The 72,089-nt window shown below is 44.3% G+C and overlaps 1 protein-coding gene across 1 annotated transcript; it reads right to left on the reverse strand.

Annotated features, from left to right (window-relative positions):
* Window positions 1-374: 374 nt before the first annotated feature.
* LOC139265423 (extracellular calcium-sensing receptor-like) lies at window positions 375-16,411 on the reverse strand. Its single transcript, XM_070882426.1, has 5 exons — window positions 16,139-16,411; window positions 11,742-12,578; window positions 4,485-4,712; window positions 3,595-3,718; window positions 375-1,336 (listed from the first exon to the last, which is right to left on the reverse strand). Exons 1-5 carry the CDS (start codon window positions 16,394-16,396, stop codon window positions 411-413), a joined length of 2,373 nt encoding a protein of 790 aa, XP_070738527.1. The 5' UTR covers window positions 16,397-16,411; the 3' UTR covers window positions 375-410.
* Window positions 16,412-72,089: the final 55,678 nt, after the last annotated feature.

Raw genomic sequence — 72,089 nt, forward strand, 5'->3', positions numbered from 1 at the left:
GTAAATGGTTCTGCATAGATTTTTAAAGTCATTTTCAGTTATTTAAAATTAGGTTACTCACAGATGATGGACTAGACACTCTGATTAAAAATTCTTCTTATTTGTGATATACCAATTTTCAGCTGTATTAATAAATCTGCACCAGGTTGCCACTCTCAAATAAAATCAAGGCTTATTTTAAAATAAACAATTACATTCTAAAACACTGTCCGATTGCATTGGTTAATGGCGACTTCATGTTCGCCCAGACGCAAATGAGTAATGGAAATTTGAAAAAATATATATTCAAAGCAGAAAGCTAGCAAGATTTGGAGCGCAATTTGCGCCCGAAGTACCTATTGCGCCCAGAGCGGAAATTCTACCCCACTGTATAAACACAACTAAATGTCTATTTTTAGGATGAAAACATTTTAAGACTGTTGGTAAGATTTGTGCTGGCTTGTTTTATTCATAAGATGTTTCTTGTTGTTCTTTTCTGGCTGTAACAGGATGATGTAACATTTTGGTGCAAATATGCAGATGAGCAGACCAAAACTCGATGCCAAAATGGCAAAGATCTCGACCGCGACGGTGTATTTTCCGGGTGAGCTGACGTAGGCTGGGATAAAAGTCAACCAAACTGCACAGAAGATCAACATGCTAAAGGTGATGAATTTAGCCTCGTTGAAATTATCCGGCAGCTTTCGAGCTAAAAATGCGAGCACAAAGCTCATACAGGATAGGAAGCCGATATAACACAGCACGCAGCAAAATGCCGTCACCGAGCCTAAATCACACTCAAAAATAATCTTCTCGTTGTAATATTTGGTCTGCTTTACTGGAGATGGCGATGATACCAGAAGCCACACAATGCAGATTACAACTTGGACAACTGTGCAGATCAGGACGCTGAGGATTTGCTGCAGAGTTCCGAACCATTTCATCATGTTATTGCTCGGGAGGGTGGCTTTGAAGGCCACCAGCACGACCAGGGTTTTGGCCAGCACACACGAGATGCAGAGAACGAAGCTGACACCAAACAGTGTGTGACTCAGCATGCAGGACCACACTGACGGCTGGCCAATAAAAGTCAGCGAGCACAGGAAACACAACGTCAAGGAAAAGAGAAGAAGGAAACTGAGTTCGGAATTGTTGGCTCGCACGATGGGAGTCTTCCTGTAATACCAGAGCACCCCTGCAACAGCGACTGTGCTGGCCGTTCCGAGCAAGGACACAGTGGTCAGCGTGATTCCCATGGCGTCTTCAAATGAGAGGAACTCAATTTCTTTTGGGATGCATTCGTTTCTTTGTAGGTTGGGCCAGTCTTCCAGTGCACATGGAATACAGTTTAGTGAATCTAAGGATAAAACAACAATAGGTTGCAATGATATACCGCCTTTAATATTAAAAAATCACCCCAAAAGTGCATTGCTGAGATATAATCAGAAAATGGATGCTGGAAGGTCAGAAGAATTGTGACCAAAACACTTGGTCGTTGAGGTGAATTGTAACAGGTGGAGACAGGAAAGGGGCCGAGGGATTTTAGGGAGGAAATTCCCAAGCGTGTGGCTTATACTCCTCAAGGCAAGGCCAGCAAGAGTGGGTGAAGGGATATGGGTGGAACACAAGAGGTCAGAGTTAGTGCAAAGGAGAGTTCAGGTTGTGGGGGGGGGAGGGGATGGTTATAGGGGCGGAAGAGATTATAGAGATAAGCAAGGATAAAGCCATGAGAGGATTTAAACTCAAGGATAAGAATGCTAAATTGAATGTATTGTGGAGCTTGAGCCAATGTACGTTAGTGAGGAAAGGGTTGATGAATGAACCGAACTTGGTGTGGGATAGGATGAGGGCAGCAAAGTTCTGGGAAGAGCTGAAGATTACAGAGAGTGAAGCATGCGAGGCTGGCCAGGAGACCATTGGAATAGTTGAGTCTGGAGGTGTAAAAGACATGGATGCAGCAGCAGATGGATTGAGGCAGGGGCAGAGACGGGCAATGTTAGGGAGGTGGGAGTAAGCGGTCTTTGTGATGGAGAGATTATGGGGGTCAGTAGCTCAATTTGGAGCTTGAATAGAACAATAAGGTGGTGAGCATTCTGCGTTAGTCTGGGACAGTGGTTGGGAAGGAGAGTGGAATCAATAGCAGGGGTATGGAGATGTGACAATGGACAAAGACAATAATGGCTTTGGTCTTCCCGACGTTTACATAGAGGAAGTTTCAGCTCAACCAAGACTGGATGTCAGACCAGTAGTTTGGCAACACAGAGGCACTGAAGAAGGTGGGAGAGCTGGTGGAGAGGTAGAGTTGGGTATGATCAGTGTGCGAATGGAAGCAGACACTATATCTGGGGACGATGTGACTAGGGAGCACCATTTGGATAGTGTTTTATATGTAAACCTGTAAATACCTTGTTTAACCACCAGAGGGCTCATCCCCTGGAGTCCCAAGGAATCCCACAATCCCTTGGGAGCACCTGTACTTAAGGAGGCCTCACAGGCTGGAGAGGCATCTGGAGACCTGTAATAAAGGACTGCGGTCACACTTTACTTTGAGCTGACAGTATCTGGTCAGACTCTTTATTCAATACATAATAGATAGCATCATAGACATTTGAGGCAGGGAAGGAGGCCATTCGGCCCATCATGTCTGTGCCAGCCGACAAAGATCTATTCAGTCTAATCCTACTTTTCTAGCTCTTGGCCCATAGCCTTGTAGGTTACAGCACTTCAACTGCATATCCAAGTACTTTTTAAATGTGATGAGGCTTTCTGCCTTTCCTACCTTTTTTTAGGCAGTGATTTCCAAACCCCCACCACTCTCTGGATGAAAAAGTTCTCCTTAACTCCCCTCGAATCCTTCTACCAATTATTAAAAATCTATGCCCCTTGATTATAGACTTCTCTGGCAAAGGATTGACCTCTCTGCTAAGGGATGAGGAAGAGGAGGGTTTCAAGGATAGATCCTTGGGGACTCCAGAGGGAATGGTGTGGGGCGGGGAGAGAAGCGTTTCTTGGAAATGCTCTGGCTGATTGAAAAGGTAAGAGTGGAATCTCGTGAGGGCAGTCATACTGAGCTGGACAACGGAGGAGAGGAGTTGGAGGAAGATGGCGTGGTGATCCACGTCAAAGACTGCAGAGAGGTCAGGGAGGATGAGTAGAGATAAAGCACCTCGATCACGGTCACAGGTTATGTTATTTTCAACCTCGAATACACTGCCTGAAAGGGTGGTGGCAGCAGAATAATTAGTAATTTTCAAAAGGAGGAAAGGATATATATTTGTAAATGAAAAATTGCAGGGCTGTGTGGAACGAGCAAGGCAGCGGAACTAATTGGATCGCTGTTTCAATAAGTTAGTATAGGAGGCAGTGCTGTGTCTTTTGATTTAAACACAGTGAAGATGTAGGGAGGGGGAAGAGCTTGCAGGAAGTCATTTTGATCCTTGGAAGGAACAAGAGAAGAAAGATACTGGAGGATGGAGGCCAGAGGTTACAGCAGGATTTCCAGTCTCAGATGCACATGTATTGTATTCTGCTCCTGAGTACAAGATCGATAATCGACTAGGGAGTAGAATTCAAGTAATTGTTGGACTAGGGTTTTTGAGAGAATTGATAGTTTACCTGTGTCATTACTAATTTCACCATCAGGGCACGGCAAACAATCAGAACAGCAAACTGGTTGTCCTTTTGTAACTGCTTTCCTCGTGCCAGAAGGACAGCTCTCTGTGCAGACTGAACGGGGGACCTAAGTTACAAATATGAGAAACACACACATAAATGGTCAATTTTTACATATTCCATTCAAGGTCAATCTTTTTCTTTTATTGATTCTTGGGATGTAGGCATCAGTGGCAAGGCTCGTTCAGCCATCACCCCACTGCTCACTGATCTACATTGGCTCAGGGTCCGGCAATACCTCGATTTTAAAATTCTGATCCCTGTGTTCAAATTGCACCATGGCCTCGCCCCTCCCGATCTCTGTAACTGCCTCCAGCCCTACAACCATCCGAGATCTCTGTGCTCCTCCAATTCTGGCTTATCCCCGATTTTCATCACTCCACTATTGGCGACTCTGTCTTCAGCTGCCTGGGCCCTAAACTCTGGAATTCCTTCCCTAATATTCTCTGCCTCTCCACCTCTCTCTCCTTTAAATCGCTTCTGATAACTTACGTCTTCAACCAAGCTTTTGGCCCAATATCTCCTTATGTGGCTCAGTGTCAATAACGCTGCTGTGTAAATACAAGTTTTTGTTGTATTTATTTTCCATCCTTAGTTGCCCTGAGAAGTTGGTGAGTGGCTTGCTGGGCCACTTCAAGAGGGCTGTTAGGAGTCAACCACATTGGTGTGGGATTGGAGTCACATATAGGCCCAGATTGGGTGAGGACATTAACAAACCATTTGGGTTTATGACATTCGGATAGCTACCTGGTCACTGTTACTGATACCAGTATCAATATCTATCAGCAAAACATGCTGGCTGTAGAAATAATTGCACAATTGACCCAGCTTACCGTTATTTGATTGTTGTGCCAAATAATGTTTTCTTCATTTATCAAAAGATCGTATCCCAAACCTAAAGCTGCATCAAACCGGCCGACTTGAACATACTTAACGGAACCGTCTGCTTTTCTGTGCCAGTTGATAATATCATATGATGCAAGTGGATCACCATTCTCATCAAAATAAATCTCTTCCCCAAACTTAGTGGTGTATCTCACGTCTTTCAGGTAATGGAGGAGCTTTGGAAAGATTAAAACATGAGTCAATACTAGCCCTTACACATCAAAGCTCATAATGCCTAATTTACAAATGTAGCAGGCTAACTAGAAGACGCCCCATGTCCATGATACTGTGAGCCCGAAATTCATCATCCCTGAATAAATCGATCGGCCGCCACGGTCGGGTACTTTTCCCTCCCCGAGCCATATTCATCGCGGGGAGGATTTGAACGGTGTTCACGTCCACCAGAAACGGCGTGGTGAATCCACTGTAAAGGTAAGTTTCCTGCGGAGAGGGAAGCAGCGTGCGGGCTGCTGAGAAGCCAGCAGGACAGCGAAATTCACCGAGGAAGAGGTAGAACTTTTCCCGGCAGGAACCTCGCCAGGTTTTCAGTGCGGTGCTCGAATGTGACACCTCTGGGGCCTTTTGGTAGCTAAACAGTTTTATTACATATTAGTATTTTTATTTCATTTTCCAGCATCCGCAGTATTTAGCTTTTCATATATTTTTATTAATTGTTTTGGCTCTATTAAACCTGCTGAGTGTTGCTCAGAGGTTTGCACATACCCCTGTACTTTTGTACAACTTTCAGGTCTGACTCTTTAGTGGAGTCCTGTGGGCTGCAGAGACCTGCTTGGCAGGGTTCACCCTGAGGATGGGAGGAGTTTTGGGAGAGCGACAACTGGTCAGAAGCAGGGCAGCACGTAGGAGAAGCCATCGCCGTCAGCACCGTGCAGACAGGCAGCGGGTAAGGGAGGCAACAGCCATGATTCATTCATTCTGTGCCAGATCAGTGTGCCCGCCGTCTTCACCGGCCCGAATTAGGATTGAGATATCCCCTGTCCACTTGGCTGCTCACTCCTCTGCGGAACCCAGGACAGTTCCAGAGCATGCATACAATGATGTTCATTGTGCCACCAGGTGCATCATCGAGCAGTGCACAGGTATCCTTAAGCAGAGGGCCATCATGAGGTAACAGCTGCTGGAGGTCGAGCCAGCAGTACCACCTGAGAAGGAGAAGGAAGAGTTGCAGGAGGAGGAGGAGGATCCTCGTCACCCCAGAGCTAAGAGGTGTTGACCTTTCACCACCCTGGAAGGGTCGGGTGCAGACTGGCCAGCAGCCTCCTGGCAGGGTGCGTCCTCACATATATGGAGGTGCTTTTCACCTCCCCTGCAATCTTCCTTCATGCATTATGTATTGCCTGTCTGCCAGGTCTCCCCACGTCCGGAAACAGTATTCTTCTTCTGTCCTCCACTCTGTCTATCAGTGTCTCCAGCTCCATATCAGTGAACCTGTTGGCTATCGTTGCCCCTCTTACACCAGCCATCTTTCCAACTTCCTTCGAACCACCTTCCCCCCCTCAGGACCTTTAAAAATGCCATCGAGCAGCTGGCTCATTAGAAACCATTACCTGCAAGCTGAATTTCTCAGTGGTGATAACGCTCAAATTAAGACAGCCACACCGCTGAAAAATCCACTTTGGAAGGGTTCATTAGCGCTGGAACCCATATGTTCACTTTTGGAGCTGAATATGGGGTGGCCCAGCCACTCAAATATGTCGGCGCTAATGGCCACAAAAAGGTGGAGGGAGCACCAGCTTTCCAGCGGTACTGAATTTCGGGCCCTGTGTCTGCACAAACTGTATAAATCAGATATTACACTGCTATATACATTGATAATGCTAAAGAAATATTGGGGGTGAAATTTCGGTCGGAGGCTTCCTTCAGACGAACGCGCCCGACTCAAAATTATTTTACAAAAATACCTGCTGGTCCCAGGGGCACCTTCGATTGCAGTCGGAGGCATTCATTCCATGCGTAGCATACGGGAAGAGGATTTCCCCGTCCGTACGAAAATGCTGGAGTCACATGGGCCTGGACCACCAACCACTGCAGTATTGTCATTGATAATAATGGGACCTCCGTTTTTACGAGTTCCCATTATTATCAATGCAAATAAACCCCTAAAGCAAGAAACACTACATAATAAATTAAAAAACACCTCTCATATTTAAAATTAATTGAAATTAAAGTCAATTAAATGTTTTAGAAAAAATATATATTTTTTGGAATTTTTTTATGTGTTTAATAGGATTTAAAATAAACTTACATAAATCGACAGGGTTTTTAACATAAAATGTGTGTTTAAATTAAATTTTTATATATTTTAAAACTCTTACACTGGTAAAAGTAGGCTATGCACCTGCTTTTACCAGGCATAAAAGTTTGAGGGACATTGGCTAAGCATGAGTTGGTCAAATAGCCCAATCTCTCCTGCGCGGATGTCCTTCTCCCTGGGATCCGAAGGAGAAATCTTAACAGATTGGAAAAACCGGTTTTCGGTACGTGCGCATTGCACCCCGAAAACCGACTTTTGTGAGGCCTCCCGGGTTTGTGTGCACTCCGTATGGACCCGGCGAGGCCAGAATTTTAGGCCCATTAAGATTTTCATCATATAATCTGATTCTTCTTGGATATAAAACTTCAACCAACACTTCAACAGGGTTGGCTCCCTATATAGAGGTGAATATAGTCCGGCGATATAATCAGTGAACACCATTGCTATTCTTGTTTAATATTCACTGGATATTTGCAATGCTGGCAAGATTGCCTATCTTGTCCATCTCCAGTTGCCCTAACAAGTAAATAGCTTGCAAAACCACATCAGAGGGCATTTAACAGTCCACCACTTCTTATGGGACTGGAGTCACAAACAGGCTAGACCTGATAGTTTCCCTTCCCTAAAGGATATAATAAGCCAATTGTGTCTTTACAATAATCAGGCAGATTTCATGGTAATTTTCTACGTGGTGTTAGCTAGATTTTTAGTAACTTAAGTTCATATCTGGCCATATTAGGATTTGAACTCACAGCGATTCATTATGATTTGAATGATAATATAAAACCATTATACATCTGCACCGAATTTTCCTTTCCATTGGCTTCAATCAGGAGAGATGTATAATGGGCGGCTGATCCAATATTAGCTATTTTACACTATTGCCCAGTCAAAATTAACCCCACAATCTCTAAATTATCAGTTCAGGACCTGAACTACCAGACTACTGTACTGTAATTAAGCATTACTAGGGCTCCTTGAGGACATTATGAGGTGTGGTAGTAGGGCATTGCAGGTTGTGGGCCAATTTCAAAGTAGAAAAAGTCCAACACGTCCAGCTTCCTTTCTGCACTGTGAGGAAGATTCCTTGATCCAGGTTTTTAAACACCATTCATTCAGATCAAAGACAGAATGGTGTTTCCTTCGATATATGGTGGACCTCCTCGCCCAAATATTATACGAAATAGGGCACTGCTGCTAGCTAGGATTCATGACTCGACCCTGCAAGCATATATCTGCAACATATGCTCTTCCACTAAATGCCTTTAAGGGGAAACTAGATAAACATGTGAGGGAGAAAGGAATAGAGGATGTGCTGATAGGGTGAGATGAGATAAGGTAAGAGAAGCCTTATGTGGAGCATAAGCAGCAGCATGGACCAGTTGGGCGATTTTGTGCGATATGTTCTGTATAATTCTATGTATATGACCAGATAATTTCAGTCATACATGACATATATGAATTATCCTTTTAGTAAGTACAATGGAAACTTATTGGGGCAGATTTTCATCTTCACCGCCTGTATGGTAAACTGGCAAGGCTGACCATTCACTCTTTATAGAGTATGGGCGATCCACTCTGCCATTTCATTGCCTAAGCGGTGAAGATGAAAATCTATCCCATTATGTGCAATAGGTTCAACAAGGTATTGTCAGAAAACAAGACGTACATGCAACAGGGCAATTGTTTCCTAACCCAGAAGGAACTGGGGCCAGCGGCCTGTTGTGGCATCCCTACTGCTGTCATAAGTGAGATTGCGTTAGTCATAGAAACATAGAAACATAGAAAATAGGTGCAGGAGCAGGCCATTCAGCCCTTCTAGCCTGCACCGCCATTCAATGAGTTCATGGCTGAACATGAAACTTCAGTACCCCCTTCCTGCTTTCTCACCATAACCCTTGATCCCCCGAGTAGTAAGGACTTCATCTAACTCCCTTTTGAATATATTTAGTGAATTGGCCTCAACTACTTTCTGTGGTAGAGAATTCCACAGGTTCACCACTCTCTGGGTGAAGAAGTTTCTCCTCATCTCGGTCCTAAATGGCTTACCCCTTATCCTCAGACTGTGACCCCTGGTTCTGGACTTCCCCAACATTGGGAACATTCTTTCTGCATCTAACCTGTCTAAACCCATCAGAATTTTAAACGTTTCTATGAGGTCCCCTCTCATTCTTCTGAACTCCAGTGAATACAAGCCCAGTTGATCCAATCTTTCTTGATAGGTCAGTCCCGCCATCCCGGGAATCAGTCTGGTGAACCTTCGCTGCACTCCCTCAATAGCAAGAATGTCCTTCCTCAAGTTAGGAGACCAAAACTGTACACAATACTCCAGGTGTGGCCCACCAAGGCCCTGTACAACTGTAGCAACACCTCCCTGCCCCTGTATTCAAATCCCCTCGCTATGAAGGCCAACATGCCATTTGCTTTCTTAACCGCCTGCTGTACCTGCATGCTAACCTTCAATGACTGATGTACCATGACACCCAGGTCTCGTTGCACCTTCCCTTTTCCTAATCTGTCACCATTCAGATAATAGTCTGTCTCTCTGTTTTTACCACCATAGTGGATAACCTCACATTTATCCACATTATACTTCATCTGCCATGCATTTGCCCACTCACCTAACCTATCCAAGTCACTCTGCAGCCTAATAGCATCCTCCTCGCAGCTCACACTGCCACCCAACTTAGTATCATCCGCAAATTTGGAGATACTGCATTTAATCCCCTCGTCTAAATCATTAATGTACAATGTAAACAGCTGGGGCCCCAGCACAGAACCTTGCGGCACTCCACTAGTCACTGCCTGCCATTCTGAAAAGTACCCGTTTACTCCTACTCTTTGCTTCCTGTCTGGCAACCAGTTCTCAATCCACGTCAGCACACTACCCCCAATCCCATGTGCTTTAACTTTGCACATTAATCTCTTGTGTGGGACCTTGTCGAAAGCCTTCTGAAAGTCCAAATATACCACATCAACTGGTTCTCCTTTGTCCACTTTACTGGAAACATCCTCAAAAAATTCCAGAAGATTTGTCAAGCATGATTTCCCTTTCACAAATCCATGCTGACTTGGACCTATCATGTCACCATTTTCCAGATGCACTGCTATGACATCCTTAATAATTGATTCCATCATTTTACCCACTACTGAGGTCAGGCTGACCGGTCTATAATTCCCTGTTTTCTCTCTCCCTCCTTTTTTAAAAAGTGGGGTTACATTGGCTACCCTCCACTCCATAGGAACTGATCCAGAGTCAATGGAATGTTGGAAAATGACTGTCAATGCATCCGCTATTTCCAAGGCCACCTCCTTAAGTACTCTAGGATGCAGTCCATCAGGCCCTGGGGATTTATCGGCCTTCAATCCCATCAATTTCCCCAACACAATTTCCCGACTAATAAGGATTTCCCTCAGTTCCCCCTCCTTACTAGACCCTCTGACCCCTTTTATATCCGGAAGGTTGTTTGTATCCTCCTTAGTGAATACCGAACCAAAGTACTTGTTCAATTGGTCTGCCATTTCTTTGTTCCCCGTTATGACTTCCCCTGATTCTGACTGCAGGGGACCTACGTTTGTCTTCACCAACCTTTTTCTCTTTACATACCTATAGAAACTTTTGCAATCCGCCTTAATGTTCCCTGCAAGCTTCTTCTCGTACTCCATTTTCCCTGCCCTAATCAAACCCTTTGTCCTCCTCTGCTGAGTTCTAAATTTCTCCCAGTCCCCAGGTTCGCTGCTATTTCTGGCCAATTTGTATGCCACTTCTTTGGCTTTAATACTATCCCTGATTTCCCTTGATAGCCACGGTTGAGCCACCTTCCCTTTTTTATTTTTACGCCAGACAGGAATGTACAATTGTTGTAATTCATCCATGCGGTCTCTAAATGTCTGCCATTGCCCATCCACAGTCAACCCCCTAAGTATCATTCGCCAATCTATCCGAGCCAATTCACGCCTCATACCTTCAAAGTTACCCTTCTTTAAGTTCTGGACCATGGTCTCTGAAATTACTGTTTCATTCTCCATCCTAATGCAGAATTCCACCATATTATGGTCACTCTTTCCCAAGGGGCCTCGCACAATGAGATTGCTAATTAATCCTCTCTCATTACACAACACCCAGTCTAAGATGGCCTCCCCCCTAGTTGGTTCCTCAACATATTGGTCTAGAAAACCATCCCTTATGCACTCCAGGAAATCCTCCCCCACCGTATTGCTTCCAGTTTGGCTAGCCCAATCTATGTGCATATTAAAGTCACCCATTATAACTGCTACACCTTTATTGCATGCACCCCTAATTTCCTGTTTGATGCCCTCCCCAACATCCCTATTACTGTTTGGAGGTCTGTACACAACTCCTACTAACGTTTTTTGCCCTTTGGTGTTTTGCAGCTCTACCCATATAGATTCCACATCATCCAAGCTACTGTCTTTCCTAACTATTGCATTAATCTCCTCTTTAACCAGCAATGCTACCCCACCTCCTTTTCCTTTTATTCTATCCTTCCTGAATGTTGAATACCCCTGAATGTTGAGTTCCCAGCCCTGATCATCCTGGAGCCACGTCTCCGTAATCCCAATCACATCATATTTGTTAACATCTATTTGCACAACTAATTCATCCATCTTATTGCAGATACTCCTTGCATTAAGACACAAAGCCTTCAGGCTTATTTTATTAACACCCTTTGTCCTTTTAGAATTTTGCTGTACAGTGGCATTGAACTTGGGATCGATCTGCTCTGTAAGGCTCAGTTCCTCACTGGGCAGTGCACACACCAAGAGAGCCATGGAGGAGTGGGATAACTAGATAGCTATGACATAGTTGATTATGAAAAGGACACAAAATGGATGTGTGGCAATCATTTGTGTACATTAGCAGCGCCAAACATCTTATCAATTTTTCAAAGTGTCCCAAATCTCTTACCTGCCATGGTTTGAAGTTGAAAATATTTGCACAGGTATTATTTAGTGGTGACCCAGTACCATTTTTGCAAGAGTTCAAATTGTGAAGGGCATGTGCTATTGTATATATGGCTTTATACACATTATAAGAAACTCTCAGTTCGGACACATCCGAATATATGCTGTAGGCATGGTTTAAATCCTCTGAGCCTGTACATTGCGTGCTAGTGACTTCTGATGCGTTATTTCCTTTGATGGTACCCGATGTCCCAAGAGAACATTGAAATATTGCTTCCCACAACTCTTTCACAAAGGTATTGTTTGGAGTTTTGAAAGGATGGGCTTGAAGAAGGAAATTTCTCAGGCCTGGAATTTCTGCTCTGTGAATCGCAAACCCTATTGTCCCGCTCAGAGACAGGAGATTTTCTCTTGTTGCAATTAAAGCAGATGTAACCCAGGCTTCGCTCGCTATCCATTGTCTACCACTGATATTTTGCTTTACAACTTCGCTGATCAAAGGATACGCATCTCCTTCAATGGCAAACATGACAATGACCCTTGCGGTAGATGCTTTGATTGTCTCCGTTATTTGAAGTATCTTTCGCCTGGAGTACACTTTTGGAATTACTTCAGTGAAAGCAACGCACACGCCAAGTTTTCTGACTTCATCGCTGAATGCTTGAATCCCATTGCGGCCGTAGTCGTCATCACCTGCGACAGATCCTACCCAGGTCCAGCCGAACCGCTGCACCAGTCGGGCAACACCTTGGGCCTGGTAGGCATCGCTTGGCATTGTTCTGAAAAAGGCCGGGAACTTATTCCTGTGACTTAGACATGCACAGGATGCAAAGTAGCTGACCTGGAGAAAATCAACAATGTGGTTTTTAATATAGCACTGAGGCTCTGATGGATATCATAGAATGATAGAATGATACACCACAGAAGGAGGCTATTCGGTCCATCGTTCCTGTGCCGACTCTTTGAAAGAGCTATCCAGTTAGTCCCAGTCTCCCTGCTCTTTCCCCATAGTCCTGTAAATTTTCCCTTTCAAGTACTTATACAATTTCTTTTTAAAAGTTACTATTAAAGCTGCTCCCACCACCCTTTCAGGCAGTGCATTCCAGATCATAACAACTCACTGCCTACATTTTTGTTCCTCATGTCACCACTGGTTCTTTTGCCAATCACCTTAAATCTGTGTCTTCTGGTTGGCAACCTTCTTGCCACTGGAAACAGTTTCTCCATATTGGCTCTATCAAAACACTTCTTAATTTTGTACATCTCTAGCAAATCTCCCCTTGACCTTCTCTGCTCTAAGGAGAACATCCCCAGTTTCTCTAGTCCCTCCATGTAACTGAAGTCATTCATCCCTGGTACCATTCTCGTAAATCTCCTGTGCACTCTCTCTAAGGCCTTGACACCCTTCCTAAAGCGTGATGCACAGAATTGAGCACAATACTCCAGCTGCAACCGAACCAGTGATTTATAAAAGTTTAGCAAAATGTTGCATTTATCTTTCCTTTCCTGAGGGCATTCGATGATACTGGGCTGTCGCATTATGGGAGCTGGACACACTGCAGGCAGGTTCCAACTGTCTATTCTTCATCTGTAGTTGGAGACTATTCATCATGGAGAAATCACAGCCAAATCAAATCCCCCATCCTCACTCAATCGCCACACTCTTGCTTTCCAACATGGGTCACCCTATATTGACCTGAAGTGGGAACCCCATATGATTTTGCTCTCTCTAAAATCCAGGGCAGCACAGGCAATTATAGCATTATAGAGCTGTTGACTGAGCACAGACTGGGGATTGAACTTGGGATTAAACCATGCCTGTCTGATTCAGCGACACGCAAGGCGATTTATCTAAGATATCAGGGGTGCAAAGTTTTATTATTTATCATATACTAAATTGAGTCGGGGAGGAAGTTAATGCTTCAATTGTATAAAGTCTTAATCACAAACTATCTGGAGTATTGTGTTCAGTTCTGAGCATGCACCTCAGGAAGGAGATTATGGCCGTGGAGTTGGTGCAGTGTAGGTTCACCAGAATTATACTTATACCGGAATAAAGGGTTAGGCAATAAGGATTGGTTGCAAAAATTGTGGCTTGTATTCCGAGTTTAGAAGATTGAGGGATGATCTAATCAAGGTGCTTAAAATGATAATGGGATTTGATAGGGTAGATAGCGAGAGTGGGAGAGTCCAGAACAAGGGGGCACCATCTCACAATTAGAGCTCGGTCATTCAGAAGTGAAATCAGGAAGGACTTTTCATACAAACGCTAGTGAAAATCTGGAACTCTCCATACCCTGGTTGCTGGGGTACAATTAGAGCATTCAAGACTATGATCGATAGATCTTTGCGAGGTCAGGTATCGAGTTATATGGAGCGTAGAGTGTTAAGTGGAGTTGACATTAAAAAGTTCAACATTAAAAAAGAACATGGGCAGGAATGAGACATAAAGTTAATTTTTATCTTCATCACTTGAGTGGTAAGCTGGATTTTCAGATCACGCACCCCTTATAGAAACCGTCTGATTTCCATTTCCATTTTTTTCGGGCAAATTCTATAACAAGCAGGTGATCTGTCCTCGAAGTTTACTGGTCAATCGAAGAAGGTGAAAATGTCCCCCGTTATTTACATTAGTAAATAGGTGAATAAAATACTGTACATACTTGCAGAATAGTGTTGTACCTCATAGATTTAAATAGAAATGGATATATTGTGGATAATTAGCACTTGTGCAAATTGGAGATCTCTGTGGTTAATCAAACAATTCCAGGATATTAAATGTGCAAATTGATTAGAAATTAGAATTGAGTATCATTTTTTAATTCACCTTTATCCCCCAAATCAATGCAAAGATGATTAAAGTTGGTGTGATTCCCTTGCTCATACATCAGAAATAATTTAGTACATTCTCACCACCAAGGTGCCAAGTTCGTATCGCCCCTCTCAATGCTCAATCAGAAATCTGTCCTTTTTTGAGTATTTGAATTTGAATTCACTGTACCATTGGATTGAATTTGCTCTCTTAGCATCCAAATGTATTTATTTTCAATGGGTTAACATCTCTGCAAAATTTAACTCAACTTTCGTGGGACACAAGCTTTTAGTGTGACAGGCGCTGCTGCCAATGTTGTTATTAAGCTAGCAATATAGGAAGAGCATGACAATGGCCAGTGCCTTAATCTTGAATTTGTGTTCCTCCCCCTGTGGCGCTGCACATCTAACAATCTCAATCACATGGCCAAGATAGTCAACTCACCAGGCAGAGAATTGGGGAAAATTGGCATCCTGCCACCCTTTCACACAGTATGATGTAGTAACAATGTCAAACCGTGTGTCAAACTGGCGATTGCAACAACAACTTGCATTTATACAGCGCCTTTAATGTAGTAAAACATCCCAAGGCACTTCACAGGAGTACTATTGAATAAAATTTGACACTGAGCCACATAAGGAGATATTAGGACAGGTAAGCAAATGCTTGGTTAAAGAGGTAGATTTTAAAAAGCGTCTTAAAGGAAGAAAGAGAGGTAGAGAGTTAGAGAGGTTTAGGGAGTGAATTCCAGAGGTTAGAGTCCAGGTATTAAAGGGCCGGCCACCACAGATGGAGCAATTAAAATCGGAGATGCACAAGAGGCCAGAATTGGTGGAGCGCAAAGTTGATGGACGGTTGTAGGGCTAGAGGGGGTTGCAGAGATAGAGAGCGGTGAGGCCGTGAGAGATTTGAAAAAAAAAGGATGAGAATTATAAAATTGAGACACTGCCGGACTGGGAACCAATGTAGGTCAGCAAGCACTGGAGAGATAGATGAACTGGGCCTGGTGCGAATTCAGATACGGGCAGTAGAGTTTTGGGTAAGTTCAGGTTTATGGAGGATGGAAGATGTGAAGCCGGCCAGGAGAGTGTTGCAATAGTCAAGTTGAGATGTAACAAAGGCATGGATGAGCTGAGGCAGGGTAGAATTGAGTGATGTTGCGAAGGTGGAAGAAGGTGGTCTCAGAAATTGGTTAACCTGTAGAATTCTCTACCGCAGAAAGTTGTTGAGGCCAGTTCATTAGATATATTCAAAAAGGAGTTAGATATGGCCCTTACGGCCGAAGGGATCAAGGGGTATGGAGAGAAAGCAGTAAAGGGGTCCCGAGGTTGAATAATTAGCCATGATCTTGTTGAATGGCGGTGCAGGCTCGAAGGGCTGAATGGCCTGTTCCTGCACCTAATTTCTATGTTTCTATGTTTCTATGTTTCTATGTTGCGCATATGTGGTTGGAAGTTCATCTCAAGGTCCGATACAACACCAAGGTTCAGAACAGCCTGGTTCAGCCTCTAGAGAATTTGAAGAATTTTCTACTCATCCAATACTGGATGTCAGACTGCAGCCCTTAAACTCGCGTTAGTCCAACTTACCATTGGAATTCTGAAAGGACCCAGTGTTCTTTGTATAATCATGGACTGCGTTGATCCTGAGTCACCGACAATTACAGGAACAGAGGAGGTTCCTTCGCAGTCGTGATTGAATATTTCTTTAGTTTCTCCACTCGTTGACGCTAAGGCTGATCTGAGAGACTGGGTGTGCGTTGCGCAGGTGTCATAAATCTGATAACCCAGTTTTATGTCTGGAAGCAGTATCTTGTCTTTATTTATTTCCTGAATTGCAAAAATCATCGTCTGCACCCAACGGAAGGATCTGAAATCAAAGCTGAGAATAGAGGTTCAGTGACATTCCAAATTTAGCAAAAAAGCAGAGATTAGGGGTGGATTTAAAACATGCCATCTGAACATAAATGTGGCATTCAGAATCGATCGCCCATTATAGAAAGTGTTCAATTTTCAATTCCATTCCAAGCTAAAAATCCACTGTACTGTTTATTTGTTTACTTATTGATTGATTGTGAAATTTTTTTAAAGTCTTGCGTTATTATATCGCCTTTCACAATCTGAGTATACCTGAAAGCACTTTAAAGCCAATTAAGTAATTTTGAAGTGCAGTCACTGTTGTAATGTCGGAAATGCAGCAGCTAATTTGCGCACAAGCAAGCTCCCACCCACAGCAATGAGATAAGGACCAGATTTTTTTTTTGTACCTTTTGAGATGAGCGACGATATTGTAGGGATATAAAATACATGCTCAGTTTGGGCACCCAGAGAGAACAGTAAGCATCCCAGATCAAGGAGAACAGGAAGGAAAGAAAGGAAAATGCTGGAAATCTGAAACAAAAAGAGAAAAGACCAGAATGAGCCTGCAAAGGGATACAGACAAGTTAAGTGAGTGGGCAAGAGGGTGGCAGATGGAGTATAATGTGGGGAAATGGGAGGTTATTCGCTTTGGTAGGAAGGATAGAAAAATAGCATACTTTTCAAATGGTGAGAAAATATTATATATTGGTTTTCAGAGAGATTTAGTGTCCTCATACAAGAGACATAGAGGGTTAGCATGCATGTACGGTAAGCCATTAGGAAGGTAAATGGCATGTTGGCCTTTATTGCAAGTGTTTGGAGTACAAGATAAAGGAAGTCTTTCTGCAATTGTTCAGGGCCTTGGTGAGCCCAAACCTGCAGTACTGTATACTGTTTTGGTCTCTGTACCTAAGGAAGAACATACTTGCCTTAGAGGGGGTTCAGGGAAGGTTCACTAGATTGATCCCTGGGATGAGAGGGTTATTCTATGAGGAGAGATTGAGTAGAATGGGCCTATACTCTTTGGAGTTTAGAAGAATGAAAGGTGATCTAATTGAAATATAGAAGATTCTGCAGTGGATTGACAGGGTAGACACCGGGAGGCTGTTTCTCTTGGTTGGAGAGTCTAGAACTAGTGGGCATAGTCTCAGGTTAAGGGGTCGGCCATTTGGAGTTGAGATGAGTCAAAATTTCTTCACTTAGAGGGTTGTGAATCCTTGGAATTCTCTACCCCAGAGGGCTGTGGATGTTCAGCTGTTGGATGTGTTCAAGGCTGAGATCGGTAGATTTTTGAACTCTATTGGAATGAAGGGTATTGGTATCGGGCGGGAAGGTGAATTTGAGGTCTAAGAGCAGCGATGATCTGATTGAATGGTGGAGCAGGCTCGAGGGGCCATTTGGCCTACTCCTGCTCCTATTTCTTATGTTCTTATGCAACACACAACAAGTCAGGCAGCATCTGTAGAAACAACAGATGAGACATTTTGGTTATGGGCACCACATCAGACTTAGAAGGTGTTGCAGATGAGCAGTATTTAAAAAGGAGCACAACAAAGGGAAGGGAGAAATGGGGGAAACAAAACAACTAGACACACAATAAAATAAACAGAATGAGCTGAAAAGTGCTTCAGTGGAGAAGAGGATATGGTCAAATGGCAGAAGTCATCTAGCATGAGCCACAATGAGAGAAATCAAATTTATAAAAGACTTCTACAAGACACAGGGAGTGTGTGAACAGTTGAAGGAGGTGTGGGACTAGGCAGCTAGAAAGGGAATCAGGAAAACCTGCCAAAGCAGAGTAGGCTTCAGTGGCCAGGAGCCTGGGAGAAGAAAAAAGCCGTTCAACACCAAGGGTGTCCTGCCCAATATTTGTTCCTCAACCAACAATACTAAAAAAAAGATAATACAGTCATCATCATATTGCTGTTTGTAAGAGCTTAACGGTTCACAAATTGGCTGCCATGTTTTCTACGTTACAACAGTGATTATACTTCAAAAGTACTTCATTGGTTGTAAAATGCTTTAGGACATCCTGAGGTTGCAAGAGATGCTATATAAATGCAAGTCTTTCTATCTTTCTTAGCAGCACTCTTGACATCTGGAATGGTTCGATACACAGTAAAACTCTCTCTACTCTACCCCAATGTACCTTATGCTACCCCCAGAAGATTACCCTCTACTGGACCAGATTATAATTTTGCATTCACAGTAAAAGCATTTCCTGTGGCCTTTCTGAAATTATGAAATTGTTACCAATTAGTTTCATTGGATATATGTTTTTCATTCCCATTATACATACAAAGTAATGTAAACATGTTAAATGCATATAGCTCAGTAGTGGCATGTAACAATTCATAGGATTATGAAACTCACTTTGGTTCAGTCAGTTCTCACCAAATACCTCTATGTGTTTGTCATGACGGAGACGAGGATGTTTATATTGCATGGTGGTTTAATAATTAAGTTGCAAATCCAGTTTCTTTTATGTATAATTAATGAAATAACACTGCTGGAAGAATTTGTCTCTGGAAAAGACTTTCATATTTCTATGATGTGCAAACATAAAGACCTGGAAGCCATATTGAAGCATTCAATAGAGTTAAAAGCATTGATTGATCACGTTAATCAGAAAGAAATCCCCTCTGTTCCTGAAAGCACTGACTCTACAGTACATAGGCTGAGGATGCCCTCTGTTACCTCACTTAATTCACAACCTCGGGGTGGCCCAAAGTGCTTTACAACCAAGGAAGTATTTTGAAGTGCAGTCACAGTTGTAATGTAGGAAATGTGGCAGCCAACCTACACACAGCAAAGTCCCACAAACAGCAATGACCAATTCAACTGCTTTTAGTGACGTTGATTGAGAGGCACATAGTCACTAGGACACCGGGAGAACTCTCTTGCTCTTCTTCGAATAGTGGCATGCGATTTTTTACATCCGAAAGCCAGCGCCTCCGGCAGTGCAGCGCTCCCTCAGTACAGGCACTGAAGTATCAGCCTAGATTACCTGCTCATGTCTCTGGAGTGAGACTTGAATCCACAACTTTCTGACTCAGAGATGAGTGTGCTACCCACTGAGCCATGGCTGATTCCTGACATGACAGATTTTTTTCCTGTGTGAGCCTGAACAGTTGAAAGGCAGCACCTTTTGTTGCTTGGAGAGCATAATAGCCAAACTGGACTCTGTTCTCAACTAATCTCAACACACCTAGTTTCCAGCAGGGCTCACTAGATAGCGGACTGCAGAAAGTTATCAATGTACTGGTCATGTGGGCAGAACAGTGGCAAATGGAATTCAATCCAATAAGTATGAGGTAATGCATTTGGGGAGGTCTAAGAAGGCAAGGGAATATACATTAAATGCTACGACACTGAAAAGAGTAGAATAACAAAGGGACCTTGGAGTACAGGTCCATAGATCCCTGAAGGTAGCAGGCCAGGTAGATAAGGTGGTTAAGAAATCATATGGAATACTTGTCTTTATTAGTCGAGGCATGGAATACAAAGCCAGGAGGTTATGATTGAACTGTATAAAAGCACTGGTTAGGCTGCAGCTGGCATATTGTGTGCAGTTCTGGTCACCACATTACAGGAAAGATGTGATTGCACAGGAAAGGGTGTAGAGGAGATTTACAAGAATGTTGCCTGGATTGGAGAATTTTGGCTATGAGGATAGATTGAAGATGCTGGGTCTGTTTTCTTTGGAACAGTGGAGGCTGGGGGAGACCTGATTGAGGTGTATAAAATTATGAAGGGCCTAGATAGAAAGGATAGGAAGGACCTGTTTCCCTTGGCAGAGGGGGGCAACAAGCTGGGGGCTTAGAGTTAAAGTAATTGAGGGGAGGTATAGAGGAGCTATGAGGGAACATTTCTTTACCCAGGGGGTAGTGGGGGTCTGGAACTCACTGCCTGAAAGGGTGATAGAAGCAGAAACCCTCACCACATTTAAAAAATACTTGGATGTGCACTTAAAGTACCAGAGCTACGGACCAAGCGCTGGAAAGTGGGATTAAGCTGGATAGCTCTTGGTCGGCTGGCGCGGACACGATGGGCTGAAATGGCCTCCTCCCGTATTGTAAATCTCTATGATTCTATAGTGGTCAGCATTGAGAAATCTTTGCTGATTTTCCTTTTCTTGGTCCAAGGGTAATGAGGACAACTGTAACAAACTGAATGATGACCTGGCTGAAACCAGCAGGAACCAAAACTGGGACATTCTTGATTTGTGTGGCTCAATAACAAAACAGACATTGCATTATCCAACAAACAGTACATTATCTAATAGACTGTGCATTGCACACACAAGTAGCTTGAAGGATAAACAATGAATAATAAAATTTGTCACAAGAGGAGAAATTCCAATTGGCCTTGCTTTTCTAGGAATACTCAACATGCACCTTGACTTTTTCACTGCATTTGTTTAATGTAGGTGTAACCTATGTATTTTTTGCACAGTTAGTGCCTCTATTAAACTACTTTAGTGAGTAATTTTATAATTGTGTATCAAGTGATCTTAGAACAATGTAAATGGGAATTCATCCTTTGGTTCATTTAATTCAGATCATAATAAACAGAAGAGGTAAAACTAAACTACCTGATAATTAGTTCAAAGTGAGTCTCCAATCAATTTTATTCTTTTTGTAAAAAATTAAATACAAAAGTGAATCAAAACATTTAACTGACGAACATTGTGAACACTAGTTAGGAAACTGGGAAGATGCTGGCTGTACAGTTCTAGCAAATGCTTGTGTTGACCGGCGATGCATTCGAGTGTAGACTTACCCTTCACACTGTGGCGTTACTGCCTTCACTTGGAAGGACGAATCTGGTTGAATTATTCGGTAATGAACTGGAAATAAACCGGCCAGAATCACATCTCCGTCCTCAAAGACTGTGGAGAGATTAAACTTTGCTCGAAGTTTGCAGCTGGGCTCCGCCGCCACAAGAGTTTGGATCAATAAAGAAAACAAGGCCGGAAACAAAAGCACTGTCATCTTGTCTTCATCCGACTGTGACAGGATGGAATATTTTCCATTTATATAGAGAAACAGTTACCATGACATGCAAAGAAACCAGTGACATTTCACTGTAGCCAGGTGAATGAAATATGACCCTCATCACCCTCGAGTATTATTAGCAAGTAAAGAAAGCACAATTAAAGTTTACCCAATCGCAAGCCATGACACTGTATCTATATTAAGGCATAAGGATAATACATATATTTGGAAAAATAATAATTCCTATTTAATTTTTTCTTCTGGGGGCAAAGTTCCCTGGTGAGATCTGTTTTACATTAGTGTAGCACTGCAGTGCTGCTGGAAAACTTTAGACGCATGTTCTATCTTGAAACAACAACTAAGGGAAGTAAATACGAGTGAATAAGATTAAACACAATATCGCACAATTAATAAATGTGCTTAAACTTACTTGCAGTTGCTTCTGACATTCATTAAATGTATTGTTATGTCACTTTCCTATCTGTCAGTGAAACCATTTGTACAGATACTTGTAAAATGGTAAAGCCTCATCTTTTACTACTCAAAATAAATAAATATCAAATTACGTTGTTAATCATTCGATTGTTGGGATGCAAAGGTCATGAGAAATAACTGTACAGATCAGCTGATATTATAACGAGAAAAAGACTATTTATTCTCTTGGCAATATTTCTAAGACAGAATTGTTACCCATTCAATTAAGTAGTTTCTGATTTTAATCTAGTTTATATCAATGCAATTAGATGAGGCGACGCTGGCAAGGTCAGTATTTATTGCCCATCCCTAATTGAGAAGGTAGTGAACCACGCAAGTCAATATAGTGAAGCCGCTCCCACAGTGTGTGAGGTAGAGAGTTCTAAGATTTTGACTCAGTAACGATGAAGGGACAATGATATATTTCCAAGTCAGGATGGTGTGTGACTTGGAGGGAAATTTGGAGGTGGTGGTGTTCCCATTTTCCTGCTGTCCTTGTCCATCTAGGTGATAGAGGTCGTGGGTTTGGGAGGTGCTGTTGCAGAAGTCTTGGTGAGTTGCTGAGTGCATCTTGTAGGTGGTACACACTGCAGCCATGGTGTGCCGATGGTGGAGGGAGTGAATGTTTAAGGTGGTGAAGTTATATTTTCAACTTTATAGTGAGGCATTGACAGCACAGGGACCGTTTTCTAAGTCCCACCATGGAGCCTCACCCATCAGGGTCATATGGTGGGAAATCCTGGATGCGCTTGCCATGATTTTCAGCCTATTCATTTTATTGATGAGAAAATCATGGGCAGCCTGTCCACAAATTACCAATATCCACTACAACAACAACTTGCATTTATATTGTGGTGCATTCAGCACTCAAATCATTGACTCCACGCAGTCTGGTGTTGTAGTAACTGCTGTGACCTTGGTCCTTTATTGTGTAACTCCAGAGTGCCTTTCAGGTGTGGTGGGCAGCCTTTTATACTCTGTCTTGCAGGTACTTTCAGGTCTCCCACCACACGCAGCATGGATTCATGAAGGGGAAATCATGTTTAATTAATTTATTGGAATTCTTTGAGGATATACTAGCATGGTGGATAGAGGTGTACCGATGGATGTGGTGTATTTAGATTTTCAAAAGGTATTCGATAAGGTGCCACACAAAAGGTTACTGCAGAAGATAAAGGTACGCGGAGTCAGAGGAAATGTATTAGCATGGATCGAGAATTGGCTGGCTAACAGAAAGCAGAGAGTCGGGATAAATGGGTCCTTTTCAGGTTGGAAATTGGTGGTTAGTGGTGTGCCACAGGGATCGATGCTGGGACCACAACTGTTTACAATATACATAGATGACCTGGAAGAGGGGACAGAGTGTAGTGTAACAAAATTTGCAGATGACACAAAGATTAGTGGGAAAGCGGGTTGTGTAGAGGACACAGAGAGGCTGCAAAGAGATTTAGATAGGTTAAACGAATGGGCTAAGGTTTGGCAGATGGAATACAATGTCGGAAAGTGTGAGGTCATCCACCTTGGGAAGAAAATCAGTAAAAGGGAATATAATTTGAATGGGGAGAAATTACAACATGCTCCGGTGCAGAGGGACCTGGGGGTCCTTGTGCATGAATTCCAAAAAGTTAGTTTGCAGGTGCAGCAGGTAATCAGGAAGGCGAATGGAATGTTGGCCTTCATTGCGAGAGGGATGGAGTACAAAAGCAGGGAGGTCCTTCTGCAACTGTATAGGGTATTGGTGAGGCCGCACCTGGAGTACTGCATGCAGTTTTGGTCACCTTACTTAAGGAAGGATACACTGGCTTTGGAGGGGGTACAGAGACGATTCACTAGGCTGATTCCAGAGATGAGGGGGTTACCTTATGATGATAGATTGAGTAGACTGGGTCTTTACTCGTTGGAGTTCAGAAGGATGAGGGGTGATCTTATAGAAACATTTAAAATAATGAAAGGGATAGACAAGATAGAGGCAGAGAGGTTGTTTCCACTCGTCGGGGAGTCTAGAACTAGGGGGCACAGCCTCAAAATACGGGGGAGCCAATTTAAAACCGAGTTGAGAAGGAATTTCTTCTCCCAGAGGGTTGTGAATCTGTGGAATTCTCTGCCCAAGGAAGCAGTTGAGGCTAGCTCATTGAATGTATTCAAGTCACAGATAGATAGATTTTTAACCAATAAGGGAATTAAGGGTTATGGGGAGCGGGCGGGTAAGTGGAGCTGAGTCCACGGCCAGATCAGCCATGATCTTGTTGAATGGCGGAGCAGGCTCAAGGGGCTAGATGGCCTACTCCTGTTCCTAATTCTTATGTTCTTATGTTCTTATGTGGCGCACCATTGTACTTATACATTTAATGTACCTGGACAATACATAACATCTCACTCCCCCCCCTCCCCCCATGTCCAGAAGCCATTAGCGGAAACCTCGGCCTTGTTCGTCCTGGTTGCTTTGTGAGTGTGAATCCTTACTGTGGCGTTTGCATTCCTTACATGGGTGATGAAGTACACAGGCATAACCTCCAACCGAAAACAGGTATACATAGACAGTACATTTGTATGGTACATATAATATGTGGTTCAGATGTTATGTCAAAAGGTTGCAGGTACACTGAACAATTGTTTAATCCCAGCTCCTCTGGGTGAAGTACGGTGGCAGTATACTGCCCCTTTTTTGCCTGAGATAACCGGCTGTGCTGAGGCAGGGTATCATACTTGGTGCGTGCCTCTGTTCTCAGAAAGTGATTGACTTAGCGGCTCATCTACAGCCGCTGAACCATTGCATGAATCACATAAATCAAGAATCGCATTGGTCCATTAATCATGTTAGTCACGTCCATTTACCCTTTTTCTTGTACCTTGTAGTATTAACTCTTTTTGTAATACACATCCCTTATTTCAAACACAGTACCCAACCAGCATAAAAATATTACTTCTATTCATAACTCACGTCATCATACAAATCACATTGCTCATTTAGACTCGCTCTTGCCTTACAACAGTCTCTTTGTGGGGCCCGCCACGGTGTAAAGCCTTTTTAAGACTCCCGGGTGTATTTCCCTTTTAAGACGCCATCATGTGGTTCCCACCAGGCATCCCTTGGGCGCTGCCATTTTAGTTGCTCTGCTTGGCTTTGTCTGCAGAGCTCTGCTGCCACGAGGCACACCACCATCTTGAGCTCACTGGCATGACGTTTTCCTCTCTGGAATAGAAGGAATAAAGAAGAAAGAAGGAAGGAAAACGGACAAGACAATCCGATCTTGAATCTGGCAGAAGTGGCTCTTTTGGATTCGATCAGTCATGGTCCCAGTGAGAACGGCCTCCGTGATCGCTGCCGCATCCTCCGCTCTGGCTCCTGCACCCACCCGAGTAGCTGTCACATTCTCCCGAGTCGCACCCACCGCCGCTGTAGCCTCCACCGCCACTGCAGCCTCCACTCCTGCCGTTGTCCCAATAACTGCCGCCTCTCCTGCAGCCGTCGTAGCCGCCGCCACTGGCCCGGCATCCATGGTAGCCGCGACCGCCGCCCGACTCTTTCTCTGCGTGGGCCCCCCCCTGGACTTGTCGGCCATCGATGGACCTCCCGTTCATCGCCCGCAGCATGTCGCCGGCCCGCACTTGAAAAACTGCTCTTCCAGGGTCTGCTCGTCTGTGTGGGGACTTAGACTGCCGATGAACGGCTTCTTTCTCCTCCAGCTCGGTCGGCGCTGCTCTTTGGGAACCCGGGGGGGGGCAGCGGTCTGTGGAGGAATGAAGTCATCCCAGCTCCCACGGACCTTGCCCATCCACCTCCTGCCGAGAAGCATCGGCCCATCACCTGCAATGACCCACAAAGGTAAACCGTGCATCTCGCCCCCGTGAGATACCTGCACATCCGCTCTGCCAAGAACAGGTATCAATTCCTTGGTGTCGGTACGCAGCTTTGCCGTGACTGGAACCAGCTTCGGTCTTGCAGCTGAGTTGACCCACAGTATATCAAAAGTTTCCTGACTCATCAACAACGGACCCGATCCAATGTCCACTTCCACATACTCACTGGGACTCCGTTAATCTTGACCTCCATAATCACCGGGACCGAACTGTCGGTACACGTATACAGCCCAAACGCCTCATCTTCTTCTGCCTGCTGCTCACTGGAAAATGGACCCTCTACCATCTCCTCAGCCACACGGTGAGTCAGGTTTCTTTTGCACATACGCTGAAGGTGGCCTTTCGTGTGGCAGGCATTGCACGTATACTCCGCAAACCTGCACCGGTGAGCCCCATGGCTTCCTCCGCAGCGCCAGCATGGTGCTGCTCGATTAGCCCCCCTCGGCGGACTCTGAGTTCCAGGACCCCGAGATCCGTGCTCTCTGCCCTGGGCAGAGCCACGTTCTGCATTTTTGGCCGTGGTGGGCGCTATCCTGTGGACATTGCCTGCCGAGTTCGAGACTGTGTGTATCATCTGCTTGGTGCTGCAAGTCAAGGTCATAAATACCCTGCTGATGGTGATGGCTTGCTTCAGGGCGACTGTAGGTTCAGTGGATAGCAGCTTGTGGAGGAGACCCTCATGTCCAATCCCCACAACAAAAATGTCTCGCAACGCCTCGTCAAGGTGTGTGCCAAAGTCACATGGCGCCGCGAACCTTCTGAGGTCCGCAGCATATTTGGTGACATCCTGGCCGTCAGGTCTGCAGTGGTGGTAGAATTTGTGCCTGGCCGTGAGGATGCTCTCCTTCAGTTTCATTTGGTCACGAATGAGTTCGATCAGCTCCTCATATGACTTGTCCCTGGCACTCGCTGGTGCCAGCAAATCCCTGACGAGGCAGAAAACCTCATCGCCACAACTGGAAAGTAATATCGCCTTACGCTTCTCTCTCAGTGCGTCCGTGTTCCCTGTCAGGCCGTTTGCTGTAAAGTAGTACTCGAGCCTTTCCGTAAAGGCCTCCCAATCATTGCCCACCGTAAAATTCTTTAACAAGCCCAGAATAGCCATGGCTGCGTGAAGCTCATCCATGTCCTCGTTGCCAATGTTGTGTATGCAGCACTCAAATCACTGACTCCACGCAGTCTCGTGTTGTAGTAACTGCTGTGACCTTGGTCCTTTATTGTGTAACTCCAGAGCGCCTCTCATGTGTGGTGGGCAGCCTTTTATTCTCTGTCTTGCAGGTACTTTCAGGTCTCCCACCACAGCGCCCTCTGTGGCACACCATTGTACTTATACATTTAATGTAACTGGACGATACATAACATATATAGCAGCTTTAACATAGTAAATTGTCCCAAGGTGCTTCACAAGAGCGATTATCAAACTTGACCCTGAGCCACATCAGCAAGCGATATTAGAACACGTGTCAAAAAGCTTAGTCAAAGAGGTAGGTTTTAAGAAGCATCTTTAAGGAGGAGAGAGAGGTAAAGAGGCAGAGAGGTTTAGGGAGGAAAATCCAGAACTTAGGGACCAGGCAGCTAAAGGCACGGCCGCCAATGGCAGGACAAAGATAATCGGGTATACCCAATTGAGTGGGAGAAACTTCACATCAGGGGACCTGAATTTGGAACTGTGGCCCTTACGACCCTGGGATCAGATCCTAATCTGAATCTGAAACACATGAGATCCCATTGGAATATGGGGGTCATTTTCACCTTCACCGCCTCGACAGTAATATAGCAGAGGAGATTACCCAGCCATGGTAGGACCCGCCCAATTTCCATTGATTTCAATGGGATGAAAATCAGGCAGTTTCTACAAGAGGTGGGAGATCTGATCCCTTCACTACCTGGATGGGTGGGTAATCTCCTCTGTTATATTACTGTTCAGGTGGTGAAGTTGAAAATGATATCCTATAACTCTAGTGTACTGACGAGCTATGTATAAAAAATGCTCAGAATCCATTGCACCTGTTGGGTACTCTCTAAACTTGAGACAAGTCTTTTTTTAATAACATACCATGAGACTGTCAAAACACCAGGGGTAATTGTAACATTAGGCGATGGTGTAAAAGGGACGGTATTGAATTGGTTGCCCAGTGTAAACCCCAACCGATGTTCCCTTCCGGTGACGTCAATGGAAAGGAAATTGGGTGAGCTGTTAAGAAGGTAACCAATCTGATATCGCACCGATTACCCCATTGGCCAAAGTTTCAATTACCTCCACTCTGCCACGCTTTCAAAATTGCTGGCTGCGAGTGCAGCTTTGCGCATGTGTGTAAACACGTGTGTGCAGAGCATTTTTATGGTCGTTAGGTGGTTGGATGGGTACTTGAAGTGCCATAACCTGCAGGGTTACAGATCTAGAGCTGGTAATTGGGATTAGACTAGATAACCTCTTGTTGGCTGGTGCAGATACGATGGTAAGTACTTCAGGGAATCTAATACGGCCAGCGTTGTCTCCTGGACTTGTTTCAATCGCCTGGATGGGTCGAAGAGAAATTTTCCCAGATTTTTTTCTCCCTAAATTGGCCTGAGTGTTTATCTGTTTTTTTGCCTCTCCCAGGAGATCATATGGCTCCGGGTGGGTTGGAGTGTAGAATGTTGCGATGCATGAGGTATCGCAGTTGTGTGAGGTGGACTGGTTGGGCTGGATGCTCTTTACCTGTCCGCCATTGTTCATTGTTCATAGGTTTATATGTAACCTTAAGGGCTGCTGACCGAGGACCGTGTGGCTCTTTGTTGGCCGGCGCAGACCACGATGGGCCAAAATGGCCTCCTTCTGCGCTGTAAATTTCTATGTTTCTATGTTTCTATGTTAGGGTGTGGTTCACAGCCTGAAGTTCAATTTGGCTGCTGCCAGCGACAGGTGCTTTGCACCTACAAGTCTCAAGTTGGTGGTAGACTAAAATCACACCATTAAATAACCCATTGGAGTGACCATGCAAAGGTGATAAATGTCTAAATATGTATAGAAGACATTTACCTGTGTTTTTCTATTCATTCTCGGGACGTGGGTGTCACTGGCAAGGTCAGCATTTATTGCCCATCCCTAATTGCCCTTGAGAAGGTGGTGGCTCACCACCTTCTTGAACCGCTGCAGTCTGTGTGGTGAAGATGCTCCCACAGTGCTGTTAGGGAGGGAGTTCCAGGATTTTAAAAGTGACCATAAAAGATCGGTGATATATGTCCATTTCAAAATGGTGTGTGACTTGGAGGAGAAGATGGAGGTGATGGTGTTTCCATGCACCTGCTGCCTTTGTCCTTCTAGATGGTGGCAGTTGTGGGTTTATTGAACATTAAGGTGATCTGCTGAAGCAACTGACGTTCTTAATGTAAAAAAAAAAGACAAAACTTGAATTCCAACATCAAAAAGCACTGGACCTCACATGTAGAAACAGAATGAAGGCTATTCTTCTTTGGCTGCAACTGTGTTTGTTACTGACAGAGCTGGTTTGATTGACGTGGTGTATTATAACTGTTGTTTGATTCTGAAAAAGAGTGCTTTATTCCTCAACAATTGGAAAGGCTAAATAAAATCTTTTCAATCTTTTTCCACACACCAGTTCTGGTTCTGAATATTTTATTGAGCACTTTCCTGGTTTGTTTTAGGTAATAGATTTGCAAAATCATAAACCTATGATTTAACCTTGTAATAAAGTGCAATTAAAAGAATAGATTTCTAATTTGATGAGCAATTAAACTCTGCTGCTGTCAATCTGCAGTTAATGGGAAGACAAATGATTCATTATAAGTTGCTTGAGGCAGTGGTAAGTAAGAGCTCATTAATCACCCCACGTGGCATCTAAAACACTATAATTGTACTGATCAGTTTTACCTCACCTTAAGCTATTGAACTATATTGAATCAAATACACACTAAATCATGATGTGCAATAAAATATTTCAATGCGGCTGAAATTGTGGTCGGAGGCTTTCCGCGGGCAATTGCCTCTGACCTGAAACATTTCAACAAATTTACCTGGTGGTCCAGGAAGAGCGTGAGATTCCGGTGGGGAGACCTTCTCTTCCCGAGCTGCGAAGCGCGCTCCCGTCCTTCAGGTTCCCACGCAGAAGGTGCAATCATGTGTGACTGCTCAGCCAATCAGGTACAGTATTCCACAGCTTTCTCATTAATAGCAATGAGAATTCCGTATCTACGAGTTCTCATTGCTATTAGTGAGAAAAAAAAACGAACACACTAAACACATATAATAAAAAATAAAAATACACCTCACATAATTAAAATTAAAGTTAACAAATATTTTAGAGGAAAAAAATGGACAAGTTTTTAAGAAGATTTTTTAATTATGGTTAAAAATAAATGTAATGCAGTGGACAGCATTTTTTTAAATAACGTGTTTTTTAAATTTAATTTCATTATTTTTTTTATGTTTTTAAACTCTTACGCCTGTAAAAGGTGCAAGAATTTTGAGGAAGTTTGCTGGGCAAGATATGGGTAAATACTTGCCCTTGCCCTCCAGCTTGACAGATCGGAAAAGCCGGTTTTCACGCATGCGCATTGTGTGCTGAAAACTGGCTTTTGCGATGCCTTCCTGGGTCCATAGAAACTTCGTATGGACCCGGGAGGCCGGAATTTCCAGGCCAATATAAATATACAGCAACTGATTTCTCCCTGAATGCAGAGCAGCAATCAACCAAGCAAGTAAATGCTGAATGATGGATCGCAAGTTAGTGCAGTACAAGTTGAGAAACTCACGGGGGGTGAAATTGGAGATGGGCAGGGACACAAAACAGGCGGAATTGCATTGCTGCCCGTTGAGCAGCACGCCCGATATTCAGTGCTTTTGAAATCAATGGGACTGTATATCGGCCGAGACGTGTTGTGGTGATCGATGCAATCCCTCCTATCTTTGCATCCCGCCCATGCCCAATTTCACCACGCCCCCGCCCCCATGCTCCAACTTCACATTAGAACATAAGAAATAGGAGCAGGAGTAAGCCATACGGCCTCTCGAGCCTACTCCGCCATTTAATAACTTCATGGCTGATCTTCAACCTCAACTCCACTTTCCCGCCTGATCCCCAGATTCCTTGATTCTCCGAGAGTCCAAAAATCTATCTATCCTAGCCTTGAATATACTCAAAGACTCAGCATCCACAGCAATTTGGGGTGGAGTATTCCAAACATTTGAAGTGAAGAAATTTTTCCTCATCTCGGTCTTAAATGGCCGACTGCTTATCCTGAGACTATGCCCCCTAGTTCCGGACTGTCCAGCCATGGGAAACAATCTCTCAGCATCTACCCTGTCAATCCCATTCAGAATGATATATGTTTCAATGAGATCAATTCTCATTCTTTTAAACGCCCGAGAGTATAGGCCCAATCTACTCAATAGGACGAGGGATCAATCTAGTGAACCTTCGTTGCACCGCCTCTAAACATGTATGTCCTTTCTCAGATAATTAGACCAAAACTGCCCAGTTTCCAGGTGTGGTCTCACCAAAGCCCTGCACAATTGTTGTACGACTTCCTCACTCTTGTACTCTGACCCTTTTGCACAGTGGTCTGGTTGGTGTTTGAATACTGTGCCCATGTTTTGGTTGCCAAGACACAAGGGAAAAGTTCTGGAGACAATGAACACATGCACAACCAACCCCCTCGTGCGTAGGACCAAGTTGTCAATAGAAACAGAGAGATTGGGCTTCTCAGTTTTGACAGGATTGACGGAGAAGTGAAATTATAGTGTTAAAAATAGCTGGGTAGGAATTACGATTGGCGAAGTTGACATTTAACATTTAATTGCGCAATGCACTCGTGGGAGCGCCTTCACCACACGAACTGCAGCAGTTTGAGAAGAAGGGTAATTAAGCATGGACTAAAAATATCGGCTTTGCCAGTGACACCCAGATCCCGAGAATAAATTGAACAAAAACTTGTGCTACATTCCTGTAAGTGCTATTTTTTCCACAGATATTAACTCATTTACTTTAAACAGGTTAGTACTTGCGTACAAATAGTGCAGACAGGAACATACTGCAAATACTTTAAGCGTTGGTACATGAATTTCACTGATCAGAATATTTATCCTTACAAGTAGTATAGAGAAAGGAAATCCAGAAAACAATAAAGAAAGACTTGCATTTACACAGTGCCTTTCATTACCTCGGGAAGTCCTTATGTGTTTTACAGATAATGGAATATTTTTGGAGTGTAGTCACTGTTGTAATATCGGAAACGCGGCAGCCAATTTGCGCACAGCAAGCTCCCACAAACAACAATGTGATAATGACCAATAATTTGTTTTAGCGATGAGGGTCGAGAGATAAATATTGGCAAGCACACCGTGAAGAACTCCCATGCTCTTCTTCGAAATAGTGCCATGGTACCTTTTATGTCCACCTGAGAGAGCTTCCGAAAGACCAAAGTGGATCATTACAGCTAGGGCATGGGCGGCACATGTTCAAACTAGCAAAAAGCTAATTTAAAAATGTTGTCTCTGAATGAGTCCTTATAACAACTATTGTTGAAATACAAATAATGGATTGTTCTCTAATTTTCAGTTTTGATGTGCTAAAAGTTCTTCCAATGCACTAACTCCAGTTGTCAAACCTCCCTACCCCTCTCCAGCTGTAAAGTTTGCCAAGGAAGTCATGCTCAAACTGTACATTAGTGTGATTTGACCACACCTTTATGGTCACTAAAACAGAAGGTTGATAAAGGTGTGTAAGGGAAGAGTGGCAAGACTGTTTCCACGTGTCAGAGAATGGAGTCATGCAGGTAACCTGAAAGGAGGCAACTGAAAAATGTCCTTATAGAACTTTTTAGGATAGGAAACAGCATTGAAAAGCTAAATATGCAGAGCTATTTCAAAGTAAAATGATAGTAGGACAAGGGGACGCAGATTCAAGCTAATGAATAGTATATCAGGGATTGATGTCGACGGGTAATTGTAAGTGTTAGCTGGATGCATGATCTAGCAAGGGCTTCTTCTTCCGTGAATATCTTGTGATCTAGTCGTGATGTTATATTGAATATTGAATATAAAATTTATTTGACAGCACCTCACAAATTCGCGACCTCTATCCCCTAGAAGGTCAAGTGCAGCAGATGCATGGGAACACAACCACCTCCACGTTCCCCTCCAACTCACACACCATCCTGACTTAGAAATATATCGCTGTTCCTTTCTTCATCGCTGGGTCAATATCCTGGAACTCCCTCCTTAACAGCACTATGGGAGCACATTCACCACACGGACTGCAGCGGTTCATGAAGGTGGCTCACCACAATCTTCTCAAGTGAAATTAGGAATGGATAATAAATGTTGGCCTTGCCAGTGATGCCCACATCCCAGGAATGAAAAAAAATAATACCCAGCCCCTGTCCTTTTCCAGTAGCCACGGCATTTAATTAGCCACGCATCAGGGTGTTCTTGTAAAATGACAGCAATTGATGCTCCAAATATAAAAACAGAAAATGCTGGAAATCTCAATGGGTCAGGCAACATCTGTGGAAAGAGAAACAGAGTTGACATTTCAAGTCAATGACGCTTCATCAGAACTGCTTTTTAAAAAATGTCAGATTCCAGCATCTGCAGTATTTTGCTGATGCTTCCGATACATGCCTACTTTGGAGGATCACTCAGTGTAACAGTATTACATATTCTCTCTGACTGGATTACTGACAGATCTTAAAACATATGGGCTTCCTTTCTCTCATATTATCAAAGTCAAATTGCCTGATCTGCACTAGATGAGGAATTGACCTGACTTGGAAAATTAACATTTACTGCCATGATTATTTGGTTGTGATCGACAACGAGCTGTACATTCAGGGAGTGGAATCCCTTTCGGTTACGAAACATCTCCGCATCCTGTAAAGGTGCTCTCAGTGCGCTGTGCATACAGTCTATTGCTCCCTGCACCTTGGGAAAGTTTGCTATTCTTGAGAAACCCAAAGCCCTCTGGATCTGTGCCTCCCTGGTCATAGGGAAGCTTATACATCCATCCTGCATACGTAAAGGTCTTTAGTTACCTGTTGAATGGAGCAATGTGCAGCATGCTGAGAGATACCACAGATGTCGCCAGCTGAAGCCTGAAAGGAGCCCGATGCGTAGAAGGATAGTGCCGCAGTAACCTTTACCTCAACGGGCAGTGTGGTCCTGATGTTGCTGGTAGGCTGCAGATCTCCCTTGATGAGCTGGCATATCTCAGCAATGACCTCCTTTCGGAAGCGCAGCCTCTAAAGGCACGTGTTATCAGACAAGTTCAGGTATGATTGCTTTTCCCTGTAAGTTTGTCGGGCGTACGGTCTCCTCCTCCGCATTAGTCTGCCACCTTTTTGATTGGGCTCTTCACTAAACCCGACTTCAGTCTCCAGCATGTGAGCATTTACAAATAATGGTAGAGAAGTTATAGACCCCATCACTATTGCTATAAATGCCCTTTGTCCACAATAAATATAAATATAAATATAAATATGAACAGATCAGTCAGTAAATAAGGCCCTTAAATAACTCACAAATTAAAATTATCCTGATAAGCCCCTTCTTTAAGCAGCCTCTCACTTCCTCCGACGTTCAAAATGACATCCGTAGTGCCGAGTTATGTGAAGATTGCCAGGTAGGAGCAGCTTTCCTCCAGCGATCTCCAGCGATCTTCTCGGCGAGCGATCAGCCCGGCAATGTGTGGCCGATGTGTCGAAAGTTGTGGTGGGCGACCACCTTGGCGATGTAAAATTCTTGTGTGCTGAAAGTTGGGCCGGTGATCTTTGGGCGATGTCCTGGCACAACTTTCCACTTTTCATGTAAAATGGGCGATAGCCTGCCTATTTGGGCGCTAGATGGGTGATAGATAGAAAGTCCAGCCCTTGATGTCTCATGTTTTATGTTATGCTGGATAACTAAAATGTTAAAACATTTATTGCCATTTTTTAAATAAACAGTTTAAAAATAAAGGCTTTTATTTTATTGCACCTTTAGATATTAATGCATAAATGTCTATTGAATTTATATGGAAATCTATCTTCTATTATTTTAACAGAGTGATGAATTCATTTAAAATAAACTGGTAATTTGAAGGCGTGAGATTCACAATGGTCTCTTTAAAACAGCGAATAGTTGAGACCAAATAAACAAGGAGATTCTCTTTAAAAGATTTTTAATGTGTGGGTGCCATGTTTTTGCTGACTTATGTTTTATAAATTAAGGAAGGTAAAGTATTGCTGACAGATCCTGTGGATTTTTGGACAGATTTCATTAATATAAATCACATGCTTTATCAAGTGGAAAGATCTTGACAAATTAGTAATATGGAAACCAACTTGCGACATTCCCTTTTGTTTGGAGAGTGACTCAGATGCTAAATGAATATGTGATAATCATACTTTATTGAAAGCTTATGTTATACCAGTAGTGACAGCTGAGGCTTTATTATTGTCACTGATGGACTCACTCAATTGTTGAGCAGCAAGAAAGAGATGTGATTACCATTGAAATAAAACATAAACAATATGGGTGATCCATTTGCACTGATAGCCAGTGTGCTGGTCTGGGACACAGTTCAGTTTAGCTCTGTGTCAATAAGTGAACTTGTTCCATGAATATATTTTATTTGAATCAGCTGGCTTTTTATTTTCATTTCCTACCAATTTACAGATCTGCTTTTACTGAAGCAGTTAATTTATTTATGGCATAATTTAAGAAGAAGATATGTTATCACTTTGTCAAAACATAGAATCATAGAATCATTGAAATTTACAGCACAGAAGGAGGCCATTTGGCCCATTGTGTCTGTGCTGGTTGGAAGAGAGCTATCCAGCCTAATCCCAATTTCCAGCTCTTGGTCCATAGTCCTGTGGGTTACAGCACTTCAAGCGCATATCCAAGTACTTTTTAAATGCGATGAGGGTTTCTGCCTCTACCAACCTTTCAGAAAATGATTTCCAGACCCCCACCGCCCACTCTGGGTGAAAAAGGTCTCCTCAACTCCCCACTAATCCTTTTACCAATTACATTAAATCTATGCCCCCTGGTTATTGATCTCTCCGCTAAGGGAAATAGGTCCTACCTAGCCATTCTATCTAGGCGTATTCATAATTTTATACATCTCAATTAAGTCTCCCCTCAGCCTCCTCTGTTCCAAAGAAAACAATCCCAGCCTATCCAATCTTTCCTCATAGCTAAAATTCTCCAGTCCTGACAACACCCACATAAATCTCCTCTACACCCTCTCCAGTGCAATCACATCTTTCCTGTAATGTGGTGACCATAACTGCACGCAGTACTCTAGCTGTGGCCTAATTAGTGTTTTATACAGTTCAAGTATATCCTACCTCTTTTATATTCTATGCCTCTGCTAATAAAGTAAAGTACCTGTATGCCTTCTTAACTACCTTATCTACATGCCCTAGTACGTTCAGGCATCTGTGGACATGCACTCCAAGGTCTCTTTGTTTCTCTACACTTCTCAATATCCTGCCATTTATTGTGTATTTGCTTGCCCCACAACCTCTGTCGTCGAGTTACAGTACGCAGATGACACCTGCGTCTGCGCACATTCAGAGACTGAATTACAAGTCATAGTCAAAATCTTCACTGAGGCGTATGAAAGAATTGGCCTTACATGAAACATCCATATGACAAAGGTCCTCCACTAGCTTGTCCCCACCACACAGCACTCCCCCCCCCCCCCCCACAAGTCATCAAGATCCATGGCGCGGCCTTGGACAACGTGGATCACTTTCCATACCTCGGGAGCCTATTATCGGTAAAGGCAGACATCGACGACGAGATTCTACACCGCCTCCAGTGCGCCAGTGCAGCCTTCAGCCACCTGAGGAAAAGAGTGTTCTAAGACCAGACCCTCAAATCTACACCAAGCTCATGGTCTACAGGGCTGTACTGATACCCACCCTCCTGTATGGCTCAGAGACATGGACCATATACAGCATACACCATAAATCGCTGGAGAAATACCACCAACGATGTCTCTGCAAGATCATTCAAATAACCTGGGAAGATAGACACACCAACGTTAGCGTCCTTGACAAGGCCAACATCCCCAGAATCGAGGCACTGATCACACTCGACCAGCTCCGCTGGGCGGGCCACATTGTTCGCATGCCTGACACAAGACTCCCAAAGCAAGCGCTCTACTCGGAACTCCTACACGGCAGGAGGGCCCAAGGTGGTCATAGGAAACCTTTCAAAGATACCCTCAAAGCCTCCTTGATAAAGTGCAACATCCCCACCAACACCTGGGAGTCCCTGGTCAAAGACCGTCCGAGGTGGAGGAAGTGCATCCGGGAGGGCGCTGAGCACCTCGAGTCTCATCGCCGAGAGCATGCAGAAAACAAGCGCAGGCAGCGGAAGGACTGTGCGGCAAATCAGACTCCTCAACCACCCTTTCCTTCAACTACTGTCTGTCCCAACTGTGACAGAGACTGTAATTCTCATATTGGACTGCTCAGTCATCTAAGAACTCATTCTTGGAGTGGAAGCAAGTCTTTCTCGATTTTGAGGGACTGCCTATGATGATATCCTTCCCCAAATGCATTACCTCACACTTCTCTGGAATGAATTCCATTTTTTTGCAAACCTGACCAGGCTGTTGATATCGTCCTGTAGTCTTCCTCTATATCAACCACATAGCCAATTTTTGTATCATCAGCAAACTTCTTGATCATGCCCCCTACATTGAAGACTAAATCATTGATGTGTACCACAAAAATCAAGGGACCTAGTACTGAGCCCTGCGGAACCCTACTGGATACAGCCTTCCAGTCACAAAGACACCCGTCGATCATTACCCTTTGCTTCCTGCCACTGAGCTAATTTTGGATCCAATTTGACACTTTCCATTGGATCCCATGGTCTTTTAGTTTTCTGATCTGTCTTCCATGTAAGACCTTGTCAAAAGCCTTGCTAAAATCCATGTAGACTACATCAAACATATTCCCTCATCGACCCTCCTTGTTACCTCTTCAAAAAATTAAATCAACTTTGTCAGAGATGACCATTCCTTAACAAATCCATGCTGACTGTCCATGATTTATCCATGCCTTTCGAAATGATTAATACAGTCCCTCAGAATTTTTGATAATAATTTGCCCACCACTGATGTTAGGCTGACTGGCCTGTAAATACTCAGTCTATCCCTTTCTCCTTTTTTAAACAATGGCATAACTTTAGCAGTCCTCCAGTCCTCTGGCAATGCACCTGTAGCCAGAGAAGTTTGGAAAATGATGGTCATAGCCTCTGCTATTTCCTCCCTTGCTTCTTTTAACAGCCTGGGTTACAGGCATTGCAAAGTATCCAGGTAATCTGGTGGTGATGCGGTGCCCAGTGCTGGCAGTGGGAACCCGGTTGGCTCACGTTGCCTGCTTTCGGGGCCTTTGCTGTTGCTCCTAGCGTCGGGCAGGTTCACAGATGCCTGTGACCTCCCTGTCCTTTCCTTACACCCCGGGTCGCTGCTGCTCCCTGAGGAGTGCACAGGGAACTGCTGACTCGCTTGCCTGAGCGTTATTTGGTTTGGGATCCTGGCTGTTCCCAGTCCCATTTGGGAGAAACGTTGTGGGTGACCCTTCATTCCCGGCTGTAGCCTTGGTGGCGATAGGGTCTGGGGCTGCGCCTGAGCGCGGTTTCAGGCTCGTGGCGGTTGGTGCCATCGGGTGCCTGAGAGGTGGAGCCGATCAGGGGCAGGGTATTGATACCAGTGCCACTGCCCTCCGGAGATCGCTTCCTCTGCAGCTTGTCTATATTGGCTGCTTGTGGCCACACTCCATGGTGCATCACTCTGGGATCCAGGATACAGCACTGGATAGCTCGCTGGGCCTGTGTGCTCTCGATGGGTGTTTGCCTGCTACATGAGCTGAATGCTGTTGAAATCCTACATCGCACAATGTTTCATTACTCATTGTAGATAAACTGTAGCTCCGATCACAATTGCACAACTTTTCTGTGCTTATTATATGTATAAAACTCTGATCATCAATTACAAGCTTTACATTTAACTCACAGTTACTATTACATTGATTGAGAATGTGGACCTGTCCCATTAAATGTGTTGGGTTGTTGGCCTCCAATAAGAGAGCCTTGTTATCTTTACCCCATTCCTCTTCTTTGCTTGGTACCACGTGTGCTCCATCAGCGCTGCACCTCGTGATCTGGCCGCCACCATCTTTTTCGTCAACACTTCACCTCGTTGTTTTTGGCGCCATATTTCTTCCATCCAGGATGTCGACTGCTGTGATCCTCTTCTCCCCGGGTTCTGCCACCGAGATTGGGAAGTCGCCTTTGGATCCGATTTTCTTCCTCCGGAGGCTTCCTCAACGGGGAACATTCTGTGGTACAGGTAAACATGCCATACACTTCATCGGGGGGCTGAGCTGCCTCTCTGACTATCGCTTCATAATCCGCGCTGAATTCATGGCCATCTGCCGACTCTTCAGCAACACAATGAGTCATATTTCTTTTACTCATTCACTGGAGGTGGCCCTTTGTGCTGCAGCCTTTACACACATAGCCTTTAAAATGGCACTGGTGAGCCCTGTGATTCTCTCTGCAGCGCCAGCATGGTGCTTCTCGATTAGCCCTCCTCGGCGGACTCTGAGTTAAGGGTCTTGGGGGCCTGTTCTCTCTCCCCTGAGGAGATTCATGTTCTACAGTCCAGCCTCTAAATGGCGCCATTCTGTGTACAGTACTTGCCGGGTTTGAGTCCTGAGGATGAGTCATCCGCCTAAAGCCGCAGGGCGAGGTCATGAATACCTAACTCTCGGTGATGACGCTCTGCAGTGTGACTGTGGTATCTGCAGATAGTAGTCTGTGAAGAAGGCCCTTGTGCCGATTCTGATGACAATGATATCCCGCAGCGCTTCGGTGAGGTGGTCGCCGAAATCACATGGTGCCGCCAGCCTCCTGAGGTCTGCAGTATATTTCGCGATTTCTTGGCCTTCGGGCTGTCAGTGGGTATAAAACCAGTGTCCGGCTGTGAGGAAGCGCTCTTTGGGCTTGAGTTGTTCTTGGATCATCTTCACAAGCTCCTCATATGTCTTAGTCATTGTCTTCGCTGGTGCCAGCAAGACCCTGATGAGGCCATAGATGGTGGGCCCACAACTGATTAGCAGGACAGCACTGCGCTTATTAACTAATGGTTGGATTATTGCCTTCCAGGTCATTTGCTGTGAAGAAATGGTCGAGCTTCTCCACAAAGGCATCCCAATCATCACCATCGGCGAACTGTTGCAATGTACCAAAGTTAGTCATTTTCGCGTTAAAGTCCATAATCTCGTCGCCAATTGTTATGTCTTTAGGTGCTCTGATAATGACTCCACGAGGCAATGTATTGTACTTGAACTGTAGTGACCTTAGTCCATTTAATATAACTCCAGAATGAGGATCACACATGGTGGCGTGCCTTTTATACTAGGCCTGGCCCACCTGTGCAGGTAATCTACATGTCTCCCACTGCAGTGCCCTCTGGTGGCACACCTTAGTGACTATACAGCTGGTGTACAAGTTTCCCATAGTAGTGCTCTCTGGTGGCACATCATATGTAATAGTACAAGCAATAGACATGTTTGGATACATGACAGTTTGGACTTCTGCCTACAGTATGCAGACGACACTTGTGCAGATGCAAGTGTCGTCTGCATACTGTAGTTCAATGAGAGAGGATGGGATGACCTTGGATTTGGCCTGGAGGCGGCTGAGGTTGAACAAATTCCCATCTGTTCTATGATTTAGCTCCACTCCGGCGGGGAACTTACTAAGGGTGAGATGTAGCATTGCAGCAAGGAAGATTGAGAAGAGCATTGACGCGATGACCCAGCCCTGCTTGACCCCGATCTGGACATGGATTGGGTCTGTGGTGGATCCATTGGTCAGGATCACGGCTTGCATGTCATCATGGAGCAGATGGAGGATGGTGACAAATCTTTGGGGGCAGCTGAAATGGAGGAGGATGCTCCATAATCATTCACGGTTGACAGCGTCAAAGGCCTTTATGAGGTCAAAGAAAGCCATGTACAAGGGATGGAACTGTTCCCTGCATTTCTCTTGCAGTTGTCGTGCCGTGAAGATCATGTCCGTTGTACCCCTTAGTGGACGGAATCCACATTGCGACTCTGGGAGAGCTCTTCAGCCACAGAAAGAAGACGGTTGAGGAAGATTCTAGTGATGACTTTCTCAGTGGCCGATAGCAGGGAGATTCCTCTGTAGTTGCTGCAGTCAGGCTTATCCCCTTTTTTATAGATGGTCATGATTACGGCATCGCTGAGATCTCCAGGCATGCACTCCTCCTTCCAGATGAGAGAGATGAGATCATGCATTCGCGCCAATAGTGCCTCTCCGCCATACTTTAGTGCCTCAGCAGGGATTCCATCTGCACCTGATGCCTTGTTCTTGAGCTGATGGATGGCCTTTTCTACCTCGTGCAGGGCTGGAGTTGTGCTGAGATGGTGGCAGGTAGCATGCTACGGGATGGAGTCAAGGACACTCGTGTCGAAGGCAGAGTCTTGATTAAGGAGATCTTCAAAATGCTCCTTCCAGCGGGCCCTGACTGCCTCGGTCCTTGATGATAGTTTGCCAGCAGCCCATATTGCATTTCTCACGATTTTTATTTCCATTGACTTCACTGGCTGCCAACTCACTATCTCCCATTTTACGATATCGCACTCAGTCAAGATCTGCCCCAAGAACTCCTCATTTCTGGGCTATTCTCCATGCTGGATTTGTTCTCTTGTATAATGTCCCATTTTGTTCTGCTCGCAGCAAAGTAGACCCGAGATGTTCAAGTTGAAGGAGGATGTACGTTATCAGACATGTACCCGAAGTGCATTTTGTCCCATACATCAGTAAGGGATGATGCATTATGCAGCTGGGTTTTGAATGATTTGCTGTGTGAAGCCCTTCAGTGTGCCAAAGGATCCAGTTGGTAAGTTGCAGCTTGAATGTGTGCCTTGCTGGTATAGGCATGCTTGGTAACACACACAACAGTGGTATGGGTGTCTGAAGGCTTTGAATATTCAGCAGTTAATGCTTCGCAGTTTGACAGCCAGCACTTTGTGCCAAGTATGCTTGAACCATCTACCTGGTATATGGTTACTTGCCTGCTTTCTTAATGCCTTCGATCTTCTGCTGCCTCTGTTCCCATGTCCTGGCAATGCTGCACTGCTCTTGTCTGGGGAAAGTGTCTTGATACGATGGAGTTTTATAAGATAATGAAGGGAATAGACAGTGTTCCAGCTGACAGTGTATTTCAATTAAATAGGCTAGTCAGGACCAGGGGCCACAAATTTAAGATGTATAAGGCTAGATCTAGCTTAGATGTTAGGAGGTGGTTCTTTTCCCAGAGAATAGTAAACCTCTGAAACAAGCTGCCCTTTCATGTGGTGGATGCAGATTCACTGAACTCCTTCAAGCAAAAGCTGAGTTTGTTTCTGGCTGCAGCAGAGATTACCACTTAAAGAAGGGAATTTAATGGCTAGAGTGATCTCCTAGACTAGTTTTGATTAGCTAGATGGGTCAGAGAGGAATTTCCCAAATTTTTTTTCCAAATTGGTCTGGGTTTTTAATCTGTTTGTTTGCCTCTCCCAGGAGATCACATGGTTTCAGGGGGTGGGGTGGAGTGCATATGTTGTGATACACAAGGTATCGCAATTGTGTGGGACTGGCCATCATTTTACGTATGTTCGTATGTTCGTAAGTACCAAATACTCCAGCCAGAAGGTTGTGGGTTCAAATCCTACTCCAGAGACTTAAGTGCAGATATCTATGCTGACACTCAAATGCAGTACTGAGGCAGTGCTGCACTGTCTGAGGTGCAGTTTTTCAGTTGAGACATTATATCAAGGCCCTGTCAGTCCTGTCACGTGGGTGTGAAAGATCCCATGGCATTATTGGAAGAAGTGCAGAGGAGTTCTTCCCCAGTATCTGGCCAATATGTATCCCTCAACCAATATCAAAAACAAATGAGCTTAATGCTGTGTGTGGGATCTTGCTGTGCACAAATTGGCTGCTGCGTTTCCCACATTGCAACAGAGACTACACTTCTTCATTGACTGCAAAGCATTTTGCGATGCCCTGAGGTCGCGAACGAGTGCTATATAAATGCAAATCATTCTTTCAAATAGTGCAATCTTCCTCACACCCACTTGATGCAGCATCACCACCATTTTTCCATCCAATAAGCAAGGGTAACCCATCACTTACGAGCAGACTTCAATCTCTGCCTCCACTTTTCTTTTTGTCATTCACTTTTTTAACCCAACACAGCCTTCTGACATCCAGGACCCTTTCCCTGCTCTACACTGGGGTCGCTTACCTTTAAGTGGCAACATCCCTTTAAATGTTTTGCTGCAGATCATCAACAAGCTAGAGCAGAGATAGACACTTAGTGTTACCTTTTTAGGAACTTCTCGCTAAATGCCTAATCCAGGCCAGAAGCTCATTTCATTAGGATCAACCCTGCTAGTTCCCTGAAAGCTCACTCATCAGCCCTGACACAGAACTGCTAATATGGCAAAACCAGCCTTAATATTTGGAGAAACTGCCCTTACATTGTTATCCTTTTTCGACTGGAATAAAAATAAAATGGGGAAGGTGGCTCAACCGTGGCTAACAAGGGAAATTAAGGATAGTGTTAAATCCAAGGAAGAGGCATATAAATTGGCGAGAAAAAGCAGCAAACCTGAGGACTGGCAGAAATTTAGAATTCAGCAGAGGAGGACAAAGGGTTTAATGAGCAGGGGGAAAATAGAGTATGAGAGGAAGCTTGCTGGGAACAAAAAAACTGACTGCAAAAACTTCTATAGATATGTGAAGAGAAAAAGATTAGTGAAGACAAACATAGGTCCCTTGCAATCAGATTCAGGTTAATTTATAATGGGGAACAAAGAAATGGCAGACCAGTTGAACAAATACTTTGTTTCTGTCTTCACGAAGGAAGACACAAATAACCTTCCAGAAATACTTTGGGACGGAGGGCCTAGTGAGAAGGAGGAACAGAAGGAAATCCTTATTAGGCGGGAAATTGTGTTAGGGAAATTGATGGGATTGAAGGCCGATAAATCCGTGGGGCCTGATAGTCTGCTTCCTAGAGTACTTAAGGAAGTGGCCCTAGAAATAGTGGCTGCATTGGTGATCATTTTCCAACATTCTATCGAATCTGGATCAGTTCCTATGGACTGGAGGGTAGAAAATGTAACATTACTTTTTAAAAAAGGAGGGAGAGAGAAAATGGGTAATTATAGACCAGTTAGCCTGACATCAGTAGTGGGGAAAATATTGGAATCAATTATTAAAGATGAAATAGCAGCGCATTTGGAAAACAGTGACAGGATCGGTCCAAATCAGCATGGATTTTTGAAAGTGAAATCATGCTTGACAAATCTTCTGGAATTTTTTGAGGATATAACTAGTAGAGTGGACAAGGGAGAACCAGTGGATGTGGTGTATTTGGACTTTCAAAAGGCTTTTGACAAGGTCCCACACAAGAGATTGATGTGCAAAATTAAAGCGCATGGTATTGGGGGTAATGTACTGAGGAGGATAGAGAACTGGTTGGCAGACAGGAAGCAGAGAGTTGGGATAAATGGGTCCTTTTCAGAATGGCAGGCAGTGACTAGTGGGGTGTCGCAGGGCTCAGAACTGGGACCCCGCTATTTACAATATACATTAATGATGTAGATGAAGGAATTGAGTGTAATATCTCCAAGTTTGCAGATGACACTAAGCTGGGCGGTGGTGTGAGCTTTGAGGAGGACACTAAGAGGCTGTAGGGTGACTTGGACAGGTTAGGTGAGTGGGCAAATGCATGGCAGATGTAGCATAATGTGGATAAAGGTGAGGTTATCCACTTTGGGGGCAAAAACTTGAAGGCAGAATATTATCTGAATGGCGGCAGATTAGGAAAAGGGGAGGTGCAACGAGACCTGGGTGTCATGGTACATCAGTCATTGAAAGTTGGCATGCAGGTAGAGCAGGCGGTGAACAAAGCAAATGGTATGTTGGCCTTCATTGCTAGGGGATTTGAGTATAGGAGCAGGGATGTCTTACTGCAGGTGAGGCCTCACCTGGAATATTGTGTTCAGTTTTGGTCTTCTAATCTGATGAAGGATATTCTTGCTATTGAGGGAATGCAGCGAAGGTTCACCAGACTGATTCCCGGGATGGCAGGACTGACATATGAGGAGAGACTGGATCGACTGGGCCTGTATTCACTGGAGTTTAGAAGGATGAGGGGGGATCTCATTGAAACATATAAAATTCTGACAGGACTGAACAGGGTAGATGCAGGAAGAATGTTCCCGATGTTGGGGAAGTCCAGAACCAGGGGACACAGTCTAAGGATAAGGGATAAGCCGTTTTGGACTGAGATGAGGAGAAACTTCTTCACTGAGAGAGCTGTTAACCTGTAGAATTCCCTACCACAGAAAGTTGTTGATGCCAGTTCATTGGATATATTACGGCTAAAGGGATCAAGGGATATGGAGAGAAAGCAGGAATGGGGTACTGAAGCGAATGATCAGCCATGATCTTATTGAATGGTGGTGCTGGCTCGAAGGACCGAATGGTCTACTCCTGCACCTATTTTCTATGTTCTATATTTCTACGTTTCGTGCATAAGAGGTGGAGAAACCTCTATGATCTGTACCATTGCTAAACATTCCTGCGGCTGAAATATAATTAAAACATAATTTTAACGACGACACGATAACAATTACACAATTGCGCAACTATTCAATTTTCAACGTGAAATCTTCCTAGAACTCACTTACATTGGTTCCCCAAAATGTTGATGAGTTCAACATTTGTTGACTCTCTTTCAACACCTCCTCCACTTCTTCTACCATCCAGCTGATGTAACACAACTATTGCATTGAATGGACAATTGGGTAATTATTTTAATACATGCATGTGGTTTATATACACAAATAGCATTATTTGTCCCTTATAAAATAGTTTTCTCACTTCCATTTCACACTTCTCATACTACATAGTTCTGTATTAACCTATTAGATGAGTGTTTTGTTCCTGTGGCTTTATCAATATTGCTCTGCATCCAAGCATTAGGGGCCAAATAAGAAACTGAAATGAATTTGAAATGCGTTGTCTGTTTGCACACAGCAGACAGCAGTAAGATAACTGGCCAGTTTTTGGGTGGTATGCTTGAGGGAGAAATGTTGGCCAGGTTAAAGCACTCTGCTATTTTTGATGTTCTGCTCAACCAGCTTCGGCAATGTGTGTTATCTAAAGGATGGCACTTTCAGCAGTATCCTCTTAGTATTATACAGGAGGCTCAAGTATGAGAATGGATCTTTAACACAATCTCATAACTTAGAAGCAAGAGTGCTATCAACTTAGCCAATCTAACTCTTAATTTAAAATCATAGGGCTTGCTTTTTGGACTTTAAGATTTTGGGGTGTTAATGACAACGGGGCGGTCCTGATACCGCCTGGAAAATGTTTGCGCCCTCATCTGAAAATTTCAGTAGAAACTGAGGTTCAATGATCGGGGGAGCAAAATCAGACATTACACACCTGAGTTTTTCCGCCCCAACTGAAAATCACGGCGTTAAGAAACCTCTACAGTTTGCACATGCGCAGATGCGTTCGATTCTTCCCGGGCGCAGGCAAAACTTTAGGGCACGACAATTTCCTTTATGAACACACAGATGCACTGGGCCACAGCAGGAGACATGGCACAGCAGGATGGCACGCAGTCTTCCTGCAGCGGCCGCTGAGGCGTTAGTTCCGGCCATAGAGAGGAGGTGGCCTGCATTGTATCTCATGGGTGGAAGGAGGCCCGTGCCCATTGTGTTCAAAAGGATAAGGAAGGAGATAGCGCAGGAGGTGTCAGCAGGAGACATGGTGGCTAGATCTGCCACCTAATGCTGCAAGAAGTTTAATGATCTCACAGGGGTCGTCAAGGTGAGTACCCTTCATATTTATGTAGGCCTGCCATGCTTGCAAGATCAATGTGTTACACAATGTTAAGTCTTTGATGGCGCTGCCCCTTCTCTATGTAGTCCGGGCCATGGTGTAGGTTGCTGAATCCACCTGAAAGCTGGAGGCTCACTTCAGCAGCCATGGCTTTTGCATTCAGGATGCATGTATGCTCTTGTCCCCTAATCATTGGTAACCCTCCTTGCACTCCCCTTCCACTGTTGATATGCGTTGTCCAAACATCACCCTGAGTCGCGATGCTACCTGGTTCTTACGGTCTCCCAGTATTTCCATGTGCTCAGTCACCAGCCACACAGCTTGTACTGAACACATTTGCACTTCCACACAGTGGCAGCTATTCTACTATGGAAGGCACATCTTACACAAGAGGGGGTGCACACTTACTCAACCCTTCGTCTTGCTGTTATTGCAGGCAAAGTTATCACATAACCGGAGTGAGCAGCAGCGTACTGGAGGAGCTGACAGAGGTCGAGCAGAGGGTGTCGCCCTCATGGTCACCACAGTTTGTGCGGTGGCCGGTGGCAAGGCCGAGCCCCCTACGGGTAGTGAGGGTAGGTGAATAGCATTTGCGATTGATGTGTTCTTTGACTCCGAATATCAAGTGGCCCAGCCCCTTGACAGATAGATGTCTAAAGCCACCTTCCTCTTATCTGCCTGCCCCCTCCCCTGCTGCTAACAATGTCTGTTATTTTGTGGCATGGGTGACGTGGCAGCAACGATCGCATTGCAGGCACAAACCACGCTGCAGCTAGGTGTTGTCATGCGATCACTGACTGCTGCCATCGTCTCTGTCTTCCCCACTGTCCAACGTGGAAGTGATGGTGCTGAAGCAGGGCAGCAAGTTGTGGTCACGCATCATGCTCCAGATACTGAGGCTCAATCCCTAATGACTGTCAGTGGTCCCCAAGAAATGGAAGATGCTGACCATCCTCAAGAAGACAGCATTCCGGCTCCCACCGCTGACTCACCGAGCTTGCACCTAACTCGGTCCACTCCCGATCCATCAGAGACTGCTGCCGCCGATGCTGAGGTGGAGCTGACCGCATCCAGGCCTTCTAGGCCCAGAGCTGGTCTAGGGTGTCCTCGTAGGCCATCTGCACTGTCTGGCCCACTAACACAGCAGCCCTCAAGCAGCCTTGCTGTAGGCACTGAGGCCTCATTGAGGAGGGGGGGAGGGTAAAGGGTAGGGGGTGGGCAAAGCTCAGGGCAAGTCTGATTAAGGTGGAGGGCAACATTGGGGTGATGCACTGATTATTCTTTATGCCGCCTGTAAATAGTTAAAGTGAATTGATGCACCTCTTTGTTATTCATTATGTTGCAACACAACGTTGTATAATGTATGTTTGCTTTGGGGGTGGGGGGGGGAGTGTTTGTTAGTTTGTTCCATTAAAATGTGACATGTGACTTGGACCCTTTGCCATTGGTGTCTTGTGTATCATTCTATAATTTACTGGATATGTGCCGTTATGGTGGCACATAGCGTGGCCAGAATTAACTCCATCCCTCAGCTTCTTCCAATCAAGAGAACTAATCCATTATGAGCTGCCAACATGCGGCTCTTGGTCTGGCAACATCTTCATGCTGCCTCCCCCATGGATGGTGTGGCTATCCAATCGGAGCCTCGCTAGGCTTCCCTTCATCGTCTTCCTCCTCCAGAGGTGGGGGCTGCAATCGCGTCTAGCAACACCTGGCCCCTCATGATGGCCAAGTTGTGCAGCATTCAGCACACCATAATGAATTTGGATACCTGCTGAGGGGAGTATTGAAGGCGGCCTCCAGAATGGTCCAGGCATCGGAATCACTGCCCCAATCAGAGCACCCCAATTGTCTGTTCGATGATGTTGCGTGTAGCTGCAAGGTTCTCATTGCAAAGATTGAGCTTCCGAAATCCAGAATTCCGCAAGTCGGAATGTTCCGGAATCCAGACCCCGAGCCAATTTGTAGCTGGGTCATCCAGAATGCGAAAAAATTTTTAAAAACTGATTACCGATGCGAGTTGGGCCTAGGGAGGGGAAAAAAACAACAGCAAAAATATTCCATGAAACAAAAAATTAAAATTCACAAAACATTCACAAAACCCTTACCAACTAAATCACTGAAAAATAATTTAAAAATAAAAACTTTAACTTTCCTTACAGGTTTTTCCCGGCCTCCGACCCGTAACCCACAGCCGACACTGCCGAACTGGGAACCACCGACCCCTGACACGGAACCGCTGACCCTGACACGGAACCGCCGACCCCTGACCCGGAACCGCTGAGCCCTGACCCGGAACTGCCGAGCCCTGACAAGCAGCCGATGCTGCCGAAACTGGAACTGCCGACATCCCCCTCTGCCAACGACACACCGCCGAACCTCCTCCGCCGCCACCCCCCATTACCTCGGCCCAGGCGTTTTCGGATTCGGGATGTCGGAACGGCGTTCTGAAATCCGGAAATACCTGAAATCCGGAACGGCCTCGGTCCCGAGTTTTCCTGATTTTGGACGCTCTACCTGTACCACTGCTCCACTTCTTTGGTGGGGTTGCGGAGGCGGGGTCATGAGACAGGTGACTAGGCCATATCCTTTGTTCTCGAGCAGCCAGTCGCATCGTTCCCTTGGTGGCTGAAACAATCGTGGCAGCCCTGGATAGCGGACATTCATTGTGAGGATGTGCTGCGTATGGTCGCACACCAGCTGGACATTGAGGAAGCGTTATCCTTTTCGATTTTTGAATATCTCTGCATTGTGTAATGGTGCTCGCAAGGCCACGAGTGAGCAGTCAATGTCCCTTAAACCCTTGGGAAGCCCACAATTCTACCAAGCACACATGCCACTCATTCTGGCACTCGATGCTGACGAAAAGAGTGTTCAAAGACCAGGCCCTCAAATCTGCCACCAAGCTCATGGTCTACAGGGCTGTAGTAATAGCCACCCTCCTGTATAGCTCAGAGACATGGACCATGTACAGTAGACACTTCAAGTCACTGGAGAAATACCAGCAACGATGTCTCCACACGACACTACAAATCCCCTGTGAGGACAGACGCACCAACATTAGCGTCCTCGACCAGGCGAACATCCCCAGCATTGAAGCACTGAGCACTGACCACATTTGATCAGCTCCGCTGGGCAGGCCACATTGCCCCGCATGGTGAACCTTCGTTGCATTCCCTCAATAGCAAGAATGTCCTTCCTCAGACTAGGAGACCAAAACTGAACACAATATTCCAGGTGAGGGCTCACTAAGGCCCTGTACAACTGCAGTAAGACCTCCCTACTTCTATATTCAAATCCCCTAGCTATGAAGGCCAACATACCATTTGCCTTCTTTACCACCTGCTGTACCTGCGTGCCCACTTTCAGTGACTGATGAACCATGACACCCAGGTCTCGTTGCACCTCCCCTTTTCCTAATCTGCCACCATTCAGATAATATTCTGCCTTCGTGTTTTTGCCCCCAAAATGGATGACCTCACATTTATCCACATTATACTGCATCTGCCATGCATTTGCCCACTCACCTAACCTGTCCAATTCACCCTGCAGCCTCTTAGCATCCTTCTCACAGCTCACAACACCACCCAGTTTAGTGTCATCTGCAAACTTGGAGATATTACACTCTATTCTTTCATCCAAATCGTTAATGTATATTGTAAAGAGCTGGGGTCCCAGCACTGAGCCCTGCGGCACTCCACTCGTCACTGCCTGCCATTCTGAAAAGGACCCGTTTATCCTGACTCTCTGCTTCCTGTCTGCCAACCAGTTCCCTATCCACATCAGTATATTACCCCCAATACCATGTGCTTTAATTTTGCACAACAATCTCTTGTGCGGGACCTTGTCAAAAGCCTTCTGAAAGTCCAAATACACCACATCCACTGGTTCTCCCTTGTCCACTCTGCTAATTACATCCTCAAAAAATTCCGGAAGATTCGTCAAGCATGATTTCCCTTTCATAAATCCATGCTGACTTGGTCCGATCCTGTCACCACTTTCCAAATCTGCTGCTATTTCGTCCTTCATGATTGATTCCAACATTTTCTCCACTACTGATGTCAAGCTAACCGATCTATAATTACCCGTTTTCTCTCTCGCTCCTTTTTTAAAAAGTGGTGTTACATTAGCTACCCTCCAGTCCATGGGAACTGATCCAGCGTGGATAATGGTAAGTTTTTGAGCCGTGGTAAAAGCTGCCCGTCCACCGTTATATCTTCAGACAGCCTTTACCACCACTCCGGGATGCTACCAGAGGCACAAGAGAGCCAAAAATCTAGCCTCTAGAATCACACTGCACAGGCTTACATCCTAGGGTCTTAAGAGAAGAAGTGGCAGAGATTGTGGATGCATTGGTTGTAATTTACCAAAATTCCCTGGATTCTGGAGAGGTCCCAGCAGTTTGGAAAACTGCAAATGTCATGCCCTTATTTAAAAAGGAGGCAGACCAAAAGCAGGAAACTCTAGACCAGTTAGCCTAACATTTGTGGTTGGGAAAATGTTGGAGTCCATTATTTAAGAAGCAGTAGCAGGACATTTGGAAAAGCAAAATTCGGTCAGGCAGAGTCAGCATAGATTTATGAAGGGGAAGTCATGTTTGACAAATTTGCTGGAATTCTTTGAGGATGTAATGAACAGGGTGAATAAAGGGGAACCAGTGGATGTGATGTATTTGGACTTCCAGAAGGCATTTGACAAGGTGCCACATAAAAGATTACTGCACAAGATAACATTTCACGGAGTGGGGGCAATATATTAGCATGGATAGCGGATTGGCTAACTAACAGAGAACAGAGAGTCGGGATAAATGATTCATTGGTTCATTCTCTGGTTGGCAACCAGTAACTAGTGGGGTGCCGCAGGGATTAGTGCTGGGACCTCAACTATTTATAATCTATATTAGCGACTTGGAAGAATGGACTGAGTGTAACATAGCCAAGTTTGCTGATGATACAAAGATGGGAGGAAAAGCAATGTGTGAGGAGGGCACAAAAAATCTGCAAAAGGACATAGACAGGCTAAGTGAGTGGACAAAAATTTGGCAGATGGAGTATAATGTTGGAAAGTGTGAGGCTATGCACTTCGGCAGAAAAAAATCAAAGAACAAGTTATTATTTAAATGGAGAAAGATTTCAAAGTGCCGCACTACAGCTGGACCTGGGGGTACTTGTGCATGAAACACAAAAGGATAGTATGCAGGTACAGCAAGTGATCAGGAAGGCCAATGGTATCTTGGCCTTTATTGCAAAGGGGATGGAGTATAAAAGCAGAGAAGTCTTGCTGCAGCTATATAAGGTATTGGGGAGGCCACACCTGGAATATTACGTGCAGTTTTGTTTTCCATATTTACGAAAGGATATACTTGCTTTGGAGGCAGTTCAGAGAAGGTTCACTGTATTGATTCCGGGGATGAGGGGGTTGACTTATGAGGAAAGGTTGAATAGGTTAGACCTCTACTCAGTAGAATTCAGAAGAATGAGAGGTTATCTTATCGAAACGTATAAGATTATAAAGGGGCTTGACAAGGTGGATGCAGAGAGGATGGTTCCACTGATGGGGAAGACTAGAACTAGAGAGCATGATCTTAGGATAAGGGGCCGTCCATTTAACACAGAGATGAGGAGAAATTTCTTCACTCAGGTGGTTGTAAATCTGTGGAATTTACTACAACAGAGAGCTGTGGAAGCTGGGACATTGAATAAATTTAAGACAAAAATAGACAGTTTCTTAAACAATAAGGGGAAAAGGGATTATGGGGAGCGGTGGGGAAGTGGAGCTGAGTCCATGATCAGATCAGCCTTTATCTTATTAAATGGCAGAGCAGGCTCGAGCGGCAGTATGGCCTACTCCTGTTCCTATTTCTTATATTCTTATGTTCTGATGTCGAAGGAGGCCATTTGGCCCATCTTGCCCATGCCAGCTCATTGAAAGACCTATCCAATTAGTGCCACTCCCCTGCTCTTTCCTCATAGCCCAGCACTTGCTAGGTTAGGGTCTCCATGTCTTCAGTTAGTTGCTTCATTTTGAATATTATACACTTAATTCACCAAAATAATATAATTTAATAGAAAACAACAAATGAAAAACTGCAAATGCAGGAAATCTGAAATAAAAATAGAAAATCCTGGAACTACATTGTAGGCCATTGAGAGAAAAGATATGTTATGATGTTTTGGGTTTGCAAAATTTATTTGATGTGATCAGTGATCACAGAGATTCATTGCTATTGTAAAGGAGTGTTGTCACTGTGTTGGGCCACTTTTTAAGCAGTAAAAATCCTTACCTTCGGGAACAACCTTTTCTGAAAATTCAGCTCATTTCCTACCCAAGTGCTTCTAATACCCTGTGAACTGGACAGTTATATTTCTGTTTCTTCCTTCTTCATGCTGACACTTGCTAGCAAAGAAAGAAAGAAAAATTGCATTTATATAATTTATTTCACGACCAATGAAGTACAGCCAATTAAGTTCTTTTTGAAGCATAGTCACTGTTGTAAGAAACATGGCAACCAATGTGCGCACAGCAAGCTCCGCAAACAACGAAGTGATAAGGAGCAGATAATCGTGATGTTGGTTGGGGAATAAATATTGTCCAGGTCACTAGGGAGAACTCCCCAGCTCTTCTTTGAATAGTGCCATGAGATCCTTTATGTCCCCTTGAGAAAGCAGATGGGACCTCAGTTTAAAATCTCATCTACAAGACGGCACCTCCAACAGTGCAGCAATCACCCAGAATTTCACTAGAGCACCAGCCTTGATTTTTATGTTGCAGTCTCTGGAGTTGGGTTTGAAGCCACAACCTTCTGACCCAGACGTGAGGGTGCTACTTACTGAATCACAGCTGACACAAGGAAGGAAGACTATCAAACAAAGTAAACTTACTTCGCAAACTACATAAACTGCATTATCCATTTACCAAGTCATTTGTTCTTCCAAGTCTACAGTTTGCATAATACAAGGTAGAAATACTGGAAAAGCAATCTTCTCATTGCTGTTCTAATCGCAATACTTTCCCCTTATATTGTTTTCCAGTGAGACTCAATGTAATTTGACCAAAAGTTAACCTAACTTAGATGCAGACAATGTAACACAATAATCTTGCAATCTGCTGCAGGTGTTGCTAAACCTGAACTTCACGGGGGATTTCTATTACTTTAATTATGTTTTTGCATGCCTGCTCATTTGTGAATAATACCTCAATATAAGAAAGTGAAATGTGTGGCACCGAAATGATTGATACCAGCTACCTGCAGCAGACACCATCAGTAACAATTGCAATGTGTTTTCTGTGTTGGGTATACCTTGGTTTGGTGGCCTGTATGCTCGCCAAGGACGGTCCAATTTGTAAACTTCAAGGAAGGTTTAATTTGCCAGAGCTTGCACAAGATGGAGACATCATCATTGGTGGTTTTTTCCATTCACTGCCGAGGAGAGCTTCCAGGGGCTCCCTAGCGAACTCGACCAGAGACACCAAGGTGTATAGAGTGAGTGAGGGACTTCCTGATGATGTTGTTCAGTAACATCATTTTTAAAGGTGGAGAAAGAAGCGGAGACACGGAGAGATTTCAGAAGGAAATTCCAGAGCGTATGTCCAAGGTGGCTGAAGGCAGAGGGAGGGAGGGAGGTGCAAAAGGCAAGAGTCGGAGCTCCTTAGGGTATGGGAGGGATCTCGGGCCAAAGGAGGTGCTGTCATCAAGGGGCGCAATTTACAATGAACAGATATAAATTTCAGCTGTCTTTTCATTAATTTCTTGATCGATTGATGGATATTCACATGTACCCAGTGAAATTATGAGATGCACTGGTTATATATCATTCGCTCTCGTAGAATATAGTCACTCTAACATCCTTATTTTGTTATTTCTCAGGACACTGACGAATGTAATTGTATGTGTTTTAATTAATTCATTTGCGGGATATGGGCATCGCTGGCAAGGCTGGCATTTATTGCCCTTCCCTAACTGCCTTCAAGAAGGTGGTGAGCCGCCTTCTTGAATACAACTGAATGGCTTGCTGGGCCATTTCAGAAGGCAGTTAAAATTCTACCACATTGCTATGGGTCTGGAGTCACATATAGGCCAGACCAGGTAAGGACGGCAGGTTTCCTTCCCTAAAGGTGCACATATTGTATGATAGACCTTGCTACATGACTACGTTTGATTTATGTGCGTTTTACACAGTCAAAATGTTTGGTTCCCCACAGTTTTAATCTGAGAGCTTTTCGCTGGACTCAATTGATGATCTTTGCTATTGAAGAAATTAACAGTGACGTCACGCTTCTTTCCATTATCATTCTGGGTTATAAGGTTTATGATTCTTGTGCCACCCCGGCTTTGGCTCTTAGAGCGGCCCTGACGCTACTTAACGGTAAAGAAGAAAAGGTTACACTTGTGAGATGTCCTGGAGGCTCTACAGTGCACGCACTTATTGCTGATGCCGGCCCAATGCAATCTATAACAATCGCTAGGACAGCAGGGCTTTTTGGAATACCAATGGTAAGTAGCACAACACTTACCATGAAGATATTACTCAATCTTCCCTATTGCTCGGAGCTGAAGGCTAATAGGAATTTGGATCTCTCTACGCCAAAAGGTTGTGGATGCTGGGGCAATTGGAACTTTGAAGACTGAGATATGTAGATTATTTTGTTCGGTAAAGATATCAAGGAATATGGAGCAAAGACAAGTTAATGGAGTTGTGGTGAAGATCAGCCATGATCTAACTGAATGGCCTACTCCTGTTCCTAATGGATCTATGCTCCCCAAGAGTGGAAGCAAGTCTTCCTTAATTCCAAAGGACTGCCTATGGTGATGATGAGGCTGCTCCTAAGTTACCCCTCTGAGCCATATTGACTGAGAAACATCTAGTTTTGATCCCTAGTCTGAGCTGAGCTAATCGAGCTGAGTTTGGGCAGTAGTAGGGATGTTGCATTAGTCACACTGAGGCTGGGTTAGTAAGTGGAAAACTGCCCAGAGTCACATCCAGTGAGCCCTGCTAGAAGTGCGCATGAGCAAAGGTTCGGAAGGATGGATTGGACTCAGCTATGATGTCCTTCATAGTTTCATAGCCTGACCATACGCCATGTCAAGGCTCACACAGGAATACGTTAGGTGAGATGTTGGAGAGCAACTATACAATATGGAATTGTACTTTCAGAAGGAGATGGGAGAAAACTGGAGGGAAAGAGGGAAAACTTTTTATCAAGGTTAGGAAAATGGATGCAGGTAATATTCAATCTAAACCAATTTTCCATTCTATATCCATCTCACATTGTTGCTATTTAGCATCAACACTCTAAGGAACACTTAAGATGGAGAGATGGGCAAACCCATATCTTGTTAAATAATTTTGAGCTTGAATGTACAAGGGGATTGAGCGAGGATTTGTAATAACACCAATGAGATCGGTGTTTAAAACCAACTGAGAGTAATGGGATGAACATCTCTCTTTGCTGGTTGTCAGGGTTCAATTTGAAGTTGCTTTGATGAGTTTCTTAGTTCCAGTTCCTGTTATGCTCAGCACACAGTACAAAGTGGTACCTATTGGTAAATCTTACTCAGTGACTGGAACTGGAAACAGAAAGAGTCAGACAAGTTTGGTGCTCTTTGGAGATTTGCACTAAGATATACTGTTAAGGCAAAGTAGAGAGAGCTTTAGTCAGCATCTAACCTGGGGTCCTGAAGCGACCACAGGATTTCTGAAATGAGAAAGTAATTAATTCCCTAATGCTAATTTCCATCTCTTTGTTACCGGGAATAGTTCCTAAAATAGTAACTTTTTAGATAGACCATAGCCTACAAATTACTGTAGTGAGTGGGCAAGGACTTAAAGCATTCTTATGACATTCCTCAACCAATATTCAAAGATATGTCAAAGTTGATTGGGTCTTCATTACATTAAGGAGAGGACTGTCACCTTCAAAATCTACCTTCAGTCGCTAATAAGGCCAACTGTAAATTTGAGGTTCATAAGTGTTATGAATGTGAATGCGATCTAATCACAAGGGACACAAGTTTTTATATTTTCAACTTGCTATCTGGGCATAAAACTGATGTTGCGTCGCAGACACTCGTCATAGAAACTTGGCCAATTTTATTGTCCACTGAAGTCAATGGAAATGGAAGCGTTGGGTTCCTATAGCGAGCGGCCGATCCACATCGGCAGTTTTGCGCTGTGACAGCAAGTTTAAAATCTACCGCCCACTTCTTGAACGAACATTCTGAAGGCCAGACTTCATGAACAATAATAAAAATAATGAACTAATCAGTAGATCTATAAATAGAATCAGAGAAATTTATGGCACAGCAGGAGGCCGTTCGGCCCACTGTGTCTCTGGTGACCAAAAAAGCGCTATCAGGTCTAAACGCACTTTCCAGCTCTTGGTCCGTTTTTAAATGTGGTGAGGGTTTCTGCCTCTATCACCCTTCGGGCAGTGAGTTCCAGAACCCCACCACACTCTGGGTGAAAAATGTTCTCAACTCCCCTCTAATCCTTCTACCAATTACTTTAAATCTATGCCTCCTGGTTTTAAACAGTCAAAAAATGGCCGAAAAAGTCTGAAAACTGGAGGAAAAAAATAATTGCCGCATCAAAAAGTTTTCAAACCCTACTTGGCAAAGGCAGTTGATTGGCCTCCTTTTGTGCCATAACATCTTATTATACAATAAAATTACACAGGAATTACAATATACATTAATAATTTAGATGAAGGAATTGAATGTAATATCTCCAAGTTTGCAGATGACACTAAGCTGGGTGGCAGTGCGAGCTGTGAGGAGGATGCTAGGAGGCTGCAGGGGGATTTGGATAGGTTAGGTGAGTGGGCAAATGCATGGCAGATGCAGTATAATGTGGATAAGTGTGAGGTTATCCACTTTGGGGGCAAAAACAGGAAGGCAGATTATTATTCGAATGGTGACAGATTAGTAAAATGGGAGGTGCATTGAGACCTGTGTGTCATGGTACATCAGTCACTGAAGGTAAGCATGCAGGTACAGCAGGCAGTAAAGAAAGCAAATGGCATGCTGGCCTTCATAGCGAGGGGATTTGAGTATAGGAGCAGGGAGGTCTTACTGCAGTTGTACAGGGCATTGGTGAGACTACACCTTGAGTAATGTGTGCAGTTTTGGTCTCCTAATCTGAGGAAGGACATTTGTTCTATTGAGGGAGCAGCGAAGGTTCACCAGACTAATTCCTGGGATGGCAGGACTTACATATGAAGAGAGACTGGATCGACTAGGCTCGTATTCACTGAAATTTAGAAGAATGAGAGGGGATCTCATAGAAACATATAAAATTCTGATGGGATTGGATAGGTTAGATGCAGGAAGAATTTTCCCGATGTTGGGGAAGTCCAGAACCAGGGGTCACAGTCTAAGGATAAGGGGTAAGCTATTTAGGACCGAGATGAGGAGAAACGTCTTCACTCAGAGAATTGTGAACCTGTAGAATTCTCTACCACAGAAAATTGTTGAGGCCAGTTCGTTAGATATATTCAAAAGGGAGTTAGATGTGGCCCTTACAGCTAAAGGGATCAGGGGGTATGGAGAGAAAGCAGGAATGGGGTACAAAAGTTGCATGATCAGCCATCATCATATTGAATGGTGGTGCAGGCTCAAAGGGCCGATGGCCTACTCCTGCACCTATTTTCTATGTTTCTATGTTTTTATGAAATGTTGAGTAGTAAATTGCAATGGTAACAGTTGATACAAAGCGTGAACAAAACCGTGACAGGAAGTAAGGTTTTTGATGGACAGGAAGTGGGTAGCGTATTTATGATTTTGTTTTATAAATATAGATAGGTTGAAATTTGTTCGGAAAAATATTTTCTGTTTTGTCTTCTGCAGATTCAGTAGACTGCTTTGCATGTCACTCAGATTACTGACCAAACCTGAAAAGAGACTCATGCATCCTCAAGGAAATTGAGTTTCTGTCATTTGGGACCCCATGGAAATCATATTGACAACGTTGTCTTTCCTCGGTGCTTGTGTAATGATGGCTGTTACTGCTGTTTTTTGCCATTACAAGGATACGCCGATTGTCAAGGCAAATAATTCTGAGTTAAGCTTCCTACTTTTATTTTCCTTGGTACTTTGCTTCGTCTGCTCTCTGCTCTTCATGGGTCAACCAACGGCCTGGTTGTGCATATTGCGACATACAGCATTCACCATTATATTTGTCCTTTGCATTTCTTGCGTCCTTGGGGAAACAATCGTGGTGTTAATAGCATTCAGTGCAAGATTTCCAAACAATGATGTGATGAAATGGTTTGGCCCTCTACAACAATGACTTTCCATATTTTTTCTGCCTTTCATTCAAGTTACCATATGCATTCTGTGGTTGAGCTTATCACCCCCATTTCTTGCAAAAAACACCAAATATCAAAGTGCGACCATTATATTAAAATGTGACGTGGTGTCAATAACTGCCTTTTATTCCGTATTGGGCTACATAGGCTTACTATGTGTTATGTATGTAAACCTTGTACAACCACCAGAGGGCTCATCCTCTGGAGTCCCAAGGGATCCCACAATCCCTTGGGAGCACAGGTACTTAAGGAGGTCTCACAGACTGGAGAGGCACTCTGGAGACCTGCAATAAAAGACTAAGGTCACACTTTAGTTGAGCTCACAGTATCCAGTCAGACTCTTTGTTCATATACAATAACTGGCGACGAGTTACAGATGTCGAACCCAATGATGCAGAGAACAGTGGGCATCCTGGAGAAATTTTCGAAGGGAGATGATTGGGAAACCTTCGTGGAGTGACTCGACCAATACTTCGTGGCCAACGAGCTGGAAGGAGAAGCGAATGCTGCCAAACGAAGGGTGATTCTCCTCACCGTCTGCGGGGCACCAACTTAGACCTCATGAAAAATCTGCTTGCTCCAGTGAAACCCACAGAGAAATCGTACGATGATTTGTGCACACTGGTCCGGGAGCATCTGAACCTGAAAGAAAGCGTTCAGATGGCGAAGTACCGGTTCTACATCTACAAAAGGTCTGAAGGCCAGGAAGTGGCGAGTTATTTCGCCGAGCTAAAATGTCTTGCAGGACATTGCGAATTTGAAGGACATTTGGAGCACATGCTCAGAGGATTTTTCGTACTTGGCATTGGCCATAGAAACATAGAAACATAGAAAATAGGTGCAGGAGTAGTCCATTTGGCCCTTCGAGCCTGCACCGCCATTCAATGACTTTATGGCTGAACATGCAACTTCAGTACCCCATTCCTGCTTTCTCACCATACCCCTTGATCCCCCTAGTAGTAAGGACTACATCTAACTCCTTTTTGAATATATTTAGTGAATTGGCCTCAACAACTTTCTGTGGTAGAGAATTCCACAGGTTCACCACTGTCTGGGTGAAGAAGGTTCTCCTCATCTCGGTCCTAAATGGCTTACCCCTTATCCTTAGACTGTGACTCCTGGTTCTGGACTTTACCCAACATTGGGAACATTCTTCCTGTATCTAATCTGTCTAAACCCGTCAGAATTTTAAACGTTTCTATGAGATCGCCTCTCATTCTTCTGAACTCCAGTGAATACAAGCCCAGTTGATCCAGTCTTTCTTGATATGTCAGTTCCGCCATCACGGGAATCAGTCCAGTGAACCTTCGCTGCACTCCCTCAATAGCAAGAATGTCCTTCCTCAAGTTAGGAGACAAAAACTGTACACAATACACCAGGTGTGGCCTCACCAAGGCCCTGTACAACTGTAGTAACACCTCCCTGCCCCTTCCTCAAATCCCCTCGCTATGAAGGCCAACATGCCATTTGCTTTCTTAACCGCTTGCTGTACCTGCATGCCAACCTTCAATGACTGATGTACCATGACACCCAGGTCTCGTTGCACCTCCCCTTTTCCTAATCTGTCACTATTCAGATAATCGTCTGTCTCTCTGTTTTTACCACCAAAGTAGATAACCTCACATTTATCCACATTATACTTCATCTGCCATGCATTTGCCCACTCACCTAACCTATCCAAGTCACTCTGCAGCCTCATAGCATCCTCCTCACAGCTCACACTGGCACCCAACTTGGTGTCATCCGCAAATTTGGAGATACTACATTTAATCCCCTCGTCTAAATCATTAATGTACAATGTAAACAGCTGGAGCCCCAGCATAGAACCTTGCGGTACCCCACTAGTCACTGCCTGCCATTCTGAAAAGTACCCATTTACTCCTACTCTTTGCTTCCTGTCTGACAACCAGTTCTCAATCCACGTCAGCACACTACCCCCAATTCCATGTGCTTTAACTTTGCACATTAATCTCTTGTGTGGGACCTTGTCGAGAGCCTTCTCAAAGTCCAAATACACCACATCAACTGCTTCTCCTTTGTCCACTCTACGGGAAACATCCTCAAAAAATTCCAGAAGATTTGTCAAGCATGATTTCCATTTCACAAATCCATGCTGACTTGGACCTATCATGTCACTTCTTTTCAAATGCGCTGCTATGACATCCTTAATAATTGATTCCATCATTTTAGCCGCTACCAATGTCAGGCTGACCGGTCTATAATTCCCTGTTTTCTCTCTCCCTCCTTTTTTATAAAGTGGGGTTACATTGGCTACACTCCACTCCAAAGGAACTGATCCAGAGTCTATGGAATGTTGGAAAATGACTGTCAATGCATCCACTCTTTCCAATGCCACCTCCTTAAGTACTCTGGGATGCAGTCCATCAGGCCCTGGGGATTTATCGGCTTTCAATCCCAACAATTTCCCCAACACAATTTCCCGACTAATAAGGATTTCCCTCAGTTCCTCCTTCTTACAAGAACCTTTGACCCCATTTATATCCGGAAGTTTGTTTGTGTCCTCCTTAGTGAATTCCAAACCAAAGTACTTGTTCAATTGGTCTGCCATTTCTTTGTTCCCTGTTATGACTTCCTCTGATTCTGACTGCAGGAGACCTGCGTTTGTCTTTACTAACCTTTTTCACTTAACATATCTATCGAAGCTTATGCAGTCTGTCTTAATGTTCCTTGCAAGCTTCCTCTCGTACTCTATTTTCCCTGCCCTAATCAAACCCTTTGTCTTCCTCTGCTGAGTTCTCAATTTCTCCCAGTCCCTGGGTTCGCTGCTATTTCTGGCCAATTTGTATGCCACTTCCTTGGCTTTAATACTATCCATGATTTCCCTTGATAGCTACGATTGAGCCACCTTCCCTTTTTTATTTTTATGCCCAACAGGGATGTACAATTGTTGTAGTTCATCCATGCGGTCTCTAAATGTCTGCCATTGCCCATCCACTGTCAAACCCTTAAGTATCATTCGCCAATCTATCCTAACCAATTCACATCTCATACCTTCAAAGTTACCCTTCTTTAATTTCTGGACCATGGTCTCTGAATTAACGGTTTCATTCTCCATCCTAATGCAGAATTCCACCATATTATGGTCACTCTTCCCCAAGGGGCCTCGCACAATGAGATTGCTAATTAATCCTCTCTCATTACACAACACCCATTCTAAGATGGCCTTCCCCCTAGTTGGTTCCTTGACATATTGGTCTAGAAAACCATCCCTTATGCACTCCAGGAAATCCTCCTCCACCGTATTGCTTCTAGTTTGGTTAGCCCAATCCATATGCATATTAAAGTCACCCATGATAACTGCTGCACCTTTATTGCATGCACCCCTAATTTCCTGTTTGATGCCCTCCCCAACATCACTACTACTGTTTGGAGGTCTGTACATAACTGCCACTAATGTTTTTTGCCCTTTGGTATTCTGCAGCTCTACCCATATAGATTCCACATCATCCAAGCTAATATCCTTCATAACTATTACATTAATCTCCTCTATAACCAGCAATGCTACCCCATCTCCTTTTCCTTTTATTCTATCCTTCCTGAATGTTGAATACCCTTGGATGTTGAGTTCCCAGCCCTGATCATCCTGGAGCCACGTCTCTGTAATCCCAACCACATCATATCTGTTAACTTCTATTTGCACAGTTAATTCATCCACCTTATTACGGATACTCCTTGCATTAAGACACAAAGCCTTCAGGCTTGTTTTTTTAACACCCTTTGCCCTTTTAGAATTATGATGTAGTGTGGCCCTTTTTGTTTCTTGCCTTTGTTCACTCGGCCTTCCACTATTGCTTTTTACCTTTCCACCTTCTGTTTCTGACTCCATATTACTTCGCCCTGTTTCGCTGCATAGGTTCCCATCCCCCTGCCATATTAGTTTAAACACTCACAAACTGCGTTAGCAAATGTTACCCCTAGGACATCAGTTCCAGTCCTGCCCAAGTGCAGACCGTCCCTTTTGTACAGGTCCCACTTCCCCCAGAACTGGTTCCAATATCCCAGGAATTTGAATCCCTCCCTCTTGCACCACTGCTCAAGCCACATATCTATTCTAACTATCCTGCTCCCTCTACTCTGATTAGCACGTGGCACTGGCAGCAATCCAGAGATTACTACCTTTGAGGTCCTACTTTTTAATTTAACTCCTAGCTCCCTAAATTCAGCTTGTAGGACCTCTTCCCGCTTCTTACCTATATCGTTGGTACCTACATATACCACGACAACTGGCTGTTCACCCTCCCTCTCCAGAATGCTCTGCAGCCGCTCCGATGCGGATTTAGAGTCCTGCATGCACAGATGTAACACATGCTCGCAGTTAAGCAATGCACCCAGGGAGGCGCCACTAAGTTTATGGTCGTGGCCCTCCAAACCATGGCTCAGGATCCATGTCGACTACGCAGGCCCGTTTTTGGGTAAAATGTTCCTTGTGGTTGTAGATGCATACATGTAGATGCGTACTCCAAACACGTCCGCTGCCACCACTGAAATCCTGCGGGCCCTGTTTGCCACGCACGGACTACCTGATGTCCTTGTGAGCGACAACGGGCCATGTTTTACCAGTGCCGAGTCCAAAGAGTTCATGACTCGTTATGGCATCAAACATGTTACATCTGCCTCATTCAAAATAGCATCCAATCGTCAGGCAGTGAGAGCAGTGCAAACCATCAAGCAGGGCTTGAAGAAGCTAACTGAAGGCTCACTGCAGACTCGCCTATCCTGAATTCTGATTAGCTACCACACGAGATCCCACTCGCTCACTGGGATTCCACCTGCTGAACTGCTCATGAAAAACGCACTTAAGACAAGGCTCTAGTTAGTTCACCCTGATCTACATGAACAGGTAGAGAGCAGGCGGCTTCAACAAAGTACATACCATGATAACGCAAATCTGTCACGCGAAATTGAAATCAATGATCCTGTATTTGTATTGAATTATGGACAAAGTCCCAAGTGGCTTCCCGGCACTATTGTGGCCGAAGAGGGGAGCAGGGTGTTTCGGGTCAAACTTTTAAATGGACTCATTCACCGGAAACACTTGGACCAAATCTAACTCAGATTCACAGACTATCCTGAGCAACCCACTTTGGACCCTACCTTCTTTGACCCTGCAATATACACACCAGTGGCAACCGACACCGTGGTTGGCCACGAAGTAGAACCCATCAACCGCGGCAGCCCAGCAGGACTCACCACACCAGGCAGCCCAGCAAGACCAGCTGCACAGCAACCCAATGAGGACCCAACAAACGATTCACCAAAACCAGCATTTGTACCGAGAAGATCAACCAGGGAAAGAAAGGCCCCAGATCGACTTACCTTGTAAATTGTTACACTGTTGACTTTGGGGGGGTGGGGGAGTTTTGTTATGTATGTAAACTTGTATATACCTTGGACAGCCACTACAGGGCTCATCCCCTGGAGTCCCAAGGGATCCCTCAAAGTTATGTGTGACATTAGTCTTTTATTGCAGGTCTTCAGAGTGCCTCTCCAGCCTGTAAGGCCTCCTTAAGTACCTGTGCTCCCAAGGGATCCCACAATCCCCTGGGAGTGCAGGTACTTAAGGAGGCCTCACGGGCTGGAGAGGCACTCTGGAGACCTGCAATAAAAGAGTAAGGTCACACTTTACTTTGAGCTCACAGTATCCAGTCAGACTCTTTATTCATATACAATACTATCTATGATGTGCTTTGTTCTTGCATTTCTAGCGCGTAATTTGCCAGACAATTTCAACGAAGTGAAGTTTATCACCTTCAACATGCTGATCTTCTGTGCAGTTTGGATAACTTTCATTCCAGCTTATTGTCAGCTCTGGAAAATACACAGTAGCTGTTGAAATATTTGCGATATTGTCTTCCAGCTTTGGTTTGCCTACCTGTATATTTGCTCCAAAGTTTTATGTCATCCTATTGTGACCAGAACAGAACACCAAGAAAAATTTAATGAGCAGGCCATTGTCTTCCAAATTTTGAATGTTGGAAGGTTTATTATCTTTGCCCTGTCCAAAAGCAAGGTATAAATCGGCCTGACTTTACTTTACTGCAATACTAAAGTTAGTATTTGCCATGTTTGTATATTGTAAGATTTCATCATAGAAATGATTCCATGGAAAATGTATGAGTGAAATTAAACAATAATAATGAGTGGGTGCTCATTTAGCCTTCCCCTTTATTAATCCTATCTAAAGAATGGCGTTACAATAACTGGAATGTCCTGGACAAAGTGTATCCCACAACTAACATCACTAAAACAGATTATCTGGTCATTATCACATTGCCGTTCGTGGGAGTTTGCTGTGCACAAATCAGCTGCTACGTTTTCTACATTACAACAGTGACTACGTTTGGAAAATACTTCATTGGCTGCAGTATCCTTTGCGACAACCTGAGGTTGTGGAAGGTACTATATGAATGCAAGTCTTACTTTCTTTTTCTTCCTTTCCTGATTAACTGTCCTTGACTTTTATTCATCAGGATTGCACAACTCAATTCCATTCAATTTAAATTTTTAAAAATACACCGGCACATCATATATTCAAGCGGGAGTTAGATATGGCCCTTACGGCTAAAGAGATCAAGAGGTATGGAGAGAAAGCAGGAAAGTGGTACTGAGGGAATAATCAGCCATGATCTTATCGAATGGTGGTGCAGGTTCGAAGGGCCGAATGGCCTACTCCTGCACCTATTTTCTATGTTTCTAAGTTTCTATGATGTAACGTGTACAATTTGTAGGATAATCCGATGCAATATCTCAAAGGGCGAAGTAACAATCAATGTTCCCCCGAAGGTGTGTGGCCTCATGGCTGCGCACCAACCATGAGGTCCTACGCAGGCCGCTCACCAGCGCTGCCGCTGGAAGAGATACCATGTGTCAGCAGCCGCGCAGCAAATTTAAAGGGCCCACGCATGGAAAAAAATTAGAGGGAACAATGAGACATTTGATTGAAAACATGAGTCTACAGTGCAGGATGCCACTCAATTGAAAAGAACAGGAGAGAAGATGTAATTCATTGCGAACTTTTGTCTAGGAGCACACTGACATGACTAGAAATGAATTATTGAATTATTGGCAGAACATTTAAGATATGTTTCTACCAAGTAAGGTAATCCATTTAAACTACACGCAAACACACACACAAAAAATATAAAATGTGCACGTACTCTGGCTTTGCCCTCATCCGAAGATGGTTCATCATTAATTTCAGAAAAGAAAACCTGCAAAAAATTATTGTCCTTACTTGTTACTCTGTAGTCCTCTCAACTGAGTGACAAGTTAGTAGGTTTGGGCCACACACATGGACTTAATCATAAAGGCGAGTCTGACACCCTAGTACTGAATAAGTGTTATTTTGTTGGACATGTTGTCCTTTGTCAAGGACATTAAACCAAAATCTTGTCTGCCAGCTCTGGTAGTTCAATGAGTGCTCAAGTCCCTATGACACTATTCAAAGAAACACTCTGCTATGTGTCAGCCTTGGCTAAGTGGTAGCCCTCTTGCTTTTGGGTCAGAGGGTTGTGGGTTCAAGTTCCAGTCCAGAGACTTGGGCACATAATATATGCTGGCATTTCAGTGCAGTACTGAGGGAGTGATGTACTGTTGGAGGTGCTGTCTTTCAGATGAGATGTTAAGCTGAGGCCCCATCTGCTCTCTCAGATAGATATTAAAGGCCTCATGGCACTATTTGAAGACGAGCAGGGGAGATTTATAAATGTATTGGCTAGCATTTATCCCCCAACCAACATAACTAAAACAGATTATGTGGTCATTTATTTAATTGATGTTGGTGGGACCTTGCTGTGTGCAAATTAGCTGCTGCATTTCCCTGCATTACAACAGTACCTACACTTCAAAAATGCTTCATTGGTTGTAAAGTGCTTTGTGACATTCTGACTTCCTGAAAGGTGCCATATAAATAAAAGTCTGCCTTTTCGTGTCTTTCTGAGCAATCCTCAGTGAATGACATCAAAATTAAATTGATCTCAGAGCTGTTGTGGGATCGTACGGCGAGTAAAATGGTGCCCCACACATTTTTGCCATATTTACTGAAGCTGATGTTGCACCTCAACTTATTGAATGTATCTGAAATGTTTTGACATTTTGAAGTGCACTAATTTACCTCTCCGGGCCCCTGCTTGATCACTCGACAGGCCCACATCACCGAGGGGTGTTGTGCCTGTGGGGCAAATGCCTTTTACGTAGCCTTGGATATTATCTCAGCCCAGCCGCACTGTCGGCACTGGCCCAACTCTTGCCATTGCCTTGCACTGAGAGGAGAGGCCAGCAACTGAAGCCCCGGCTGCTGTTTTTGGGGCCTTCTGGTTGCTGACGTAGATCAGACTGAAGTGTTGAGGAAATAAGTGACCAAGCTTTTGCCTTCTTGGATCTTCACAAGGTTTCTGAGACCACCGCAAGCCTTCCAACCCCACCATCGGGTTCTCAGGGAACCCCTCTGATTCGGCTCCCTATGGGCTCGGGGAGAGGAAAGTGAAACATGATACTGAGAATGCCCTCTCCAAACGCTACACCAGCTGGTCCACAGATTGTTTAAAATTCATTCATGGGATGTGTGCAAGGCCGGTATTTGTTGCCCATCCCCTAATTGCCCTTGAGAAGTTGGTGGTGGGCCGCCTTCTTGAACCGCTGCAGTCCATGTCATGATATAATCCCACAATGATTATACTTTGTTGTAGCGGTTTGGTACAACTGAGTTGCTTGCTAGGCCAATTCAGAGGGCAGTTAAGAGCCAATTACATTTTCAGTTGTCAGTTACTATTTCTGGTGACTGTATTCTTGCATACTCACATTATATACAACTCAACTTTATGCTTTGGGATAATTACTATCTTAAATCCCATGACTAAAATGTCAATCTAGACCTCATTAATGCTGGTTTAGTACAGTTACTTTTTTTTCTTCTACAAGGCAGAAAATGTTCCATGGAAGCACATATTTCCTAATAAAGTTATAACTAAATTTCTGAACTATATTAACTGATGAAAGTATCTTCTACTTATCCAATTCAATTGCTTTGACTATTCTTTAAGGGTAACATTTAAGGGGAAGCTCAATAAATTCATGAGCTAGAAAGGAGTAGAAGGATATGCTGATGGGGTGAGATGAAGTGAGGTGGGAGGAGGCTTGTGTGGAGCATGAACAGTGACACAGACCAACTGAGCTGAATGGCCTCTTTCAGCTCTGTAAATTGTATGTAATTACGTGAGAATATAAGAAATAGGAGCAGGAGTAGGCCATATGGCCCCTCGAGCCTGCTCCTCCATTCAATAAGATCATGGCTGATCTGATCATGGACTCAGCTCTACTTCCCCACCCGCTCCCCATAACCCTTTATCCCTTATTGTTTCAGAAACTGTCTATTTCTGTCTTAAATTTATTCAATGTCCAAGCTTCCACAGCTCTCTGAGGCAGCGAATTCCACAGATGTACAACCCTCTGAGAGAAGAAATTTCTCCTCATCTCAGTTTTAAATGGGCAGCCCCTTATTCTAAGATCATGCCCTCTAGTTTTAGTCTCCCCCATCAGTGGAAACATCCTCTCTGCATCCACTTTGTTAGCCCTATGTTTCGATTAGATCACCTCTCATTCTTCTGAATTCCAATGAGTAGAGGTCCAACCTACTCAACCTTTCCTCATAAGTCAACCCCCTCATCTCCAGAATCAACCTAGTGAACCTTCTCTGAACTATCTCCAAAGCAAGTATATCCTTTTGTAAATATGAAAACCAAAACTGCATGCAGTATTCCAGATGTGGCCTCACCAATACCTTGTATAGCTGTAGCAAGACTTCCCTGCGTTTATACTCGATCCCTTTTGCAATAAAGGCCAAGATTCCATTGGCCTTCCTGATCACTTGCTGTACCTGCACACTAATCTTTTGTGTTTCATGCACAAGTAACCCCAGGTCCCGCAGTACTGCAGCACTTTGCAATCTTTATCCATTTAAATAATAACTTGCTCTTTGAATTTTTTTCTGACAAAGTGCATGACTTCACACTTTCCAACATTATTCCCCATCCGCCAAATTTTTGTCCACTTACTTAGCCTGTCTGTGTCCTTTTGCAGATTTTTTGTGTCCTCCTCACACATTGCTTTTCCTTCCATCTTCGTATCGTCAGCAAACGTGGCTACGTTACACTCAGTCCCTTCTTCCAAATTGTTCATATAGATTGTAAATAGTTGGGGTCCCAGCACCCATCCCTGTGGCACCCCACAAGTTACTGATTGCAAACCAGAGAATGCAAACCATTTTTCCTGACTCTCAGTTCTCTGTTAGTTAGCCAATCCTCTATCCATATATTACCCCCAACCTTGTGAACTTTTATCTTGTGCAGTAACCTTTTTATGTGGCCCCTTGTCAAATGCTTCTGGAAGTCCAAATACACCATATCCATGAGTTCCCCTTTATTCACCCTGTTCGTTACATCCTCAAAGAATTCCAGCAAATTTGTCAAATATGACAAATCATAAATCCATGCTGACTCTGCCTGACCGAATTTTGCTTTTCCAAAAGTCCTGCTGCTGCTTCTTTAATAATGGACTCCAACATTTTTCAACCAAAGATGTGAAAATTGTAACACTAATTACAGAAAGGTAAGTTTAATATGTTACATGAACAGAAGATGCCTTTTCAAACGAACAGTCATTTATTCAATTTTCTATAAATACTCGTGTGTATACTGTCATAAGTGAAGTGATGGGCTGCATAGCACCTTTACATTTGACTTGATATCTATATATCTACCGTGGCTTTGATCACAGTAAGTCAGAGTTCTGCCGTTACTTCATGGGAGGATCCAGTGGTGTGTAAATGGGAAGGATGAACATCTCAGCTGAAATAATTTGAAAATAAGTTTCTATGGTATTTTACGAGAGAGGTTGGACTTGGAATTCTGGTGTACCTATTTTTGGGCACGCTACCTGCACAGTTTAAATAGCCCATGGTCAAGGTGGGAGGTCTGAGGTGCCCACATTTTGGGCCTCGGACCTCATCATACTGAAGGTGGCACTGCGATGGGAGGCCGCACAGGTTAGTGCTCCAATATCCACATCAGTGATTTGGTTGGCTTGCGGGCCTCTGGAGGAGGAATGGATGGAGCCTCGGAATCCGTGATCGGGGTTCAGTGGCATTCGGGTAGGATGATCACAGGCCTCGGGAGTACTGTTGGGAGGGTGGGAGTACTGTTGGTGGGTGGGTCTAGATGATGATGGCTGGGGGTGATCGGGGGAGGGCCTGGAGTTGGGAGTAAGGTCTGAGATCAGGACCGGGAGTGAAGGTGATTACTTACATTTTACTTACATGGTGTTCAGCATTGGGTTTTCCCTGAGGCTGCCACAGGGCAAACCAAAGCTGCAGCAGGGACCAGAAGTAGCGTTAGACTCCTTATTGGATTATGCAGATGGACAACTGCCTACTTCAGACGTGGGTAAAGGATGCTTCTCGTCCATGCTTTACAAAGATGGCATCCAGCATGATTCGCAACGGAAGTGTGTGCATGTGCATCGGACGCCATTTTGGACCCCAAATGGCACTCGTAGTGCCCAAACAATCGGTGCTACCGATCCCAATTTCACACCCAGAGAGAGCAAACAATTTATTTTATATTTATAGTTTCCTCGACAATAAAGAAACCTTACCCACTGTAGAAACATAGAAGAAACATAGAAACTTACAGCGCAGAAGGAGGCCATTCCAGCCTATCATGTCCATGCCGACCGACAAAGAGCCGCACGGCCTTTGGTCAGCAGCCCTAAAGGTGGCATATAAACTTATGAACAATGATGGAAAGGCAAAGAACACCCTGCCCAACCAGTCTGCCTCACATAACTGCGACACCCCTTAAACCAAAACATTCTACATTCCACCCCAACCGGAGCCATATCATCTCCTGGAAGAGGCAAAAACCAGATAAAAACTCAGGCCAATTTAGGGAGAAAAAATCTGCGAAAGTTCCTCTCCGACCCATCCAGGCAATCGAAACTACCCTGGCCGTATTCGATGCCCTGCATTACTTACCATTATATCTACGCCGTCCAACAAAAGGTCATCCAGTCTAATCCCAATTACCTGCTCTAGGTCCATAACCCTGCAGGTTATGGCACTTTAAGTGCCCATCCAACCATCTCTTAAAAGTGGTGAGGTTTCCTGCATCCACCACTCTTCCAGGCAGCGAGTTCCAGATCCCCACAACCCTCTGCGTAAAGAAGCCACTCCTCAAATCCCCTCTAAACATTCCACCAACCACCTTAAAACTATGCCCCCTCATAATAGACCCCTCCACCAATGTAAATAGGCCATTACTATTCACTATGTCCAGGCCCCTCAATATTTTGTACACCTCAATGAGGTCACCTCTCAACCTCCTCTGTTCCAATGAGAATAAACCCAGCCTATCCAATCTGTCCTTATAACTAAGATTCTCCATTCCAGGCAGCATCCTAGTAAATCTCCTCCGCACCCTCTCAAGTGCAATCATATCCTTCCTATAATACAGTGACCAGAACTGAATGCAGTACTCCAGCTGTGGCCTAACCAAAGTATTATACAATTTAAGCACAACCTCTGTTCTCTTATAGTCTATGCCTCAGCCAATAAAGGCAAGCATTCCATAGGCCCTCTTAGCCACCTTATCCACCTGGCCTGCAACTTTCAGGGAATCTGTGGACCAATGGTGGAGCTTTGGAGGCATGGCCTATTCAGTTGGAGCTGTGCTGCTGTGAGAGAAGGAACTCCCTGCTGAAGCTCCTGTCTGGAAGGCCTGGAGTGAGCCCTGAGAACAGCCCAGGAAGAGGAGGAGAGGGCTGGCTTACTACAATTTAATGTCCAGAGGCAGAGGAGGAGAGCAGAAAATGTATCATTTTTTACTACTACAGAGAGTTGTAGCGAGGGGAAAAAGAACATCCTGAGAAAACACCATCCAGTGTGGAAGGAGGGAGAACCATTTCGACAATCTTCGACAGGTGGGTGTGTTTTGGTGCATTCCCCGAAAGACTTTGTTGTATCAGTGGGGGGAGGAAAGAAGACCTTTCGAGGGCCGGAACATCACGGCGGGTGTGTGTGTGTGGAAGT

The sequence above is a fragment of the Pristiophorus japonicus genome, chromosome 6, assembly GCF_044704955.1.
Source record: "Pristiophorus japonicus isolate sPriJap1 chromosome 6, sPriJap1.hap1, whole genome shotgun sequence".
Classification (NCBI taxonomy): domain Eukaryota; kingdom Metazoa; phylum Chordata; class Chondrichthyes; family Pristiophoridae; genus Pristiophorus; species Pristiophorus japonicus.

Coding starts and splice junctions, on each gene's coding strand:
- LOC139265423 (XM_070882426.1), bottom strand. CDS start 16,396: ATGATTTTTGCAATTCAGGAAATAAATAAAGACAAGATACTGCTTCCA. Junction 12,579..16,138: donor GTCCTTTCAGAATTCCAATG/GTAAGTTGGACT, acceptor GATTTTCTCCAG/GTCAGCTACTTTGCATCCTG. Junction 4,713..11,741: donor TCAACTTCAAACCATGGCAG/GTAAGAGATTTG, acceptor ATCTTTCCAAAG/CTCCTCCATTACCTGAAAGA.